General features: G+C 45.8%; 1 protein-coding gene across 1 annotated transcript; it reads right to left on the bottom strand.

The window, feature by feature from the left end:
* Positions 1–26,738: 26,738 nt before the first annotated feature.
* Positions 26,739–59,995, bottom strand: LOC122913421 (protein arginine N-methyltransferase 2-like). Its single transcript, XM_044260161.1, is given in 10 exon segments — positions 26,739–26,771; positions 27,305–27,473; positions 28,977–29,113; positions 29,967–30,087; positions 32,512–32,697; positions 52,403–52,566; positions 53,508–53,669; positions 56,539–56,716; positions 57,622–57,725; positions 59,963–59,995. Coding segments are annotated over 10 exon segments (1,287 nt in total).
* Positions 59,996–72,089: the final 12,094 nt, after the last annotated feature.

The raw sequence follows: 72,089 nt of genomic DNA, 5'->3' as shown, positions 1-72,089 counted from the left end.
CTGCCCACCAACTGGTCCACCGACATGGCCGCATTTTCTAGGTTTCCATCATGGCGACACCCACTTCTGTGCGCCAGTTTCTGTCTAGTCCATGCATGGCTGGAACAAAGCCGCGTAGACTGGGTGGTGCATGCACAGCTGGACGCGCCCCCACTCGCCACCAGGTTGGATCCCAGCCCTGCAGTACGCGCGCCTGCTTGGGAGCTGCGGGGAGCGGGGCCGCGGCTCTCCGCACCCGTGGGGCCTCCCCGGGTTCCGCCTCGGTTGCTCTGCGCCACTGCAGGCGAGGCCCCTGGAGAAGCTCCCCTGGCGCACCCAAGGCCCTGCACCCAGCACCATCTGGGCAGCCTCGACCACGCCACGCTGCCCCGCGCCTCTGCACCGCGGACCATAGGCCGCAGGAGGACGGGCCTTCCCATCGCATCCCCTGTGCCCTGACGCCAGGCCCAGAAGCTCAGCATTCGTGGAGCGAATTTACGGAGCCTTTCTGGGGTCAGCCCGAGGTTGGTTACATTAGCTAGTCCGTGGGCCCCTGACACCGCCCAGAGAGGCCTCCCCACCCCTCCCTCTACTCTTTTCCAGAAGTGAGTAAAGGGAACCTCACTTCATATAAAGTCAGGAGGACAGGACACCTGGGGGCTCAGTCCTTAAGGGTCTGCCTACTGCTCAGGTCATGGTCTCAGGGTCGTGGGATCTAGTCCCAGAGGGCTCCCTGCTCAGAGGGGAGCCTGCCTCTCCCTCTGCCCTCCCTCCTTCTTATGTGCATTCTCGCTGTCTCTCTCAAAGAAATAAATTAATTAATTAAATCTTTTTTTCCCATTTATTTATTTTCAGAAAAACATTATTCATTATTATTTTCACCACAACCAGTGCTCCATGCAATCTGTGCCCTCTATAATACCCACCACCTGTTAACCCAACCTCCCACCCTCCCCCCCCGCCACTTCAAACCCCTCGATTGTTTTTCAGAGTCCATAGTCTCTCATGGTTCACCTCCCCTTCCAATTTACCGAAACGAACATACCCTCCCCAATGTCCATAACCCTCCCGGCCTTCTCCAAACCCCCACTTCCCCCAGCAACCCACAGTTTGTTTCGTGAGATTAAGAGTCACTTATGGTTTGTCTCCCTCCCTATCCCATCTTGTTTCATGGATTCTTCTCCTACCCACTTAAGCCCCCATGTTGCATCACCACTCCCTCATATCAGGGAGATCATATGATAGTTGTCTTTCTCCACTTGACTTATTTCGCTAAGCATGATACGCTCTAGTTCCATCCATGTTGTCGCAAATGGCAAATTTCGTTTCTTTTGAGGGCTGCATAGTATTCCATTGTGTATATATACCACTTCTTCTTTATCCATTCATCTGTTGATGGACATCTAGGTTCTTTCCATAGTTTGGCTATTGTGGACATTGCTGCTATAAACATTCAGGTGCACGTGCCCCTTTGGATCACTACGTTTGTATCTTTAGGGTAAATTCCCAGTAGTGCAATTGCTGGGTCATAGGGCAGTTCTATTTTCAGCATTTTGAGGAACCTCCATGCTGTTTTCCAGAGTAGTTGCACCAGCTTGCATTCCCACCAACAGTGTAGGAGGGTTCCCCTTTCTCCGCATCCTCGCCAGCATCTGTCATTTCCTGACCTGTTGATTTTAGCCATTCTGACTGGTGTGAGGTGATATCTCATTGTGGTTTTGATTTGTATTTCCCTGATGCCGAGTGGAGGACTTTTTCATGTGTCTGTTGGCCATCTGGATGTCTTCTTTGCAGAAACGTCTGTTCATGTCCTCTGCCCATTTCTTGATTGGATTATTTGTTCTTTGGGTGTTGAGTTTGTTAAGTTCTTTATAGATTTTGGACACTAGTCCTTTATCTGATATGTCGTTTGCAAATATCTTCTCTCATTCTGTCAATTGTCTTTTGATTTTTTTAACTGTTTCCTTTGCTGTGCAAAAGCTTTTGATCTTGATGAAATCCCAATAGTTCATTTTTGCCTTTGCTTCCCTTGCCTTTGGCGATGTTCCTAGGAAGATGTTGCTGCAGCTGAGGTCGAAGAGGTTGCTGCCTGTGTTCTTCTCAAGGATTTTGATGGATTCCTTTCTCACATTGAGGTCCTTAATCCATTTTGAGTCTATTTTTGTGTGTGGTGTAAGGAAATGGTCCAATTTCATTTTTCTGCACGTGGCTGTCCAATTTTCCCAACACCATTTATTAAAGAGGCTGTCTTTTTTCCATTGGACATTCTTTCCTGCTTTGTCAAAGATAAGTTGACCATAGAGTTGAGGATCTATTTCTGGGCTCTCTATTCTGTTCCATTGATCTATGGGTCTGTTTTTGTGCCAGTACCATGCTGTCTTGATGATGACAGCTTTGTAATAGAGCTTGAAGTCCGGAATTGTGATGCCACCAACTTTGGCTTTCTTTTTCAATATCCCTTTGGCTATTCGAGGTCTTTTCTGGTTCCATATAAATTTTAAAATTATTTGTTCCATTTCTTTGAAAAAGATGGAAGGTACTTTGATAGGTATTGCATTAAATGTGTAGATTGCTTTAGGTAGCATAGACATTTTCACAATATTTATTCTTCCAAACCAGGAGCATGGAACATTTTTCCATTTCTTTGTGTCTTCCTCAATTTCTTTCATGAGTACTTTATAGTTTTCTGAGTATAGATTCTGTGCCTCTTTGGTTAGGTTTATTCCTAGGTATCTTATGGTTTGGCGTGCAATTGTAAATGGGATTGACTCCTTACTTTCTCTTTCTTCTGTCTTGTTGTTGGTGTAGAGAAATGCAACTGATTTCTGTGCATTGATCTTATATCCTGACACTTTACTGAATTCCTGTACAAGTTCTAACAGTTTTGGAATGGAGTCTTTTGGGTTTTCCACATAGAGTATCATATCTTCTGCGAAGAGTGTTAATTTGACTTCTTCTTTGCCAATTTGGATGCCTTTAATTTCCTTTTGTTGTCTGATTGCTGAGGCTAGGACTTCTAGTACTATGTTGAATAGCAGTGGTGATAATGGACATCCTTGCCGTGTTCCTGAACTTAGTGGAAAAGCTTTCAGTTTTTCTCCATTGAGAATGATATTTGCGGTGGGGTTTTCATAGATGGCTTTGATGATATTGAGGTATGTGCCCTCTATCCCTACACTTTGAAGAGTTTTGATCAGGAAGGGATGCTGTACTTTGTCAAATGCTTTTTCAGCATCTATTGAGAGTATCATATGATTCTTGTTCTTTCTTTTATTGATGTGTTGTATCACATTGACTGATTTGCGGATGTTGAACCAACCTTGCAGCCCTGGAATAAATCCCACTTGGTCATGGTGAATAATCCTTTTAATGTACTGTTGATTCCTATTGGCTAGTATTTTGGTGAGAATTTTCACATCTGTGTTCATCAAGGATATTGGTCTATAGCTCTCTTTTTTGATGGGATCCTTGTCTGGTTTTGGGATCAAAGTGATGTTGGCCTCATAAAATGAGTTTGGGAGTTTTCCTTCCATTTCTATTTTTTGGAACAGTTTCAGGAGAATAGGAATTAGTTCTTCTTTAAATGTTTGGTAGAATTCCCCCGGGAAGCCGTCTGGCCCTGGGCTTTTGTTTGTTTGGAGATTTTTAATGACTGTTTCAATCTCCTTACTGGTTATGGGTCTGTTCAGGCTTTCTATTTCTTCCTGGTTCAATTTTGGTAGTTTATATGTTTCTAGGAATGCATCCATTTCTTCAAGATTGTCAAATTTGTTGGCATAGAGTTGCTCATAGTATGTTCTTATAATAGTTTGTATTTCTTTGGTGTTAGTTGTGATCTCTCCTCATTCTTTCATGATTTTATTTATTTGGGTCCTTTCTCTTTTCTTTTTGATAAGTCTGGCCAGGGGTTTATCAATTTTATTAATTCTTTCAAAGAACCAGCTCCTAGTTTTGTTGATTTGTTCTATTGTTTTTTTGGTTTCTATTTCATTGATTTCTGCTCTGATCTTTATGATTTCTCTTCTCCTGCTGGAATTAGGGTTTCTTTCTTGTTCTTTCTCCAGCTCCTTTAGGTGTAGGGTTAGGTTGTGTACTTGAGACATTTCTTGTTTCTTGAGAAAAGCTTGTACCGCTATATATTTTCCTCTCAGGTCTGCCTTTGTTGTGTCCCACAGATTTTGAACCATTGTGTTTTCATTATCATTTGTTTCCATGATTTTTTTCAATTCTTCTTTAATTTCCCGGTTGACCCATTCATTCTTTAGAAGGATGCTGTTTAGTCTCCATGTATTTGGGTTCTTTCCAAACTTCCTCTTGTGGTTGAGTTCTAGCTTCAGAGCATTGTGGTCTGAAAATATGCAGGGAATGTTCCCAATCTTTTGATACCGGTTGAGTCCTGATTTAGGACCGAGGATTTGATCTATTCTGGAGAATGTTCCATGTGCACTAGAGAAGAATGTGTATTCTGTTGCTTTGGGATGAAATGTTCTGAATATATCTGTGATGTCCATCTCATCCAGTGTATCATTTAAGGCCTTTATTTCCCTGTTGATCTTTTGCTTGGATGATCTGTCCATTTCAGTGAGGGGAGTGTTAAATTCCCTTATTATTATTGTATTATTGTTGATGTGTTTCTTTGATTTTGTTATTATTTGGTTTATATATTTGGCTGCTCCCACGTTGGGAGCATAGATATTTAAAATTGTTAGATCTTCTTGTTGGACAGACCCTTTGAGTATGATATAGTGTCCTTCCTCATCTCTTATTATAGTCTTTGGCTTAAAATCTAATTGATATAAGGATTGCCACTCCTGCTTTTTTCTGATGTCCATTAGCATGGTAAATTCTTTTCCACCCCCTCACTTTAAGTCTGGAGGTGTCTTCGGGTTTAAAATGAGTTTCTTGGAGGCAACATATAGATGGGTTTTGTTTTTTTTTAACCATTCTGATACCCTGTGTCTTTTGATTGGGGCATTTAGCCCATTAACATTCAGGGTAACTATTGAGAGATATGATTTTAGTGTCACTGTATTGCCTGTAAGGTGACTGTTACTGTATATTGTCTCTGTTCCTTTCTGATCTACCACTTGTAGGCTCTCTCTTTGCTTAGAGGACCCCTTTCACTATTTCCTGTAGAGCTGGTTTGGTGTTTGCAAATTCTTTCAGTTTTTGTTTGTTCTGGAAGCTTTTATCTCTCATTCTATTTTCAATGATAGCCTAGCTGGGTATAGTATTCTTGGCTGCATGTTTTTCACGTTTAGTGCTCTGAAAATATCATGCCAGGTCTTTCTGGCCTGCCAGGTCTCTGTGGATAAGTCATCTGCCAATCTAATACTTTTACCATTGTATGTTACAGACTTCTTTTCCCGGGCTGCTTTCAGGATTTTCTCTTTGTCACTAAGGCTTGTAAATTTTATATTAGGTGAAGAGGTGTGGGCCTATTCTTCTTGATTTTGAAGGGCGTTCTCTGATCCTCCTGAATTTTGATGTTCGTTTCCTTTGCCATATTGGGGAAATTTTCCCCAATAATTCTCTCCAGTATATCTTCTGCTCCCCTCTCTCTTTCTTCTTCTTCTGGAATCCCAATTATTCTAATGTTGTTTCATCTTATGGTGTCACTTATCTCTCGAATTCTCCCCTCATGGTTCAGTAGCTGTTTGTCCCTCTTTTGCTCAGCTTCTTTATTTTCTGTCATTTGGTCTTCTATATCGCTAATTATTTCTTCTGCCTCATTTATCCTAGCAGTGAGAGCCTCCATTTTTGATTGAACCTCATTAATAGCTTTTTTGATTTCAACTTGGTTAGATTTTAGTTCTTTTATTTCTCCAGAAAGGGCTTTTATATCTCTGGAGAGGGTTTCTCTAATATCTTCCATGCGTTTTTCAAGCCCGGCTCGAAACTTGAGAATTGTCATTTTGAACTCTAGATCTGACATATTACCAATGTCTGTATTGATTAGGTCCCTAGCCTTCGGTGCTGCCTCTTTTTCTTTTTTTTGTTGTGAATTTTTCCATTTTGTCCTTTTCTCCAGCTAAGAGTATATGAAGGAGCAAGTAAAATACTAAAAGGGTGGCAACAATCCCAGGAAAATATGCTTTAACCAAATCAGAAGAGATCCCAAATCATGAGGGGGGATTTCTCCTCCCTCACGTTTGGGTGAGGGATCTCCTCTGATTGGGATCTCCTCTGATTGGGATCTCCCAATCTCTTCTGATTGGGATCTCTTCTGATTTGGGGATGAAAAGAGGTTCAAAAAGAAAGAAAGAAAAAAAAGAAAAGAAAATTTAAAAAAAGAGATTGAATTAAAAATTCAATCAAGAATTTTAAAAAGAATTAAAAAAGATTGAAGAGATTGGCATCTCTTCTGATTTGGGGATAAAAAGAGGTTCAAAAATAAAGAAAGAAAAAAAAGAATTAAAAAAAGAAAACAAATAAAGAAAAGTATAAATATATATATATATATATATTAGATAAACTAGTTAAAAAACGTTAAAAAAGAAAAGGGTAAAAGTTAAAAAAATTTTAGCAGAAGAAGAGAAAAAAAATGAAAAAGAAAAAAATAAATTAACTGCAAGACTAAAAAATCACAGGGAGAAAGCCATGAGTTGCGTGGTTTGTTTTCTCCTCCTCTGGAATTCTGCTGCTCTCCTTGGTATTGAAACTGCACTCCTTGGTAGGTTAACTTGGTCTTGCCTGGATTTCTTGTTGATCTTCTGGGGGAGGTGCCTGGCGTAGTGATTCTTAAGTGTCTTTGCCCCAGACGGAATTGCACCGCTCTTACCAGGGGCCGGGCTGAGTGATCTGCTTGGCTTTGCTTTCAGGAGCTTTTGTTCCCTGAGCGCTTTCCATAGAGTTCTGGAGGACGGGAATACCAATGGCGGCCTCCTGGTCTCCGGCCGGGAGGAACCGAGAGCCCGGGGGCCCCACTCCCCAGTGCGCCCCCAGCGAACAGCTCCTAGTAACTCACGTCTGCCTAACCTCCCGCCACGCTCCGAGCTCACCGAGCCTGCGACTGGTTCAAGGCAACACCGAGCTGTGAGCTTACTGTCGGCTCTGTCTCTGTAGCCGGCTTTCCTGTTTCAATATCCGCAAGCTCTGCAACACTCAGACACCCCCGATCCTTCTGTGACCCTGCGGGACCTGAGGTCACACCAACCCCGCGTCGGCTTCGCCCCAGTTTAACCTCTGGAGCGATGTCCCTCAGCGGAACAGACTTTTAAAAGTCCTGATTTTGTGCTCCGTTGCTCCGCCGCTTGCCGGGAGCCGGCCCCTCCCCCCGAGGTCTATCTTCCCGTCGCTTTGGATTCACTTCGCCAGTCCTACCTTTCAGAAAGTGGTTGTTTTTCTGTTTCTAGAATTGCTGTTCTTCTTCTCTTCGATCTGACGATGGATATGCAGGTGTTTGCAATCTTTAGATAAGCTCTGTAGCTGATCTCCTGCTAGCTGAAGTAGTCTCAGCCTGCTACTTCTCTGCCACCTTGACTCCTCCCTCAATTAATTAAATCTTTTAAAAATAAAGTAAAGTGGGAGGCCCTGAAGGGGAAACACTAGCCTTACCACTTCCATCATAGCTCCCAGGAAGAGGGAAGGTTTCCTCTGAGCCCCGCACAGCAGCTGCCATCCCTGCTGCAAGGAGAATCAAAGCCATGGGGCAGAGGGTTAGGGGTCCACACAGCCCCGCCCACCCCCCTCTTCTCTAGAACAGAGCCTCCTCCTCTTGGCCTGTGGTTCCAAACAGGTGCTGATCGCAGTTCCTCTGGTTCCTGAATTATCCCATTTTGTTGGTAAAAATAAATATTTTTGGGGCGCCTGGTGGCTCAGTGGGTTAAGCCGCTGCCTTCGGCTCAGGTCATGATCTCAGGGTCCTGGGATCGAGTCCCGCATCGGGCTCTCTGCTCAGCAAGGAGCCTGCTTCCTCCTCTCTCTCTCTGCCTGCCTCTCTGCCTACTTGTAATCTCTCTCTGTCAAATAAATGAATAAAATCTTAAAAAAAAAGAAAAAATTAATATTTTTGTCTTTTAAGGTCTATACTTTCCTGGCTGTGAGTCATCCAGCTCTGCGTGAAAAGTGGAAGAGCTTGAAAAAGCTTGAAAAAGAAGAGCTTCAAAAAGCTTGAAGAATTTTCAAGAGAAGAACAATTTTCTCTCTTAGCTGTTTATTTGGTGGCCTTGCCCGAATAAGCAGTTAACAGTGTAACACTAAAGTCCGTTTTTGCTGGCTCTGTGGTCTTAAGAAGCAACCAACAAAGAATTTTGTCCTTTGGAAAACTTTTCTTGGGGCATCTGAGTTTCTCAGTCAGTAAGTCATCTGCTTTTGGCTTAGGTCATGATGCCAGAATCGTGGAATCCATTCCCTCATCAGGCTCCCTACTCAGAGGGGAGCCTGCCTCTCCCTCTGCCCCTCCCCCTCCTTGTGCTCTCTCTCTCTCTCTCTCTCTCAAATAAATAAATAAAATTTAAAAAAAAATTCTTACTTGTTATGAATCAAATTTTCATCTGATGTTGCTTTGGAGTTTGCAGACTCGGACCTACTTCCTGGCTTTCCTGACAGCACACCATTTTATAGATAAACGTGTTGTTAGGATAACCCAGGAGTAAACCCACCTGGTCGGGCAAACTGACTTCCCTTCCAACCAAATGTGTCAGGTTGCATTTGAGAAAATTGTGAGATGTTCTTACATGTGTTCTGCTAAGATTCATAAATACACTCCTAGAACAACTCAATGTGAATCTTTTTGGTCATCTGCCAGTGACCGTACTATATTACCAAGTTTGTAGAATGTATAGATTATAAAAAGAAACTCTGAAAAGAAGATAAGAGCTGACACTATACTTGTTCATTCATTACTGGAAAGTTGGATTGGCTCCTCTTCATACTATGTTGAATGGAAACATTGCTCAAATTTACGAAATGATTATTCACAATTTAGAGTATTTTCTGGAAAAAATAGTTATCCATTCAACAAATATTAGTTTACAGGTGCTAGGGCATATCAGTGAACAAACATCTCCCCTAATGAGATTTATGTCCTAGTGCAGAGATGGGAATGAGGCAGAAACAGCGGTGTTTTACTACTGTAACAGACTAGGAAACATGTGACTTTTATCTTGGATACAAGGTGCATTGAAAGATGCTGAAAAGAATGTCAACAAATACAATTTTACCAACATAAATTCAAATTGTTACATAATATTTTTATAAGGAAGATAAATATAAAATTTAATAGACCTATTAATACCTATTTATATGTATATGTAAACATGCAAAATTTTAATATTTAACCAGTTTACTTATTTTATACTTCTATTGGTGAAAATGTCTAGACATACACAGAAATAGAGCAGTGGGCCTCTCATTCACGTCACCCATCTTTGGCAATTATCAGCATTTTTCCATATTTGTTTCACTAATGTTCATCTTTCTTTTTGCTGGAATAATTTCAAATAAAACCCCAAACATCATGTCATTTCATCGGCAAAACCGTCAGTCTCATCTCAAATAAAAAAGACATTCTCTGGAGCTCCTGGGGGACTCAGCTGGTTCAGTGTCTGACTTGATTTTAGCTCAGGTCCTGACCTCGGGGTCTTGGGGTCAAAGTTGAGCTGCACACTCAGGGAAGAGTATGCTTGTCCCTCTCCCTGCCCCTCCCCCTGCTCTCTCTCTCTCCCTCGCTCTTGCTTTCTCAAATAAATAAATAAAATCTTAGAGAGAGAGACGTTTTCTTATTTGTCCGTGATGGCATTTTCACACCTATGAAAATTCACCACAGTTTCTTTGTATCAGTTTGTGGCTATTTCAAATCTTTGTATCAGTTTGTGGCTATTTCAAATCTAAATTTGACATGCTGTCTGAAAAAGAAAAATGTTCTTTCACGGTTGGTTTTATTCCCATCGGGACTCAGACATGGAGTACGCACTGTATTTTGTTCCTGTGTCTGCTAACCCTCTTTTTTACCACAGCACTCTCTTCCAGCCCACCCTCTGTGAGAGTGGACGGATCCATCCTGCCCCTGCCACGTCTGGTGGCTTAGCCGTTCCTCCACAATTGGTGAATTCAGACCGGGCCTCCAAGCCCCTGGACTGCTGTTCCATTCATCCTTCCGCCAACTGTTTCCTGCACAGAAGTTAGCTCTAAGTGTTTGACTAGAGGCAGGATCTATTTTCTAAAAGAATATTTAAATAACTAAATATTTTTAAAAATAAACAAAAAGAATGGTACTTGTGAGGGTGAATTTTGTGCCAACTTCGTTAGGCCTTTCTGTGAAGGCACATGTGAGATGTGATTAACATTTAAATCGTTAGACTTTGAGTAAAGCAGGTGACACTCTCTAGGGGGATGAAGGTCTTAGTGGAGTTGAGCCTGATCTTCCTGGGAAAGAAAGGTTTCTGAGAGAATATGGCCTTCAGACTCGAACTCCGGCATGAGCCTCCTGGGACTCCAGCCTGCGAGAAAGAGGACACCAATCCACGTATGCAGATCTTGATGGTCAGAATAAAGGTACAGGGCGCCTGGGTGGCTCAGTGGGTTAAGCCGCTGCCTTAGGCTCAGGTCATGATCTCAGGATCCTGGGATCGAGTCCCGCATCGGGCTCTCTGCTCAGCAGGGACCCTGCTTCCTCCTCTCTCTCTCTGCCTGCCTCTCTGCCTACTTGTGATCTCTCTCTGTCAAATAAATAAATAAAATCTTAAAAAAAAAGAATAAAGGTACAGGAGATGTAGGTGGGTGTAGAAATAGAGATATGATAGAGGTACAGTCACAGAAATCCTATTGGTTTTGCTTCTTGGGAGAATCCTGAAAAATACAGTACTTTTTAAGGGAGAATATTTCAACAAATATAGCTCCCCAAAATATGAAAAGGGCAACATGAAACATCAAATTAATAAGAAATAATGCGGAAAATATTGAGGTTATGCTTGCCTCCATTTTGTCTCTTCTGTGTTCAGACGGAACTTTGATGAATTTTGGAGGTGAGTGATTGTACTTCGATGGAAAAGAGTAGACTGCTGAAGGCTCCAGTGTGATTTCCCAGGGAGTATTTATTTTGGAAGTCATTTAATATTAATTATGTTCTAGCACATTAAAAAAACAAACACTCTTATTCCGGTTAGGGCTTCACTCAAACTCTACTTTTATGTGTTTTTGAACATGTAGTCCATTTCTGTTTTGTAAACTTGGCTGTCTTACCTCCTTCAAGATGCTGCATAAGTCATAATACATGTAAATGTCCATGGTCATCATTATCACCAGCATCACCACAACTGCTCTGAATACGTGCGGAGCTCCTCGCTCGGCAGAAAACACTTTCACTTCACTAGTGAGTTTATGAAATGGCATTTCATAATGAGTTTTTAAAATGGGACTCATTGCCCAGGCCACACTTAACAGTACCCTCAGCTTATGTGGCCAGTCTTCCCAAGAGCCAACTCTTTGCTTTCCCCAGAGGTCGCAGCTCCTCCCGCATTACTCACGGCCCTCTGGGCCAGGTGCAATGGAGTAGAACAGCTCCAACAAGATCCATGCATTAGGGAGAAAGCAAGGGCTGCAGAGCAATGAAGAAGGCAGCCCATCCCCAGCCCTTCCCAGCCCACAAGGGGCCTTCCCTTCACACACCCGAAATCACCATTTGTCACGCCAGTGCCTGTCACAACAATGGTCCATCCAGTGCCTGCCTGGCTGCCGGGTGACCTTGGGAAAACCTCTTAACCTCCTCAAGTCCCATTTATTAGTCTGTAGAAGAGGGTTAGTGAGGTTCTCACAGCTCTGTGAGCACCCGAGTTCCCGAGTGTGAATGCGGCTGACTCCAACGAAGAAAGCTTGACAAAGGCAGATGAATAGACAGATGGATGCATGGGCAGACAGAGGGATGGGTGGACAAGTGGAAATATGGATGGCTGGATGGAGTGCATCCCTTGCCTTGCAGATTCCCATGCATTTCCATATACCTGACCCTTGGCACACCCTCGTGACATGGGCAGGGAACATGAAGTCCCCTTGAAAATAAGACAACCGTCCCAAGCCTCTGGCAGGAGTGGAAGGGCCTGTTGGTTTTCACAGTAAAGTGGACTGTATCCTGCTTACCGCTCACCATGTTGCCAAGCTGAGGACATGTGTCTTGTGTCAGGTCAATATTTCTTGCATAGATAATGTATGGACAATTTCTAAAGAAAAAAAAATAACTTCTATCTCACTATGTCAACCTAAATTATCTTTATCATGTAACTTAAATGTTTGCTGATACAAACTCGGAACACAAGCCTGTTGAATACCAGTGACATGTAGTCCCCAGGCCTCCGTGTTGCCTCGAGCTGCAGGGGAGGGTTCCGGAGATGAGCCGCTCAGCTCCGAGGTCCTTCCCTCCTTGCTCAGGACCAGGCCAGCACTACCAGGCCATTGTAGGGGCTCCACTCTGCGTGTTCTCACTTCCTGTGAAAGTGGAGTGACCACAGTCACAGGCTGGACGCCAGAACATGTCGTCCATCCCAGACGGGCTTCTCTCAACGTGCTGGGTTGTCACAAAGATGATGTCATGATCTCAACTTCCCAGGAGAGAGCTACGGAGAGGTGCAGGTAGTGTCTAACCCAAGAGTCACCCTGGCCCAGCCCGGCCATCACCAGGGAAGAGCCCTGTGGTCACCCTCTGACTTTCCTCCCCTACAGCTGTCCTCCCACCTTCCCCTTCTCACTCCTGGGGGGGGTGCTTCCTTGAGTCTCCTCCTCCCACGCAGCCAGGCAAAGGGTGCACACAAGCCCTCCTCAGGGCATCAGCCATACCATGCCCACTGGGGGTTTCCACCGAGGACCTGCCTGTGCCTGTCGGGGTGCAGGTATGGGGGAAGAGCTGAGCCTCACCCAGAAAGGGCTGTTGAGCTCCTCTGGCTGGGCCAGCTTCAACCAGCAAGGTGCTTTTCACTTGTCCTCTCCCACTGCAGGCTGACATGTGGAGATGGCACCAGTAGTCCCTGGTCCTCAGCTTCGAGTGTCTGGACACCAGCCCTGTTCCTCTCTCCTGCGTGGCCCCACAGCTTCTTGTATGTTTCCTCATAAAACTTCCACAGGACCTTTTTTGTAGAGACCACAGTGTTTGCTTGGGTCATAGTGCAGGGATCCCAGGATCCTGGAAGCCCTCCTATCCTCTCACCAGCTGCTGGTGCGAGTGTCAGCCTTGGTGGGGAGGAAGGCCAGAGTTCACTGGTTCACCTCACTTTGGGGGAGGAATATAAACCTTCAGAGGCCCAGCCCGATGAAGCCTGACTGAGGGGCACCCAGAAGCAGGGTCCCGATGGGAGAGCTGAGGAAGCGCCTCTGGGCCCACCAGATAGGGCTGCACACATGTCCTGGAGGCACGCAGGGCTAGAGACCCTCAGCCATGGCTCCCTGTCCCAGTCCCTGCTGGCCACAGCCCAGGGTGACCCCACTCAGGTGGGGATACTGGGCTGGAGGCCACAAATTCCACTCCCCCCAAAAAGCCCATGAAAAAGGAGGTCCACGCAGGTTCAGTTGGAGGAAAAGAAGGGCACTAGTTTGCATGGGAGGGTTGGTCACCATTTTATCTGCTCTTCCTACTTAAACTGCTCCAAAGAGACTGGGCAGAGCTGATGGACACAGAGACCTCTAGGCCAGGGAGCAGAGCAGTAGCCCCGAGGCACGAAGAGCATCTGAGGGCCATGGTATTTCAGGCAATAAGGCCAACAGCATTTGAGGCACAATTGAGAGTGGGAGAGTGACACAAAGTTGGACTTGACGCGAGTGACCTCTAAGTCTCCTTCCAGGCTCTACACATTGAAGGAACCTCCAACAGCCTCCTACTTAAAGGAAAACTGCACCAGGTACTTCCATGGGCGGACAACCCACTGGCTCTAACAGGTGGCAAGAGAGCCACACGATGTACCTGAGTGAGGTTGTCTATGGTCCCTGTCCTCTGCTGATGAACAGAGGCTCTGGGTCCCCCGGAGGCTGGTCCTCAGGTCCCCCTGCTTTGGCACCAACCATCTTCCACACTCAGTGACGCCTGTGCTGCCCCTGGACCCACCTCAGCTGCTTAGTGGGGAGGGAGTTCCTGCCCCTGGTGCTGGCTGGGGGTGGGGGGGCGACTAGTGTGGGAGACTCAGCCCCACAGAGCTGAAAACCCCAGTGAGACATGGGGCCTCTCGTGCCCCATGCAGAGCAGAACTGTCCACACCCAGAGAACCTGTGGTGCACGGATCGGCCAGAATGAGGCAAACCCTCAGAGGACTGCAGCCCAGGCCCAAGACAGGACTTGAGACCCCCTCCAGCTGGGGTCGGCCCAAGGCAAGGCAGAGCCGAGAACCTTCATGGCCCTGCAGAGATCACCTGCCGGCTGGTGGTCCTGCAGCCTGGGGTCTCATCTGCACTCATGCAGCTGCACACGCATTAGCCAGCTCTCCACTGGGTGACAGGCTGCCAGTACAGTTGGCAGCTGAATTCCAGAGCAAGAAGGCCGCACGCACAGTCTAGACCCCTGGGGCGCCATCTGCATGTGCATGGAACAGGTTTGTAAAGAACCGGCCAAACGCGTCTCGCAGGAGCTCCTCCTGTCACAGCACTGAGATGGCTCTGCAGCCTCGAGGGTCAGATGCTCACAGCAGTCAACTTGAGGATGCAGAGGACTTGGAGAGACAGGGGCCAGGACCAGTGGGCAGACAAGTAATCCTACACACACCCTGCCCCAAGCAAAGGCCAGCTGCTTGTCTGCTTGGCTTCAGAGCCAGAAGGGACTCCAGAAGAGGGCTGGGATTCAGAGCATTGGGAATCTATTCACACTCTGACCAACAAAGGATGGAGCTTTTAACTTTTCGTCTGTAGCTGGAGACTCCAAGGGGCTGAGGTGGGAAAGGCACCAGGAGGATGGGTGCCCAGAGGATGCCAGATGCCTCCACCCCAGGGCCTTTGCACTGCTAAACTTTGCCCGCTGAGCCCTCTTTCCTCAGGCCACATCCTCAAAAACACCTCTTCTAAGCCAAAGACTATAATAAGAGATGAGGAAGGACACTATATCATACTCAAAGGGTCTGTCCAACAAGAAGATCTAACAATTTTAAATATCAATGCCTCCAACGTGGGAGCAGCCAAATATATAAACCAAATAATAACAAAATCAAAGAAACACATCAACAATAATACAATAATAGTAAGGGAATTTAACACTCCCCTCACTGAAATGGACAGATCATCCAAGCAAAAGATCAACAGGGAAATAAAGGCCTTAAATGATACACTGGATGAGATGGACATCACAGATATATTCAGAACATTTCATCCCAAAGCAACAGAATACACATTCTTCTCTAGTGCACATGGAACATTCTCCAGAATAGATCAAATCCTCGGATCCTCGGTCCTAAATCAGGACTCAACCAGTATCAAATGATTGGGATCATTCCCTGCATATTTTCAGACCACAATGCTCTGAAGCTAGAACTCAACCACAAGAGGAAGTTTGGAAAGAACCCAAATACATGGAGACTAAACAGCATCCTTTTAAAGAATGAATGGGTCAAACGGGAAATTAAAGAAGAATTGAAAAAAATCATGGAAACAAATGATAATGAAAATACAACGGTTCAAAATCTGTGGGACACAACAAAGGCAGTCCTGAGAGGAAAATATATAGCGGTACAAGCTTTTCTCAAGAGACAAGAAAGGTCTCAGGTACACAACCTAAACCTACACCTAAAGGAGCTGGAGAAAGAACAAGAAAGAAACCCTAATTCCAGCAGGAGAAGAGAAATCATAAATATCAGAGCAGAAATCAATGAAATAGAAACCAAAAAAAACAATAGAACAAATCAACAAAACTAGGAGCTGGTTCTTTGAAAGAATTAATAAAATTGGTAAACCCCTGGCCAGACTTATCAAAAAGAAAAGAGAAAGGACCCAAATAAATAAAATCATGAAAGAAAGAAGAGAGATCACAACTAACACCAAAGAAATACAAACTATTATAAGAACATACTATGAGCAACTCTATGCCAACAAATTTGACAATCTGGAAGAAATGGATGCATTCGTAATAACATATAAACTACCAAAATTGAACCAGGAAGAAATAGAAAGCCTGAACAGACCCATAACCAGTAAGGAGATTGAAACAGTCATTAAAAATCTCCAAACAAACAAAAGCCCAGGGCCAGACGGCTTCCCGGGGGAATTCTACCAAACATTTAAAGAAGAACTAATTCCTATTCTCCTGAAACTGTTCCAAAAAATAGAAATGGAAGGAAAACTCCCAAACTCATTTTATGAGGCCAGCATCACCTTGATCCCCAAACCAGACAAGGATCCCATCAAAAAAGAGAGCTATAGACCAATATCCTTGATGAACACAGATGCAAAAATTCTCACCAAAATACTAGCCAATAGGATTCAACAGTACATTAAAAGGATTATTCACCACGACCAAGTGGGATTTATCCCAGGGCTGCAAGGTTGGTTCAACGTCCACAAATCAGTCAATGTGATACAACACATCAATAAAAGAAAGAACAAGAACCATATGATACTCTCAATAGATGCTGAAAAAGCATTTGACAAAGTACAGCATCCCTTCCTGATCAAAACTCTTCAAAGTGTAGGGATAGAGGGCACATACCTCAATATCATCAAAGCCATCTATGAAAAACCGACCGCAAATATCATTCTCAATGGAGAAAAACTGAAAGCTTTTCCACTAAGATCAGGAACACGGCAGGGATGTCCATTATCACCACTGCTATTCAACATAGTACTAGAAGTCCTAGCCTCAGCAATCAGACAACAAAAGGAAATTAAAGGCGTCCAAATCGGCAAAGAAGAAGTCAAATTATCACTCTTCGCAGATGATATGATACTCTATGTGGAAAACCCAAAAGACTCCACTCCAAAACTGCTAGAACTTGTACAGGAATTCAGTAAAGTGTCAGGATATAAGATCAATGCACAGAAATCAGTTGCATTTCTCTACACCAACAACAAGACAGAAGAAAGAGAAATTAAGGAGTCAATCCCATTTACAATTGCACCACAAACCATAAGATACCTAGGAATAAACCTAACCAAAGAGGCTAAGAAACTATACTCAGAAAACTATAAAGTACTCATGAAAGAAATTGAGGAATACACAAAGAAATGGAAAAATGTTCCATGCTCCTGGATTGGAAGAATAAATATTGTGAAAATGTCTATGCTACCTAAAGCAATCTACACATTTAATGCAATACCTATCAAAGTACCATCCATATTTTTCAAAGAAATGGAACAAATAATTTTAAAATTTATATGGAACCAGAAAAGTCCTCGAATAGCCAAAGGAATATTGAAAAACAAAGCCAAAGTTGGTGGCATCACAATTCCGGACTTCAAGCTTTATTACAAAGCTGTCATCATCAAGACAGCATGGTACTGGCACAAAAACAGACACATAGACCAATGGAACAGAATAGAGAGCCCAGAAATAGACCCTAAACTCTATGGTCAACTAATCTTCGACAAAGCAGGAAAGAATGTCCAATGGAAAAAAGACAGCCTCTTCAATAAATGGTGTTGGGAAAATTGGACAGCCACGTGCAGAAAAATGAAATTGGACCATTTCCTTACACCACACACAAAAATAGATTCAAAATGGATTAAGGACCTCAATGTGAGAAAGGAATCCATCAAAATCCTTGAGGAGAACACAGGCAGCAACCTCTTCGACCTCAGCCACAGCAACATCTTCCTAGGAACATCACCAAAGGCAAGGGAAGCAAAGGCAAAAATGAACTTTTGGGATTTCATCAAAATCAAAAGCTTTTGCACAGCAAAGGAAACAGTTAACAAAATCAAAAGACAACTGACAGAATGGGAGAAGATATTTGCAAACGACATATCAGATAAAGGACTAGTGTCCAAAATCTATAAAGAACTTAACAAACTCAACACCCAAGGAACAAATAATCCAATCAAGAAATGGGCAAAGTACATGAACAGACATTTCTGAAAAGAAGACATCAAGATGGCCAACAGACACATGAAAAAGTGCTCCATATCACTTGGCATCAGGGAAATACAAATCAAAACCACAATGAGATATCACCTCACACCAGTCAGAATGGCTAAAATCAACAAGTCAGGAAATGACAGATGCTGGCGAGGATTTGGAGAAAGGGGAACCCTCCTACACTGTTGGTGGGAATGCAAGCTGGTGCAACCACTCTGGAAAACAGCATGGAGGTTCCTCAAAATGTTGAAAATAGAACTGCCCTATGACCCAGCAATTGCACTACTGGGTATTTACCCTAAAGATACAAACGTAGTGATCCAAAGGGGCACGTGCACCCGAATGTTTATAGCAGCAATGTCCACAATAGCCAAACTATGGAAAGAACCTAGATGTCCATCAACAGATGAATGGATAAAGAAGAAGTGGTATATATACACAATGGAATACTATGCAGCCATCAAAAGAAACGAAATCTTGCCATTTGCGACAACATGATGGAACAAGAGCGTATCATGCTTAGCGAAATAAGTCAAGCGGAGAAAGACAACTATCATATGATCTCCCTTATATGAGGAAATTGTGATGCAACATGGGGGCTTAAGTGGGTGTGAGAAGAATCCATGAAACAACATGGGATAGGGAGGGAGACAAACCATAAGTGACTCTTAATCTCATGAAACAAACTGTGGGTTGCTGGGGGGAGAGTGGTTGGGAGAAGGGGCGTAGTGTTATGGACATTGGGGAGGGTATGTGCTTTTGGGTAAATTGGAAGGGGAGGTGAACAATGAGAGACTATGGACTCTGAAAAACAATCTGAGGGGTTTGAAGTGGCCGAGGGGTGGGAGGTTGGGGTACCAGGTGGTGGGTATTATAGAGGGCACAGCTTGCATGAAGCACTGGGTGTGGTGAAAAAATAATGAATACTGTTTTTCTGAAAATAAATAAATTGGAAAAAAAAGGGAAAAAAAATACCTCTTCTTTTTTTTTAAATATTTTATTTATTTATTTGACAGAGAGAGATCACAAGTAGGCAGAGAGGCAGGCAGAGAGAGAGAGGAGGAAGCAGGCTCCCTGCTGAGCAGAGAGCCCAATGCGGGACTTGATTCCAGGACCCTGAGATTATGACCTGAGCCCAACGCAGTGGCTTAACCCACTGAGCCACCCAGGCATCCAAAGACACCTCTTCTAACACCCTCTGAACTTCACCCAGACTGACAGCCTCTGTTGCTCTTGTGTGTGAGTATTTGCCTTTTTTCCTTTTTTTTAACATCTTAATTTTATTTTTTTTTTCAGTATTCCAGAAATCATTGTTGATGCACTACACTCAGTGCTCTATGCAATCCACGTCCTCCTTAATACCCACCACCAGGCTCACCCGTCCCCTCCAAAACCCTGTTTGCTTCTCAGAGTCTCCAGTATTTTATGGTTTATCTCCTCCTCCAGTTTCCCACAACTCGCTTTTCCTTTCCTTCTCCTGATGTTCTCCATGTTATTCCTTATGCTCCACAAATACATGAAACCATATAACTGACTTTCTCTCCTTGATTTAATTCACTCAGCATATTCTCTTCCAGTCCCATCCACGTTGCTACAAATGTTGGGTATTCATCCTTTCTGATGGAGGCATACTACTCCATAGTATATATGGACCACATCTTCCTTATCCATTCATCCGTTGAAGGGCATCTTGGTTCTTTCCACAGTTTAGCAACTGTGGCCATTGTTGCTATGAACACTGGGATACAGATGGTCCTTCTTTTCACTGCATATGTATCTTTGGGGCAAATACCCAGTAGTGCAACTGCAGGGTCATAGGGAATCTCTATTTTTAGTTTCTTAAGGAATCTCCACACTGTTCTCCAAAGTGGCTGCACCAACGTGCATTCCCACCAACCATGTAAGAGGGTTCCCCTTTCTCCACATCCTCTCTAACACATGTTGTCTCCTGCCATGTTAATTTTGACCATTCTAACTAGTATAAGATCTATCTCTATGTGGTTTTGATTTGAATCTCCCTGATAACTAGTGATGATGAACATTTTTTCATGTGTCTGTTAGCCATTTGTAGGCCTTCATTAGAGAAGTGTCTGTAAATGTCTTCTGCCCATTTTTTGACATGATTACATGTTTTTTGGGTGTTGAGTTTGAGGAGTTCTTTATAGATCATGGATATCAGCCCTTTGTCTGTAATGTCATTTGCCTAATCAAAGAGGTAAAGGAACTGTACTCATGGAACTACAGAACACTCATGAAAGAAATTGAAGAAGGCACAAAAAGATGAGAAAGTATTTCCAGCTCATGGATCAGAAGAATAAAAATTGTTAAATTGCCTATACTGCCCAGAGCAATCTGCACTTTCAATGCCATCCTGATTAAAATTCCACCAGCATTTTTCAAAGTGCTGGAACAAACAATCCTAAGATTTCTTTGGAACTAGAAAAGACCCTTAATTACTAGAAAATGTTCGGAAAAAACAATAACAACAAAGCTGGGGGCACCACTTTACCTGATTTCAAGCTTTACTACAAAGCTGTGATTACCAAGACACCATGGTACTGGCATAAAAACAGACACATAGTCCAGTGGAACAGAGTAGAGAGCCCAGATATGGACCCTCAACTCTATGGTCAATTAATCTTCGACAAAACAGGAAAAATATACAGTGGGGAAAAAAACAGTCTCTTCAATAAATGGTGCTGGGAAAATTGGTCAGCTACATGTAAAAGAATAAACTAGACCATTTGCTTACATCATATGCAAAGGTAAGCTCAAAATGGATGAAAGACCTCATTGTGAGGCAGGAATACATCAGAGTCCTAGAGGAGAACAGAGGCAGTAACCTCTTCACATCAGCCACAGCAACTTCTTTCAAGATATGTCCCTAAAGGGAAGGGAAACAAAAGTGAAAATGAACTTTTGGGACTTCATCAAGGTAAAAACATCTGCACTTCACAGCAAAGGAAACAGTCCACAAAATGAAGAGGCAACCCACGGAACAGGAGATGTTGCTCTTGATATAAGCATCCAGAACATTCTCTTCACAGCTCTACCATCACCCAACCTTCCGAGTTTGTTGATTTTCTTCTCCCAGAGTGCAGAAGTCCTCTTACAGTTGCTTTATTTTCTCAGTAGATATGGAAAACACAGTCATCTGCTGAGAGTAGGGGCTTCGGGGAGGAAAGGTGTACAAGGTGACCACCATGCTCTGAGGCTTTGGACACCGCTGAGGGGTCCCAGCCTAACTGTGACAGAAGGACACAGAAACGTGTTTGGTGTGGGCTACCATGACTCTAGACACATTTGAAAATCCAAATTTGTATAACATGAGTATCTCTTCTAAGTCTTTTTTTTATTTCATTTTTAGAAATCAAATATTTAGAAATCAAATATTTCATCTATTATTGTCTAATTAAATCTTATTGTACCAAAACATGTGTTCCATCCTCATTTTTAGGCTCATAAATATTTACACATGTTCTCACTGAAGACAAAAAGGTCATTTTAAACCTAGATAAGCAGTAACATTTTTAACCAAAGAAGGAGGGGTGTTTCATTTAGCTACCTTTCCAAGGCCTGTGAGGAGAGCTCCACAGATTTTCCTCATCACTCCCAGATGTGCTGCAGAGAGACCCTGGATGGATTCCTGATGTGCTGCAGAGAGAGAAAGTCCTAGCTGGACTCCAGATGTGCTGCAGAGAGAGGGTGCCCCTTCTGAACAGCAGATGTGCTACAGAGAGTGAGCCACAGCTGGAATCCAGATGTGCTGCAGAGAAAGTGAGCCCCAAGCTGGAATCCAGATGTGCTGCAAAGAGAGATAGAGTCTAGGCTGGATTCCAGATGTGCTGCAGAATTAGTGAGTCCTGGCTGGACTCCAGATGTGCTACAGAGAGAGCCCCTGCCTGGACTATAGATGGGCTGCAGAGAGGGAGTCCCTTCTGGACTGCAGATGTGCTAGAGAGAGAGAGAGCCCCAGGCTGGACTCCAGATGTGCCAGAGAGAGAGAGAGAGAGAGCCCCAGGCTGGACTCCAGATGTGCTGAAGAGAGATTGAGCCCCTGCCTGGACTCCAGATGTGCCACAGAGGGAGAGCCCCAGGATGAGAAGGGAGATCCAGGCTTACAAAGCCCCCTTGCATCCAGCCTGGGATCCTGCCTGGCACAGAGCCTGCATACTGTGTGCCCCTGGGAGCAAGGGGTTCTGGTGAGCACTGTCCCTGCTCTAGCATCTTTGGTGAGATGGAGAACCTTGAGTCATGGGACCATCCAGAGAGACACTGTTTCCAAGTTTGCCCAGTGCTTCAGACCCACTGTTCTCCATTTAGGAGCTGGCTGTGGGGAGAGTCAGGTGGTGAGAGAGGGACTCCTGATTCCATGTTGCCCTGGCCAGCGCTCTGGTAAACCTGCTGAAAACAGAGCTGCACCCCTCCCTGGTGCCTTGCCTGTTACTTAGGGCCTTCCACATCCCTGAACTCCTCCCCAAGCATGGTGCTCCTCGCAGTCCACAGAAACTCATCTCCCATGCCCAGAGGCAGTGGTCCCTTGGGGTTTCACAGACCCCAGCATGACCCACACCTCCCGCATGTCCTCACGGAGCTGGAGCCTCAGCATCCACCCCCCGGAGACTGCCGCACTCTGCAGACATGTTCTGGCCAAGCCTACAAAGTGACTTCCCTGAGCCTGCCCCATTTCCCAGGCATAGCCTGTGTCTCCTGTGGGTCGCCCATCCCCCACTGGGTTTTCTGAGGTTTCCAGCCATCCCGGCTGCACGTCTGCTGCGGGTTTGCTTGGCTTCCTTGGCACGCGACCATGGAGACCCGAGACAACACACAGCTCAGCAGCTCCAGACACCCATTCTGAGCCAGCCTGGGCAGTGTCTGAGGACAGTTCTGTCCTGCTGGCTCTGGGCTGCCTCCCCTTCCTCCTGTCCTCCAGGTGGGGAGCTCATCGGCATCATCTGCTGGGCATCTCCCAAGTGCTGAAAGCAAGCAGGGGCTCTATCCCCCATGCTCCCCATGGCTTTGGACAAGAAATCACCCCAGAGCCCAGGACCGGGCACAGACAGGACAGCCTGAGACAGAAGCACGGGCATCCAGAAGAACCAAAACAAGAAGACCGTGAGTGCTGTGAAGCATGGCAATAGTCTGCTGGCAAATGTGCAACTGGAACTGAATACAGAGAAGAGAGAAAGCAGGGAAGAAGCACGGAAAACAAAACCCCCAGACTGCACTGAGACTGAGGAATGCTGCCCTTCCACAGACTCAAGAAGCTCGCGAACTCCGCGCTGCTTAAGAAAAATACACAGAGAAAAGATGATAAAACCGCTGAAGACTGAAGCCGCAGAGCAAAGGTTAAAAGTTGGGAGAACGTGGGATGGACCTTGCGCAGCCCCGCCAGCCAGGAAGCGTCAGGCACCATGCCCGCCTCGCCCACCTCTGCTTGGGTATCTGACCACGGAGCATTCACGGTCCAGAAGAGATGGTGGATTTTGCTTGCTGGGCTTCTACCTTTCTGTTCTTCCAAGTTCTCTTCTGGAGCAGTGTCTGCAGGGTGCCGGGCCCAGCAGCGTTGAGAAGCTCACTGCAGGACAGGCATTCTGTCCAGGGATCTGGTGTAGACTTTGAAGTAGGTGCTGGAAGGAGTTAAGACTTTGGGACTGCTGGGATGGAATGAATGTATTTTGCATTCAAGAAGGACATGAATTTTGGACAAGGAAGCAGGATGTTGTGGTCTGAAATGTGTCCTCCAAATTCCAGAGGTTGAGAACTGTCCACTCCAAGCACTCTTAAGACAATCATAGACTTGGGGCTTGTAAGAGAGGCTCATGTCTCAGTCCGGAGCCTGGGAGGCCAGCACATGCAGTGTCTGGTGAGAGCCTGCTTCCTGGTTCCCACACAGCCTTCTCGCCCCATGCTCACTTGCAGGAAGGAACAAGGGAGCTTCCTGGGCTCACTTCCATGAGGGCACTCATCCCAGGTGTGACCTAATCACTTCCCAGTGACCTCCATCTCCTTACACCATCACAGTGGGTGGATCAGATTTCAACATACAAATTTTGGAGGGACACCAACATTCAGTACACAGCCAAGCCCTGACACCCAGTGTGGCTGTAGACAAGGGCTTCACAGATGCAGTGAAGATAAATGAGGTTGCTGATGTGTGGTCCTCTTTCAGGAAAATAGAGACACTGAAGAGCCCGTGCTCCATCACCCTGTCGTGGGAGGATACATGAAGAATGCAGCCATCTGGAACCGAACTCTCCAGCCCTCCCAGCCCCCAGAGCTCAGCCGCTGTTCTGGCCCCGCCGACGGTACTTGGTTACGGCCACCCAAGCAGACTCAGAGACTCTAAGTCCTGTTGACAGGACAAGCAGACAAAAGAATGAGTCAAGAGCCAACTGTGTGAGCAAGACATCTGACAGACCTGATCTCACGGATGTGTTGTGAACTCTGTGTCCAACTGGAGATGCACATAAGTAGTTGTGAACACAGCAGACACAGGCGAGCCGACCAGTTCCAAGACAGCAAAATCGCCTTGGCTGTTCTCAGACCACAGTGACATTCAGCGAGAGACCCGTAAGAAAAAATAACTAGAAAATCCCATCTTTTGAAAGTAAGCCACAATCTCTAAGTAGCCCATGGTACAAGAGAAGAAGAAATCAGAATGAGAATTAGGGATTATACGAAACTGGGAGATAACTGAAAACACATCAAGATACGTAGCTGCAACTCAAGCAGTTCTGGAGGAAAACAGGGTGTTGGTGCATCAGGAAAGGAAACAAGGTGGAAATCCACGACTGAAGTGCCCACCTCCTGGGGGACGTTAACCTCAACCCCTCCCTCACGTCGATGGCAGGGACCAAGGCCGGGTGGAGGCTGATCTACACACCAAGGATAAAATAATATGTGCATACACGAGACAACAGATCATCTCACACATCTTGGGAGAGGAGAAGATTCCTTAAACAGGACATGGCAAGTATTCCCATAAAGGAAAACAATGTTAAATTGGACAAAATAAAACTTAAGAACTTCTGTTTATCGAAATACTTTAAAGCGAGGAAAGGACAAGCCAGAGTCAACATTCACAGAACCAGCCTGTGGAGGACTCCTTGTAGGAGGCCCTCAAGAGCCCTGCAGACCTGGTGAGACACAGACAACTGCCCACAACTACCATCTGGCACCAGGACGGGCGAGAGGCAAACCGCAGACAACAGTGGGGGCCAAGGGTGTGCAGTGACGGGCCTCTCACGGCCATGAGAAGGGACATCTGAAGCATGATCTGGCTGTCCCTAGTGAAGCTGAACTTTGGGCATGCACACACATATGGGTGCGCATTGTGGCAGCCAGACACGGGAAACAGCCCAGCCATCCCCCCATGGGAGAGGAAGACGTGAGTTGTGGAACACCAGCTGGGATGTGACACGCAACCTGTGGGCGCATGTCCTACATGTATTGAGAGCTGGAGGGGGCAGACACAAAGGACACTGGGCCTGCGTGGCTGTCACACTGTCCTGCCGTGACCGGGTGGCTGAACAGCAGCAGCTTCCTCCTCACGGTCTGCAGGCTGGACACCCAGCGTCAAGGCTCCAGTGCATCTGGTGCCTGGAGAGACCATCTCCTGGTTCCCAGATGGCCACCCTCTGCTGGGTCCTCCCGTGGGGGCAGGGGCAGGACGCCCTCTGGACTCCATACACCAAAGGCACGAGTCCCCTCACAGGAGGCTCCCCTTCATGGCCTAACCACCTCCTCAAAGCCCCGCCTTCTCCTAGCATCATCTTGGGAGGTCGCTTTCGACCTAGGAGCTTTGGGAGGACACAAACCGCCCATACAGAACTTGTGACTCCACTCCACAATGTTCAAAACCAGGCAAAAGTGATCTGTGGTGTCAGAAGTCAGGCATTACCTACCCTTGGGATGCACCAGGGTGAAGGGGCCCTTGGGGGCTCCCAGCAGTCTGAAGTGTCTCAGCCTGAGCGCTTGGTACACGGACGTCTGCTCTGAAATTTTGCCCATCTTCAGGCTCATGACTTACACAGTTGGGGCTGTATATCTTGTATTGCAATAAAAAGTTAACTAAAAATCCAAACAATACAAAAAACTTTGGACCTATCCCTTTCAGGCACAGAAGTTTCTATCAGAGGAGAAAGGTTCCAAAGCAATGCATATAGCATGACCCCATGCTTGTAAACAGAGCATGCACACAGCAATGGGTTACACGCCAACATCATTTATTTAAAAAAATATTTATTGGGCATGTGCAATGTGCTGACACAGAACAGACCTGGAAGACATCTCTATGACGGTACTACCCATGCAGAGTCCCGTTGCATGCATGGCCAGCTCCGGGGCCCGCACAGCCTGGGACAGCCCCACCTCCTGCATGGCGAGGGTGGGGGCTAGGGCAGCAAAGACAACACGACACACGATGCATGAATAGTCACTTTCACAGGACGACAAGGGTGATGCATGTGTGTCCTATGAGTTTAGAACTAGACCTAGCTAGGTCTAGTGCTAGTCTAGTGCTGGCAGACCAAGCCAGCACTGTGGACACCACTGGTGGACACCTGCAAACACAGCTACTTCTAGAGGATGGACACAGGCAATGACGGTGGTGAGACAGCATCACTTCCCCCCGAACCTGGCGCGTCGGCAGGTGACTCTGACAACGGGACCAAGCCCGCAGATTTGGGTGCTGTCGCCCACCAGGCGGCGATCACAGGGGGGCTCCTGTCCCAGGGCTCCTTCCTGCAGTGTCAGCTCCCCGCTCCCCACAGAGCATCTGCTGTCATCTCCAGATGGGAAAGATCTTCTCTCCACCCTGGCAGAAAAAACACAAACAAAGCCATCAAATCAGCAATCACTGCAGGACGATTAACATGCAGTATTTCCTAATAACTGAATGTCGTACAAAAGAACGACATTCAGGTGCAGAAATTTTCCTGAAGACACGTTAAAACTTTCAACATGAAATTAGCATAAACAAAGTACAAAAGATGTATTAAAACATACAGACAAACCATCTGATTTTCTTTTTTGCTCTACACTAACCCATGAGTGTCTCCTGCGCAGCAGCCCCTGTGAGACACCAAGCCCCAGGCCCCAGCCTCATGGTGGGCAGGATGGCTCCAGCACCCTCAAACCACCACTGTGGTCAGGTGACCCACAGCACACACCTACAGCACATGCCACTGGCCCCGCATCCGCCCCCAGCCTCCCCTCAGGAGGATCAGAAAAATAATGCAGTGGGAAAGGCCGTGTCTTCGCTGGTCAAGGGCTGGCCACCGTGATCACCCCAGACGCGTCTCCCAGGACCAGCGCCCCTGCCCCTGATTTTACAGCTAAGTATCTCACTTTCTGTGATGTGGGGTCTTGCATGGAAGTGACAGACCAGTTCAGCACCATGGACATGAGCCTCCTCTGCACCGGGTTTCTCCGCAACACAACTGAGCCTGTGACCACGTCCCCTGGGACAGAGACAGACTCATCCATCATGAAGAGCACCTGCTTCCAGTGGGTGGTTCTGCAAGGCATGGGGCAGGAGTCACCATGCTGGAACCGGACCCTCTAGGCTTCCCTGCAGGACAGACGCACCCCAGCCTGACAACCCGGACAGCCTCTGTGGGGACAGGGACTGAGTTAGGACCCAGGGTGGCAGCAGCTCCTGAACATGGCACAGATTCTGGGCAGGGGAGGGCATCTGGCACTGGTGGCTCAGAGCACACATGGCCGGGCCCAGGCCCCTCACTCCTTGTGACAGCCCCACACCTCCCCAAAGTCCCCTGCTCGGTCGCTGAGCCACCAGTGCTAGAGTCCCCGTTTCTGTAGCCCAACAAGTCCTCATTCCCGTGCAATCCCAGTGGAAGGTGAGCGGGACAGCCGTAATATCAGGGAGACACAGTCACACTCCCGAGCTCCACAGGTCTTACCGGCTCTGACAACTTGGCCCGACCACCCACTGCCGCCACTGCCCCACACCTGGCATGCAGCCCACGGTCCTGCTCACCGGCCCACCCTCCCTCCTGCCTCAACCACTGGGAGGGTCTCTCTCCGCCCTCACAGAGTGCCCGTCCCATGTCTGCACCCTGCAAGCCTACACCACCTGTGTGTGGACGCACTGGGGGAAGACCACCTGGGCACACGACCATCCCCTTCGTGTCTGCCATGGTCCTACCCTCACTGCACATCTGTGCTCATGGGACCTGGATGGAAAGCTGGCCAGAGCCCCAGCCCCACCTCCTCCACAAGACATTCAGGGCGCACAGCCCCTCACCTCTGCCCCTACTTTCCAGAAGGGCATCTGGGGTCCTCCTGGGCCCACTGCCATAGCCGGCATCTAAACGGGTGTTGCTGCAACCCTCCCTTGTCCAGACTAGTTACCGAACAGGACAACAAAGGCGCCAGAGGGAGGCAACATCCCCACGGGGGCTGCTGTCGACCACTGAAGCTTCCCAGTATGTCAAGCAAGTGAGCAGCATCATGTTACAGCATGAAAAGTTGTCTCAAGGGGCACCTGGGGGGGGCTCAGTATGCGAAGCCTCTGCCTTCGGCTCAGGTCATGGTCCCACGGTCCTGGGATTGAGTCCCACATCAGGCTCCCTGGCCCAGCGAGGAGCCTGCTTCCTCCCTCTGGCTGTCGCTCCCCCTGCTTGTGCTTTCTCTGACAAGTAAATAAATAAAATCTCTTTTTAAGAAATTTGTCTCAAGAAGCACTGACCTTCTCCCAGACAGTCAGAGTAGAAAGCCCCTAGAGCTCTATGAGACCACAGGACACTAAAGCAACTTCCAAGGCCAAGACCAAGTCTGCTCCTCCTAGTCACACAGGGGTCAGAGGGCAGCCCAGGGGAGCCCAGTGTGGGGACGGGTGGGGCCCGGCCCGGACTTGCCCACCCAGGGCCTGCACACCCTGCTCCGTGTCCCAGGACCACTGAGTCTTGGCCAGAGGGCTGACCACCTGAAGGCAGGCCAGCCGCATCATCTCCTCCCGGGGCTGCTGGTGGGGTCCCCATGGGAGACGCACACTCACGGGTGGAAGGGGCCTGTGCACAACACCAGCTGGAGCTCATCCTCCTCCAGACTCTGGAACCGCACACTGAACCAGGCCATGTACCCATGCAGCATGCCTGCTTTCCTGATCTCGAAGTGCAGCTCACCTTTCATCGTCTGTTCAAGCGGATGGTAAGAAGGGGACACGGGTTCTGTAAGCACAGGACTGGGCCACGAGGGTCCCCCTGAGCAAGAACTAGCAACTGTCCACCCGGTCCTGCCCCACAGATCCCACTTCCCTGCACTGCCTTCAGAACTGTCTAGTTCAGCAACGACGAACAGGACTTGCTGGTTTAGCTGAACACCTCCAACACCACGTAAAATTTCCTCCTCCTGAAACTACTAAAATTGACATCATAAATCCAAATGCTGCAGATAATGAGAAAAGGTTTCAAGCAATCTGGGCCTCATCTGCCCAGACATGAGTGGAACCAAATTTCCTCTCAATTCTTTGCATAAATGAAGTTCCAGGCTGAGTCTCTTTTCTGCAAAACTACATGCAGAGTCAAGAATTCAGTCTCCACGTTGTTCTGCCCATTGGAACCCCGCAGGGGCTGCCCAGGACCCCCACACTCGCTCGCTGCTCCTGCACCTCCCTGCACACCATCAAATGAGGTCCCTCTAGGTTTCACATGCACCACCTCGTGGAAACAGGGGGAAGCAAAAGTAAGAATTAAGAATTCTGTCATCAACGGTAGTGAAAACAATTTTAATTCAGCCCTTGAAGAAACTGGATATGATGTATTAGAATCCAAAGATGCTGAAAATATTAAACATAAATCTGAAAAGAATGGATGATGTTGAAGAGGCCAGTGGTAAAGAAATTAACTTAAAAATATAAAATACAAAATCAAACATAAAGAAGCAAAGACTCTGGGAAAATCAAAGCAAGGCTCGTGATATCCGCAGAGGAGTCTCTGTGCATGTGTGCCACTGACAACATGAGAGGGAAGTGCGCGTCTCGTCTCACCTCCAGGTCCATGATCTGCACAGTCCTCATGTCCAGCTGTAATATGGTGCACGGCTCCGAGAGATAGTCTTCTGGTTTCAAAATGTGGTTATACTTGGGCTTTGAAAATACTCCTTCATTGCTAAAGATCTAGGGAAAAAGTCAAAGGCATTGCTCAGAGGCGTGGACTGACATCTCGGGCTCTGACACATGCACGCACGCAGGACCACAGCACTCGCAGCGTCTCTCCAGCATTCGCCGGAGTTCCAAGCCACAGCCTGCGGCACAAGGACACTGAGATGGGCTAGAGGTCCCCACAGGCCACCTGGCGAGACCACAGTGCGAGCGCCTCCCACCTCCACCCTCTGCGCAGGGCCTAAGCTCCTGGAAACCAACCGTTCCCTCGCAGGCAGCAACTAGACCCATCCCACCGCCCTCTTCCTGACACGTGGAAAGAGTGCGTGGGAGCCCAGTGCGGCTACCTCACCTGACCCAACCTCATCCCGTGGACACGTCCTCTCACAGCACAAGAAGGGCGAGTACAGGACAGTAAGATATTCACAGTAAATGAGACACTTCTGTTCTAGGTGACCCTCTCTGACCAGCATCAGACCGACTCTCAGGAGGGGTCCCTGCACACAGGGGCTGAGCCCCCGCACTATCCCTCCTTGTCACTGCGCCTGACCCCATTGTGGAACGTGGTGCTTGCCCAGTCACAAAGTCCCATGGGAGATGGTTCAAAAATTGAGCACAGCATTAACTTCTAAAATAACAATTAAAAGTCAACATTTTAATGATGCCATGATATGGCCACGTTTTTAAAAATATTTTTCTGATAAAAATAATTATGCACATATAAAGAATTTGGAAAATACAGAAAAGCCCAAAGAAAAACCTTGAGTCTCCCATGCCCTTGCCTCGGCACTCTGCTACAGTCATTTTCTCCCCTGGAGCTCTATTTGTGTGCTTTTATGCAAGCAGAAGCCATTCTACGTGTGTGGTCTTTGTCCCCCCAGTGTCACCATCTCGTAATCCCTCGGACGGGTGTACAGCCATCCACCACACTCTACGGGACCGTCTGTTCCCCATGCTGTGTGTTCGGGAACACGCCATGGCAGGACCAACGGGGAAGGGGGAAGATGCCCCCCACACCCACAGCTCTGGGCACACAGGCGAGTCTCCCCCATGTCACCTACAGCTCAGACAGCACCAACTGCCATTTTAATGTGATCTTTGTCCATCCGGTTGGCAAAAATGGCATTTAATTTGCATTTCAATCACTAATGATGCTGGAATTTCTTTCAAATATTTATTGGTGACTTTATTTAGCTTTTGTGACTTGCTTATTCCTATGATTGGGCTATAATTTCACTGGACACTCAGCTTTTCCTAACTGACTCTAGGGTCTGCCAGCTGGCACCTTCCTCCAAGCCACGGCTGCCTTTTAAACTGTGTTCAGCTGCTGACACACGGAGGCTGTCCATTTGTACAGACTGAAGTCCAGCAGCGCTTTCCTTTTTTCTGTTCACTTTCTTTCCATCGAATACCTGACACATGGGCCCCCATCAATTCCGAGAGTTGATGCAGATGCTTTAACACAAAACTCTTAAATCCATGTGAAATTAATTTTCAGTGCACAGTATGAGAGAAGGAAAGAAGTTTCAAGGGGCTCATCCGTGGCCCAGAACACTCTGCCGCCTGTGTCCCTCATGCCCCAGGTCTCCCAAACACACTTTCTTGTCTCATGACCACTCTGTCTTGTCTTCATCACTGGGCCCCCAGCTTAGACCTCACACCTGACCCTAGATGAATGATGGGTCGGCTCTGCCTGGGACCTTTCCTCCCCATCCTCTTTGGGGTTTGGGTTGAGAGTGCAGTGGTCCAACATATTAACTGGGGAAGGCGTCTTCCCTTGGCATTATCATCTCTTTTTCTGAGTTGCTTAATAAAGGCCAAAAGGGCCCAGAGCCTCCCTTCTTCTGCATTCAGCAGACGTCCATGGTCACCGGGCCCTCATGGCATACGTGAGACATCCTGCAGTACTGAGCCTTGGGGACCCTACTTCCCAGGGCTGACACTGGCACCCCCAGACAACCAAGGCACACCAGCTTCCGTCATCATCTTCTTACGAGCAGCAAATGTGGGAACATGAAGGCCTCATCAGCCAATCATTTTAGATTACAACCAAGTTCAGCGGTGCAAGTGCGTCTGTGTCTAAAGCGAGGAAAGTGAGCACTGTGGGACGTCGCTTCCTCTGCAAACTGCCAAGTATGACTTCACAGATAACAATTTCTGATCCTTTAAAACTGAACAGCTCTTAGTAGGAGCACATATTTGCGTGTTATCAGACCATGTATCGATAAAGGCCTCATCTGTAACCATGACCACATTTTCCCACTATATTTGAGCCTTGCTAACTCCCGTCACATCTGATACCAGCATAAAGGCTCAAGGGTCGGCCTGTCAAGTTCTCTGGCCTGGCGTGAAGCCCCTTCAGTGCCATGGTGGGCTCTGCACTCGGGGTCTCCCCAGCCCGCGCAGCAGAACACGCCGGCACATGGCCCACCGCAGTCACTTGAGGGCACTGAGGTTGAACTCATAGGTGTTGTCCCGGAAGAGCACCTTGCTGTGGTAGTCCCGGTCGGTGCTGCAGGGCACTAAGTGCAGTGCAGCTGTGGTTGGCCAGATGACCCCGTCCTCCTTCAGCCACGTGTCCCAGGCATACAGGATCGATTCGATCACGAACTCAAACTGCACAGGAGGGAGACACACAGGGGACATGGGGCAGAGGCCGCGTCTGTGACCAGTAGTCTGGGGGGCCGAACTGTAACCAGAGCAGCGGTAGGGCTGACCCTTACCACGGCCTCGGCCAGAGTCCCACCAACTCCCTTAAAACTGAGTCTACAGTCAGGTGGCTGCCGATCGGGAGACAGCTTCACCCACCCTGTCCCCCGCTGCCCCATGCCAGCTACTACCCCATTTCTAATAGCCCCAAAGGGCCACGGCATTTTCACTGTCAGACTGTGCAAACTTGGCCTGGGGTATTCTCAGAATATTCAAAATCCTGTAAGTTCACTGAAATCACCTCCTAAAAACACGACACATTAAAAGCAGGTGCGCCATGGAGGTTCACATGGTACTTAATTCGAAAGAGCAGCCTAACAGCTCCTGACACCCTCAGAGCTCCCCGCACAGGTGGAAGCAATGCCTCAGCCTGAGACAGCAGTGGCAGGAAGCCAACCTTTGTGTCAGAACCAGGGGGTGTGAAGAGCATGCAGGTATCATGGGGGGAGCGAGTGGGAAGTGTACCAGGAGTGTGCTGCCAGTGTGCAAGAAGTGTGTGGGGAGCATGCGAGGAAGGCTAGAGGCACTTCGTTCTGCAGCTGAAGGGAAGCCACTAAGGGTTTTTCTCAAATAATTTTAGGCGGTTTTCATTTCAGAAGTAGTGGATATTCAGGGGCACCTGGGTGGCTCAGTGGGTTAAGCCACTGCGTTGGACTCAGGTCATGATCTCAGGGTCCTGGGATTGAGTCCCACATCGGGCTCCCTGCTCAGCAGGGAGCCTGCTTCCTCCCCTCTCTCTCTGCCTGCCTCTCTGCCTACTTGTGATCTCTCTCTGTCAAATAAATAAATAAAATCTTTAAAAAAAAACAAAAAAAAAAAGAAGTAGTGGATGTTCAGTATGGAAAACTTTAGAAAAGTCAGAAAAGCACAAACCTAAACAAAAGTCATGAGTAAACCCAGCACCAAAGTTACTACTGCTCACTTGGTACTTTTTCCCAAGGACTTTTCTTCACGTACACAGACATGCACGCAGGTGAAAATGATATACAGATAATTTTTAATTCTATTTTATTAAACTATCTGTGGTAAATCAGTCAGTCTACCAATTTTAACCCTTGTATGGATCTGTGTATATAGGACACAGAAGAGCTGCATGAGCCCAAAACCCTCCTCCCACCACCCCCAACCTCTGGAAACCACTCCACGGCCTCCCCGCAGCTCTTTTGGAGAATGTCACACAAATGGAATCACACAGTACATACTTTTGAGACTGGCTTATTTCCCTCATAATAACAAATTTTTTCTACACTAATAGGTTCTGTTCTGTGCTTTCCATCCTGTTCTATGTCTTTCCTTGTTACAGTATCACACTGATTCCGTTACCCTTACTGATGCCACCCAGCTCTCTGGAGTCTGTCCCTGGCATCCGAGTACCAGCCCCTCATCCTTTATCGCTCAGCAGTAGCCCTGGTGCAGATGTATCCCAGATGCACGTCCAGTCACCTGCTGGCGGACATTTGTTTTTTTTTTTTTTCCAGCTTTTTGGCAAATTTAACTGGAGCAGTGTAAGCATGCACAGGTTTGTGTGTGGGCACAACTGGCATTTCCGTGTCAGTACCCAGAACTAGAATCACTGGGTCACACAGCAAGTGCACTGGTCCCTCCAGAGGACACTGCCCAATGGCCCCAGAGCAGCTGTGTCAGTGCCGGGAGCCTCAGCGGTCTACAGCACTCGGAATCACGGAAACTGCAGCCATCCTGGCAGGCGTGTGGTGGCACTGCATACAGCCTCAGTCTGTGTCCCCCTGGTGACTGCTCTGCTTCCTGTCTTTTCACAGGCTCCCTTCTCAGCCATCTGTATACTCTGGCAAACTCTCTGTTCAAGTCTTTTGCACATTTTTCACTTAGGTTGTTTACTTTCTTCCTGCTGAATTTTGAGAACTGTTTGTATATTCAGGACACATATTAAATATGTGATTTGCAAATACTTTCTCCCACTATTACAATGTTTTTTCATTTTCTTTTACATAGCAGACATTCTTAATTCTGATAAATATGCATATGCACTTTACCTTTAATGGATCATATTTAAGAATCAACCAAAAACTCTTTGCCTAACCCATGAAAATTTTCTCCCAAGATTTCTTTTTAAGGTTTTATAGTTTTACAGTCTATGCTATTAGATATAGAATCAATTTTGAATTTTTGGAAGAACGTATGGGGCTTAAAAATGAAGTTCTTTTTCTCTTTCCTTTTCTTTTTCACATGTGGATGGCCAACTAACTGTGCCAATATCTTCCAATGAAAAGACTATCTTTTCTCCATTAAAATGATCTTGCTCCCCTGTTAAAAGATTAGTTAGCCATGTTTTTAGGGATCAATGTCTCTACTTTAGCCATCGACCCATGTGTCTGTCCTGTCACCAGAACCACACTGTATTTACCACACAGCTTTATACTTAGTTTTAAAGTCAGGCATGCAATTCTTCAAATTTTATTCTTCTTTTAAAAATTGTATCTACTGGTGTGGCTGGGGGGCTCAATGGGTTGAGCATCTGCCTTCGGCTTAGGTCATGATCTCAGGGTCCTGGGATCAAGTCCCCCATCGCCTGCTTCTCCCTCTCTCCCTCCTCCTGCAACTCCCTCAGCCTGCCCCTCCCCCTTCTTGGGCTCATTCACTCTATCTCCAATAAATATAATTTTAACAAAACCAAAAGACAACTGCCAGAATGGGAGAAGATATTAGCAGATGACATGTGAAATAAAGGGGCTAGTATCCAAAATCCATAAAGAGCTTAGCAAACTCAAATAACAAATAATCCAATCAAGAAATGGGCAGAGGACATGAACAGACATTTCTGCAAAGAAGACATGCACACAGCCAACAGACACATGAAAAAGTGCTCACATCACTCGGCATCAGAGAAATACAAATCAAAAACACAATGAGATATCACCTCACACCAGTCAGAATGGCTAAAATTAACAAGACAGGAAATGAAAGATGCTGGTGAGGATGCGGAGAAAGGGGAGCTTCCTGCATTGCTGGTGGGAATGCAAGCTGGTGCAGCCACTCTGGAAAACAGCATGGAAGTTCCTCAAAAAGATGAAAACAGAGCTACCCTATGACCCAGCAATTGCACTATTGGGTATTTACACTAAAGATACAAACGTGGTGCTCCAAAGGGCACATGCACCCGAATGTTTATAGCAGCAATGTCCACGATAGCCAAACTATGGAAAGAACCTAGATTTCCATCAACAGATGAATGGATAAAGAAGATGTGGTATATAAAATGGAATACTATGCAGCCATCAAAAGAAATGAAATCTGGCCATTTGCAATGATGTGAATGGAACTAGAGGGTATTATGCTTAGCAAAATAAATCAATAGGAGAAAGACACGTATCATATGATCTCCGTGATAGGGGGAAGTGGAGATGCAACATGGGGGGTTTAGGGGGTAGAAAAAGAAAAAATGAAAGAAGATGGGACTGGGAGGGAGACAAACCATAAAAGACTCAATCTCAAGAAACAGACTGAGGGTTGCTGGGGGTAGTGGGGACAGGAGATTGTGGTGGGGATATGGACAGTGGGAAGGGTATGTGCCATGATGAGTGCTGTGAAATGTGTAAACCTGGTGAGTCACAGACCTGTACCCCTGGGGATAAAAATACACTATATGTTTATTAAAAAAAATTAAAAATTAAAATAAAAAAATTGCACCAACTATTCTAGTTTCTGTACTTTCCAAATAAAGTTTACAATGAGCTCATCTACACACACCAAACAACCTTGCTCTGACCCTGACGAACTGTGTTCTGTCTACAGACCAGTGTATGAACATTATTACCAATTTGTCTTCCAGTCCATGAACACTGTATCTCTCCATTTATTTGGGTTTTCTGTGACCTCTTTCATCAGCACCTTATAGTTTTTGGCCTATAAAACTTGTACATGTCTTGTTGCCTTTCTAAGTATTTCACATCTGGAGGCTACTGCAAAAGCTACTGTTGAGGAGTGTAGAAAGGTATATAGTCATTTCAATACGTGCAGAAAAAGCACTTAATAAAATCCAACTACATTCCATGATCAAAATCCAAAAATCTACAAACTAGGAGAATATCCCACAACATAATAAAAGCCACATATGTCAAGCCCAGAGCTAGCACCATACTCGAAGGTGAAAAGCAGAAATCTTTCCTGTAAGATCACATGAAAGTCAGGCATGTCCTCTCTCATCATTTTCATTCAACATAGTCCTGAAAGTCTTGCAATCAGGCAAGAAAAAGAAATTTAATAAGCATCCAAAGCAGAAGGAAAGAAGTAAAACTGTCTCTATTTGCAGATGACATATTATTTATAGAAAAATCCTAAAGACTCCACCAAAAAAACCATTCGAATAACAAATTCAATAAAGCTGCAGAATATGACATTAATATGCAAAAATAAGTTACGCTTCAATACACTACAATAAACTATGAGAAAGAGAATTTAAGAAACTAATCTCATTTACAGTTCCATCAAAAATAATAAAATACCTTGGGGTGCCTTGGTGGCTCAATGGGTTAAAGCCTCTGCCTTCAGCTCAAGTCACGATCCCAGGGTCCTGGGATCAGGCTCTGAGTACCGAGCATCAGGCTTTCTGCTCAGCGGGGGGCCTGCTTCCCTCTCTCTCTCTGCCTGTCTCTCTGCCCATTTATGATCTCTCTCTGTCAAATGAATAAATAAAATCTTTTAAAATAATAATAATAATAATTTGAAAATACCTCAAAATAAATTTAACCAAGAGGAGTAAAAAAGACAATGAAGAAAGAAATTAAAGAAGACACAAACAAACAGAAAGACATCCCCTGCTCATGGACAGGAAGACTCAGAATTGTTTACCTTTCTACACTCCTCAATCTACAGATTCAATTCAATATCTATCGAAATCCTAATGGCATTTCTCACAGAAATAGGAAAAGTGGTCCAAAGACTCCAACTGAACACAGCAATCTTGAGAAAGAAGACTGAAGCTGGAGACATCACATTTCCTGGGTTCAAACTGTATTATAAAGCTGTCGGAATCAAAACAATATGGTACTGCTATAAAAACAGACGCATAAGTCAACGGAACAGAACAGAGAGTCCAAAAATTACCCCATGCATATGTGATCAATTAATTTTCAACAAAGAAGACGAGAACAGAAAATGTGGAGAGTAGAAAGTTTTCAAGATGGTGCTGGGAAAACTGGGTTGCTACACGCCCAAGAGTGAACAGGACCACTGTCTTACAACACACACGAAAATCGACTCCAAATGGATTAGAGACTTGATTATAAAATTTAAAACCAAAAAATTCTTAGAAGCAAACACAGGGAATAAACTCCCTGACACTGACCGTGCCAGTCGTTTTTTGGATTAGACACTAAAAGCAAAGACAACAAAAGCAAAAATAAACAAGTGGGGCTACATCAAACTGAAAAGCTTCTGCACAGCAAAGGAAATCATCAAAAACAAAAAGACAACACTATTTTAATTAGACAAAGGGACTTGTTTTCCAAAGTCATACAAAGGGCAACGGACATATGAAAAGGTGCTCAGTGTCACTGAGCATCTGGAAATGCAAATCAAAGCCACATTGAGGTGTGACATCATACCCCTTATGTCAATTATCAAAAAGACAACATGTGGAACGACCGGGTGTGCAGTCGGCTGAGCATCTGACTCCTGGTTTCGGTTCAGGTTATGATGTTAGGGTCGTGGGCTTGAGTCCCGTGTCAGGCTCCGTGCTCAGCGGGGAGTCTGCATCTCTCTCTCTCCCTCTGCCTCTCCCCCCTGTGCTCTCTCTCCCTTGTTCTAAAATAAATAAATAAATCTTTAAAATAATACAACATATAGCAGATGCTGGCAAGAATATGCAGAAAAGGGGAGGCTCTTGCACCACTGGTGGGAACGTAAACTGGCACAGCCACTGTGGGAACCGGTGTGGAGGAAACTCAGGAAATCAAAACTAGAAACACCATGAGACCCAGCAATCCCACTTCCGGGTTATATCCAGAGGAATCAAAACTACTATCTCAGAGAGGTGTCTGTGCTCCTGTGTTCACAATAAGCAAGACAGGACAACAGTCTGGGGATTCACTGACAGATGAATAGATCAAAGAAAAAGTGGGAGATACATACCTGAGACCATGTGACACACACTCTAGCCATGGACAAATACGGCAGGGAACCCCTCAGCCCTGGGATGGAGGAATGCCTGCCATCTGCAGGAACACGGATGATGCTAGAGGGTCTTCAGCTATTGAAGTGAGCCACACAGAGACAGACCGACACTGCATCCTATCACTTACACATGAAATTCTAAAAATAAATTTTTAACTGAACCCATAGAAACAGAAAGTAAAAAAGTGCTTACAAGGAGCTCAGGGGTGAGGAAAATATGGAGACACTGGCAAAAAACTATCAATTATAAAATGAGTGAGGTCTGAGTATCTATTATATACCCTGGTGACTACAGATGACAACACCATCATGGGGAGGTGACAGATGTGTTAACTCAATGGGGTAGTGGGGCAATGGGGAAGCTGTCAGTAATGTACACAAACACCGAGTCATCAAACTGCACACTTTGCTATCTCATGACTTCCTAATTATACCTCAGTGCAAGAGAAGACAGACAACAGATAAACATATTACAGAAAAAGAAGTGAGCTTCAAAGGGAAATTAGAGAATTGATTCCATTTACTATAGCACCAAGAACCATAAGATACCTGGAAATAAACCTAACCAAAGAGGTAAAGAATCTGTATTCAAGAAACTACAGAACACACGTGAAAGAAATTGAAGAAGACACAAAAAGATGGAAGACCATTCCATGCTCATGAATCAGAAGAATAAACGTTTTTAAAATGTCTATGCTGCCTAGAGCAATCTATACTTTTAATGCCATTCCGATCAAAATTTCACTGGTAATTTTCAAAGAGCTGGAGCAAGTAATCCTAAAATTTGTATGGAACCAGAAGAGACCCTGAATTGCTAAGGAAATGTTGAAAAAGAAAAACAAAACTGGCGGCATCACACTACCTGATTTCAAGCTTTACTACAAAGCCGTGATCACCAAGACAGCATGGGACTGGCACAAAAACAGACACATAGACCAGTGGAACAGAGTAGAGAGCCCAGATATGGACCCTCAACTCCCTGCTCAAGTAATCTTTGACAAAGCAGGAAAAAATATCCAGTGTAAAAAATACAGCCTCTTCAGTAAATGGTGCTGGAAAATTGGACAGCTATGTGTAGAAGAATGAAACTCGACCATTCTCTTACACCCTACACAAAGATAAACTCGAAATTGATAAAACACCACAACGTGAGGCAGGGATCCATCAGAATCCTAGAGGAGAACATAGGCAGTAACCTCTTCTCATCAGCCATGGCCAATTCCTTCAAGACATGTCTCCAAAGGGAAAGGAAGCAAAAGTGAAAATTAATTTTGGGGACTTCATCAAGATTAAAATCTTCTGCACAGCAAAGGAAATAGTCAACAAAACAAAGAGGCAACCCACAGAATGGGAGAAGATATTTGCAAATGATGGTACAGACAGAAGTCTGATATCCAGGATCTATAAAGAACTCCTCAAACTCAACACACACAAAACAGATAATCATGTCAAAAAATGGGCAGAAGACATGAACAGACACTTCTCCAATGAAGGCCTACAAATGGCTAACAGACATATGAAGAAATGTTCATCATCATTAGCCATCAGGGGGATTCAAATCAAAACCACACTGAGATACCACCTTGCACCAGTTAGAATGGCCAAAATTAGCAAGACAGGAAACAGTGTGTGTTGGAGAGGATGTGGAGAAAGGGGAACCCTCTTACACTGTGGTTGGAATGCAAGTTGGTGCAGCCGCTTTGGAAAACAGTGTGGAGTTTCCTTAAGAAATTAAAAATAGAGCTTCCCTGTGACCCTGCAATTGCACTACTGGGTATTTACCCCAAAGATACAGATGTAGCAAAAAGAAGGGCGAACTGTGCCCCAATGTTCATAGTAGCAATGGCCATGGTCACCAAACTGTGGAAAAAAACCAAGATGCTCTTAAACCGATGAATGGATAAGGAAAATGTGGTCCATATACACTATGGAGTATTATGCCTCCATCAGAAAGGATGAATACCCAACTTTTGTAGCAACATGGACAGGACTGGAAGAGATTATGCTGAGTGAAATCAATCAGGCAGAGAGAGTCAATTATCATATGGTTTCACTTACTGTGGAGCATAAGGAATAACACAGAGGACATGGGGAGATGGAGAGAAGGGAGTTGAGTGAAATTGGAGGGGGAGACGAACCATGAGAGACTGTAGACTCTGAGAAACAATCTGAGGGTTTTGGAGGGGAGGTGGGTGTGGGCTTGGGTGAGGCTGGTGGTGGGGATTAAGGAGGGCACATACTGCATGGAGCACTGAGTGTGGTGCATAAACAGTGAATTCTGGTACACTGAAAAGAAATTTTAAAAATTAAAAATTTTAAAAAAGTGAGCTTCAAGAGAGATTACAACTGAGAAATATTTTTTAAAAGCTGGAAATGGTCTAAAAAGTGAATATAATATCAGTTTATGAAAATACGAATCTTGCTTACATTATCAAGGCATGTTCACATCAGGTTCTAAACAAACACGCTTCTGGGGATTAAATTTACTCACCCTTAATTTAAGCTCATTATATCCTTTATTTATTTGCTTAAAAAAACATAAAAAGAAAAAAGAGTGTAAGAAAAAAACAGGAACAAAGAACAACCAATAGAACACAGTAACAATATGGTGTATAAATTAATCGACTATATTAACAATTACTTTGAATGCCCATGGTCTAAATATACCAATTAAAAGGCAGATTATCAGAATGGTTCAAAAACAAAGACTGAGGACATTGGGAGGGTATGTGCTATGGTGAGAGCTGTGAAGTGTGTAAACCTTGCAATGGGGAGGGGATAAAAATTCATATGTTTATAAAACAATAAAAAATTAAAAATTAAAAAAAAATCTAAGACTGAATTAGGTCCTGTCTCTAAGAAACTCCAAATACACTGACGGGGCACCCGCCCAGCTCAGTCAGAAGGGTGTGCAACTCTAGATCTCAGGGTTATGAGTTCGAGCCCCACATAGGGTGTACAGATTACTGAAATATTTTTAAAGTTAATAATAAAATGAACAAATAGATATACTGATACATAGAAATTAAAAGTAAATGGACGGAGACAGACATACGATGCTAACACTGATCCAAAAAAAGCAGGAGTAACTTGTTAATTTCAGACAGAGCAGACTTCAGAGGAAGGAAGTTATCAGAGATAAAAAGAGGCATAATATAATGACAAAGGGGTCAATTCTCCAACAAGACCTTATACACCCTAACAACAGAGCACCATGTGTGAGGGGAAAACACAGAGACCTGCAAGGAGAGAGAGGAAGCTGGCGGCCCTGTCCCAGAGAAGAAGAGATCCAACAGGCAGAATGTCTGCAAGGACACAGTGAACTCACCACCACCATCTACCCCGGGATGTGCTGCACATCTACAAACCGCTTCATCCAGGGCAGAATACACCTCCTTCCCATCCCCCACAGAGCACTCTCTGTAAGACACATTCTGTTCTTCTCAGGCTCCCACAGAGCACTCAGCAAGAGAGACACGCTCTCTCCTTCCCAGGCACCCATGGAGTGCTCTCCAAGAGACATCTTCTGTCCTTCCCTGGCACCCACGGAGTGCTCTCCAAGAGACACACATTCTGGGCCATAAAACACATCTTCACAAATGTAAAAGAAAAGAAATCATACAATGTCTGCTCTCAGACCACAGTTTTAACAGAGTTAAACCAGAAATCAAGAACAGAAAGATAGCTGGATAATCAAACAACAGTGGAGAAATGAAAAAGTATTTCTAAAAAAAAAAACAAATACAGGATCAAAGAAGAAATCTCAGTAGAAATTTTAAAAATATTTTGAATGTCGCCAAACCTTTTGTGCATTAACTGATAGAGTCATGTTTTATCTTGTAAACTGTTCATGTGTTAATATAGATTACACAGATTTTTTTTTTAAATATGACAGAGATTGAGAGACAGCGAGAGAGGGGACACAAGCAGCGGAGTGGGAGAGAGAGAAGCAGGCCTCCCTCTGGGCAGGGAGCCCCATCCCGGGACCCTACGATCATGACTCGAGTTGAAGCCAGATGTCCAACGACTGAGCCACTACCCAGGCATCCCACACAGATTCATCTATAAATACTGAACCAGCCTTCAATTCCAAATATAACTTCTTCTCTGTTAGAACGTTATTCCTTTTGTGTACTGCAGGGTTACACTTGCTAGTACTCCTGAGAACTTCTGCATTTATGAATAGGAGTTACTGGGTTGGGTTTTTGGTTAGGGTTTGATATTCAGGTTATGCAGGTCTCACCAAGTGAGCTGGGAAGTCTGTCCTCTTCCATTTTCTGAAAGACACTGTTCAGATCTGGTGTTATTCTTTCCTAGAATGTGTTCATACATTTCACCAGTGAAATAATTTAGGCCTACAGATTTCTCTTCAGAAGGTTTTTAACTGTAAGTTCAATATCTTTACTAGCTACTGCATTATTCAGGTTATCTACTTCATTGTGGGTTAGTACGGAAGGTTTCAGTTTTCAGAAGAATGGATGTTTTCATCTAAAATTCTGAGGCTGAGTCTGGGGGGAGAGAGCCAGAGGAAGAATAACAATGAACTCAAGACCAGCTCAGTGTACTTCAAACCTAGTCTTCCTTCCCAAACTTCCTGCTCCTATATGCCTTTCAAAGTCCTCCAACAGCGTCTCCCTGAGCCCTGTCTTTGATCGAAAGCTACATTACGTGGGACAGACAGGGTGGGGTGTGCTTTACTCCATCCTACCGGGAACTGAAGCAAAGTCATTGCTACATATGATTTTCTTCTTAATTTATTCATTGGGGAGACAGAGAGCCTGAGTGCACAGGGAACAGGGGCAGAGGGGGAGAGAGTCTCGGGCAGACTCCATGCTCGACAGGGAGGCCATTGCAGGGCTCGGTCTCGGAACCCTGAGATCACAACACGAGCCCAAACCGAGTCAGACACTTAACCGAGGGCGCCAGTATGTATGATTTTTAAAAACAAAACTGGATACATGCTGTACATGCTTTTTTTAAATTCCATCAACCTATGGCTTTTCTCTAAGATTATTACAAGTTGAATGTGAATAGTCTGGTGATTTGGTTTACATACATTGTTAAACGATTACAATAGGGTTATCTATCACCTCCTACTGACACATTGAAAAGATAGAAAAACTTCACCTTGTGATAAAAACCCTTAGATCTCCTGGGATCGAGCCCTGCATCAGGCTTTCTGCTCAGGGGGGAGCCTGCTTCCTCCTCTCTCTCTCTCTGCCTGCATCTCTGCCTTCTTATGATCTCTGTCAAATAGATAAATAAAATCTTAAAAAAAGTTAAAAAAAACAACCATTACAACTATGGCTGACCTTGGGACAAGCAGGGATTAAGACACTGACCCCACACAGTCAAAAATCCACACAGAGGGGGACAAGATGGCGGGGTACTAGGAAGAGGCGTCTTTTCAGCTGGTACCCCAAAGTGAGCTGATTACCTACCAAAGAACTCCGATCACCCATGAAATCAGCCTGAGATCAGAATTATACACGTCTGGATCTCTACAGGGGCAGAAGATGCCAGTGAGCAGGTAAAGCGGAATGGGAACGGCGGACTGATATCAGAAGATAAACAAAAGGGGGAGGGAGCCACCATAGGCGACCGGTGGGAAAGTATTACCCCAATACGAGCGAGAGTGCCCTGCGTCTGGGGACCAGCATTAACTTGGAGACTGGTTGAAAGCACTCCAAAAGAGCAAAGGATCGGGGGGGGAAATTGTGGGAATCGGGGTGGCTAGGGACAGGGGCTTAAGTCCCCGGTCCCAGACGGCCTCCCCGGCGCGGAGGCAGAGAGAATGCGGCGGTGAAACCGGCTTCTGGTCCCTAAGCCGCCAGCGCGCCCAAGAGCGCGTGGGTTCCGGCTCCTGTGAGGGGATGGGAGCTGCGACGGTCTGCAGAACGCGCGCTAGCCCTACCACAAAGCTTGAGATGCGCGCGCACGTCCCTCAAGCTCTCCTGGGTTACAAAGGCCCGGGGGCGCTTCTTGACCTGCGCCATTGTTTCAAAGTCTAAGCCGCGCGTGCGCGAAACTCTTCCCCGGACAGAGGCGCGCAAAAGCCCAGCCTGGGGCTTACGGTCCAGCGCCCCGTTCTCAGTGCCCCAGACGCTCGCCCGACCCACAGCCGCCTCTGAAAAGAGGTGCGCGCAAGCCGGGCACTCCCAGCCCGGGCCGGCGGCAAAATCTCAGTGTGCGATCGCTGCTTGGAACCTCTCTGGCGGTCAGGAGGTCCCAGACAGTCGCCACTGCCTTGGCTTTGGGGACGAGCAAAAGATCCTGTGCCCCCAGGGTCTGCAACTTGGAACCTGCTCTGCCAGCGGCCAAGGGGGAATTTATTCAGCTTCTGCACCCAGACTGAGGCTTCACTCTGAGACGGAGATCAGGGTGCGGTTTGATTTCTTTTAATACTACAAAAACCATCAAAGGCAGTCAAGGTGAGAGGAAAAAAAGTGAACAAGCAAAAAAAAAAAAAAACTGCCAGAGAACAAAAGACTGAAAAAAACAAGTTTCCCCAGAGCCCACCCCCTTAAGGGGGGGCGGGGGGACTCAACTCAGGAAACATCATTGACTGACAACCCACGTGGCAGGCCCCTCCCCCAGAAAACAAACCAGAAAGAAAAATTAAAAAAAGGACTACAAGAGAACCACCCCTACTTCATAGGAAAACTTATATTATTCACTCGTTTCCACTATTCTGGTTCATATATATATATATATATATATATATATATATATATTCTTTTTTTACACATAGGTAATTTTTTTAACCTATTTACCACCACAGCGAGCTGCACAGTACATCAAATTACATAATACCTTTCTAACCTGAACTTTTTGATACATACAACTATGTTTTTCTTTTGCATTTTTATTTTTGAATTCCTTTTTTTAAATTTTTAGTTTAGTTTAGTCTAGTATATTCCTTTTTATTTTTATCCTCTAATATTCATATAGAGTTAACTTCAAAGTAATCCCCTTTCCCCAATCAATACTACCCCTATAGGTAAACCAATTTTTAATCCCCTTTATCTTAGGAAAGTTGAGTCCTTTAACAAAGATATCAAGATACATCCAGGAAGAATCAAAACAACCTTCCTTGCACACACTGAGAATTTATAAGAACTCTCCCATCTTCTTCCACCAGTGTTTCTGTGTTTTTTGAGTTTGTCCTGATAGCATATAAATTTTACACTTGTGGTTCTTTTTGACGAGGTTCTTTCTTTATTTGCATATATATATATTTTTTTTTTCTTTTCTTCTTTCTCTTGCCATATAATTGTATCAGTCTTTCTATCTCTTTTTGTTTGTCTACTGCATAAATCTTACCTTGGGGCCCATCTGGGTTGAACCTTCTCTTTCATCTTCCTTTTCTTTCCTGTCTCTCTCTCTCTTTTTTCTTTTTTTTCTTTTTCTTTTTCTTCTTTTCCTTTTTTTTTTCTTTTCTTTTGTCTCTCGTTTGGGTGGGGAATCCTGATTGCTCAGAAGTGTTCCAGGGTGCACCTTGACTGCACCAGAGTTGATACATCCAGCTACATATGTTCAGTCCTCTCCCACCAAATTGACTAGGAGGAGGAATGCCCAACAGAAGAAAAATACAGAGGATGGACCTTCTGCAACAGAGCTAACGGCTATCAACATAGACAATATGTCGGAAAGAGAATTCAGGCTAATAATTATCCAGGCAATAGCTAGGTTGGAGAAAGCCATGGATGACCAAACAGAATTGATTAGGGCCGAACGGAAAGCGACCAGACAGGATGTTCACAATGTTAGGGCAGAGCTTAAAGCTACCAGGGACGAGGTTCACAATGCTCTCAATGAGTTCCAATCTAATCTAAACTCTCTCAAAGCTAGGGTAACTGAGACAGAAGATAGAATTAGTGATCTGGAAGACAAACAGATAGAGAGAAAGGATCAGGAAGAAGCCTGGAACAAACAGCTTAGATCCAACAAAAGCAGAATCAGGGAAATAAATGATGCCATGAAGCGTTCCAACGTCAGAATTATTGGAATTCCTGAAGGGGAGGAGAAAGAAAGAAGTCTAGAAGATGTCGTGGAACAAGTCCTTCATGAAAATTTTCCGAATCTCGCGAATGAAACCAGCGTTCATGGACTAGAGGCTGAACGGTCTCCACCCAAGATTATACACTCCAAAAAAACATCACGACACCTGATAGTCAAATTGAGAAATTATAATTGTAGGTATACTCTCTTGAAAGCCGCCAGGGCAAAGAGGCTCCTTACTTACAGAGGGAAGCCCATCAGAATAACGTCAGACCTGTCCACAGAGACCTGGCAAGCCAGAAGAGGCTGGCAAGATATATTCAGGGCACTAAATGAGAAGAACATGCAGCCAAAATACTTTATCCAGCAAGACTGACATTCAAAATGGATGGAGAGTTAAAGAGTTTCCAAGACCGGCAAGGCTTAAAAGACTATGCGACCACCAAGCCGATACTGCAGGAAATATTAAGAGGGGTTCTATAAAAGAGGAAAAATCCCAAGAATAGCATTGAACAGAAATATAGAGACAGTCTCTAGAAAGAAAGACTTCAAAGGTAACTCGATGTCAATAAAAACGTATCTATCAATAATCACTCTCAATGTGAATGGCCTAAATGCACCCATAAAATGGCACAGGGTTGCAGATTGGATAAAACGACAGGACCCATCCATATGCTGTCTACAAGAGACCCATTTTGAACCTAAAGATACACGCAGACTGAAAGTGAAGGGGTGGAGAAACATCTTTCATGCCAATGGGACTCAAAAGAAGGCTGGGGTAGCGATTCTCATATCAGATAAATTAGACTTCAAACTAAAGACTGTAGTCAGAGATACAGAAGGACACTACATAATCCTTAAAGGGACTATCCACCAAGATGATCTAACAATTGTAAATATCTATGCTTCCAATATGGGAGCAGCCAATTACTTAAGAAAACTGTTAATCAAGATAAAGAGTCATATTGATATGAATACACTAATCGTAGGAGATCTTAACACGCCTCTTTCAGAATTAGACAGATCATCGAAGCAGAAAATCAATAAAGAAACAAGAGCATTGAATGACACATTGGACCAGATGGACCTCATAGATATATACAGAACATTCCACCCTAAAACAGCAGAATACTCATTCTTCTCAAGTGCACACGGAACCTTCTCCAGAATAGACCACATACTGGGTCACAAATCAGGACTCAACCGATACCAAAAGACTGAGATTATTCCCTGCATATTCTCAGATCACAATGCTTTGAAACTGGAGCTCAATCACAAGGAAAAGTTCCGAAGGAACTCAAACACCTGGAAGCTAAAGACCACCTTGCTTAAGAATGCTTGGCTCAACCAGGAGATCAAAGAAGAACTGAAACAATTCATGGAAACCAATGAGAATGAAGACACTTCGGTCCAAAACCTATGGGATACAGCAAAGGCGGTCCTAAGGGGAAAATATATAGCCATCCAAGCCTTGCTCAAAAAAAATTGAAAAATCCAGAACACAGCAGCTGTCTCTACACCTTAAAGAACTGGAGGATCAACAACAAATCGAACCAACTCCACACATAAGAAGGGAAATCATCAAGATTAGAGCTGAGATCAATGAGGGAGAAACCAGAGATTCAGTAGAATGTATCAATGAAACTAGAAGCTGGTTTTTTAAAAGAACCAATAAGATCGATAAGCCACTGGCTACACTAATCCGAAAGAAAAGAGAGAAATCCCAAATTCATAAAATTATGAATGAAAAGGGAGAGATCACAACTAACACCAAGGAAGTAGAAACAATAATCAGAAGTTATTATGAACAGTTATATGCCAATAAGCTTAGCAACGTAGATGAAATTGATGCATTCCTGGAAAAATATAAACTACCAAAATTGAACCAGGAAGAAATCGACAACCTGAATAGACCGATATCTAATAACGAGATTGAATCAGTGGTCAAAAACCTCCCAAAAAACAAGAGCCCAGGACCTGACGGATTCCCTGGGGAATTCTACCAAACCTTCAAAGAAGAAATAACACCTATTCTCTGAAGCTGTTTCAAAAAATTGAAGCAGAAGGAAAACTTCCAGACTCTTTCTATGAAGCCAGCATTACCCTGATCCACAAAAGAGGCAAGGACCCTACCAAAAAGGAGAATTTCAGAACAATATCACTGATGAATATGGATGCTAAGATTCTCACAAGATCCTAGCCTACAGGATCCAACAGCACATTAAAAATATTATACACCATGATCAGGTGGGATTCATCCCTGGGCTACAAGGATGGTTCAACATTCGTAAATCAATCAATGTGATACAACAAATTAATATGAGAAGAGAGAAGAACCACATGGTCCTCTCAATTGATGCAGAAAAAGCATTTGACAAAATCCAACATCCGTTCCTGATTAAACCCTCCAAAGTATAGGGATAGAAGGATCATTCCTGAACCTCATCAAATCTATCTATGAAAGACCCACAGCAAATATCATTCTCAATGGGAAAAAGCTTGCAGCCTTCCCATTGAGATCAGGAACAAGACAAGGATGCCCACTTTCACCACTCTTGTTCAACATAGTATTAGAAGTCCTAGCAACAGCAATCAGACAACAGAGAGAAATAAAAGGTATCCAAATTGGGAATGAAGAAGTCAAACTCTCTCTCTTCACAGATGACATGATTCTTTATATGGAAAACCCAAAAGACTCCACCCCCAAACTACTAGAACTCATACAGCAATTCAGCAATGTTGCAGGGTACGAAGTCAATGTGCAGAAATCAGTGGCTTTCTTATACACTAACAATGAAAATACAGAAAGGGAAATTAGAGAATCGATTCCATTTACTATAGCAGCAAGAATCATAAGATACCTGGGAATAAACCTAACTAAAGAGGTAAAGGATCTATACTTGAGGAACTATAGAACACTCATGAAAGAAATTGAAGAAGACACAAAAAGATGGAAGACCATTCCATGCTCTTGGATCGGAAGAATAAACATTGTTAAAATGTCTATACTGCCTAGAGCAATCTATACTTTTAATGCCATTCCGATCAAAATTCCACCAGCATTCTTCAAAGAGCTGGAGCAAATAATCCTAAAATTTGTATGGAATCAGAAGAGACCCCGAATCGCTAAGGAAATGTTGAAAAACAAAAATAAAGCTGGCGGCATCACCTTACCTGATTTCAAGCTTTATTACAAAGCTGTGATCACCAAGACAGCATGGTACTGGCATAAAAACAGACACCTAGACCAGTGGAACAGAGTAGAGAGCCCTGATATGGACCCTCAACTCTATGGTCAATTAATCTTTGACAAAACTGGAAAAAATATACAGTCGAAAAAAGACAGTCACTTCAATAAATGGTACTGGGAAAACTGGACAGCTATATGTAGAAGAATGAAACTCGACCATTCTCTTACACCGTACACAAAGATCAACTCAAAGTGGATTAAAGACCTCAATGTGAGACAGGAATCCATCAGAATCTTAGAGGAGAACATAGGCAGTAATCTCTTTGATATCAGCCACAGCAACTTCTTTCAAGATACGTCTCCAAAGGCAAAGGAAACAAAAGCGAAAATAAACTTCTGGGACTTCATCAAAATCAAAAGCTTCTGCACAGCGAAGGAAACAGTCAAAAAAACAAAGAGGCAACCCACGGAATGGGAGAAGATATTTGCAAATGACAGTACAGACAAAAGGTTGATATCCATGGTCTATAATGAACTCCTCAAACTCAACACACACGAAACAGGCAAACAGATCAAAAAATGGGCAGAAGATATGAACAGACACTTCTCCAATCAAGACATACAAATGGCTATCAGACACATGAAAAAATGCTCATCATCATTAGCCCTCAGGGAGATTCAAATTAAAACCACATTGAGATATCACCTTACACCAGTTAGAATGGCCAAAATTAACAAAACAGGAAACAACATGTGTTGGAGAGGATGTGGAGAAAGGGGAACCCTCTTACACTGTTGGTGGGAATGCAAGTTGGTGCAGCCTCTTTGGAGAACAGTGTGGAGATTCCTCAAGAAATTAAAAATAGAGCTTCCCTACGACCCTGCAATTGCACTCCTGGGTATTTACCCCAAAGATACAGATGTCGTGAAAAGAAGGGCCATCTCTACCCCAATGTTTATAGCAGCAATGGCCACAGTCGCCAAACTATGGAAAGAACCAAGATGCCCTTCAACGGATGAATGGATAAGGAAGATGTGGTCCATATACACTATGGAGTATTATGCCTCCATCAGAAATGATGAATACCCAACTTTTGTAGCAACATGGACGGGACTGGAAGAGATTATGCTGAGTGAAATAAGTCAAGCAGAGAGAGTCAATTATCATATGGTTTCACTTATTTGTGGAGCATAACAAATAGCATGGAGGACAAGGGGCATTAGAGAGGAGTTGGGAATTTGGGTAAATTGGAAGGGGAGGTGAACCATGAGAGACTATGGACTCTGAAAAACAGTCTGAGGGGTTTGAAGTGGTGGGGGGGTGGGAGGTTGGGGTACCAGGTGGTGGATATTATAGAGGGCACGGCTTGCATGGTGCACTGGGTGTGGTGAAAAAATAATGAATACTTTTTCTGAAAATAAATAAATTGGAAAAAAAAATCCACACAGAACCTTTGACTCCCCAAAAACTAGATTCCTAATAGGGTACACTGACCTAAAGCCTTAACAGTAACATAAATAGTCAACAGACAGTTTACGTTATTTGTATTGTGTACTGCATTCTGACAAAGTAAGCTAGAGAAAAGAAAATGTTAAAATCCTAAAGCACTGTCCTATATTTATAAAAAAAATCCCTTGTATAAGAGAGCCCACACGGTTCAAACCCACGTTGTTCGAGGGTTGACGGTCCTCTGGTAAGACTGTCCCATGCACTGCACAGCAGTGTCTCTGGGGTTGCCACACTGTTTGTGACATCCCTGGTGCTCAGCTGCGTGGTAACTAAAAGTCTGTACCTTTCAACCACGGCCCTCCGATTCTCTCTCCCCTCACCCTCCCTCCCTCCACTAACCACAAATTTGATCTCTTTTTCTAGGAATCTGGTGGGTGAGGTTTGTGTTGCTGGTTTTAGATTCCACGTATAAATGAGACCATATGATGTGTCTCTGTCTGACTTACTTCACTTAGCATAATTCCTTCAGGCCCGTCCACATCATGGATGGCAGGGTGTCGTGGCTCATGGCCATCTGGCACAAAACAGAAGACAGCACCCAGAGAAGCACCAGGTGGCTTCATTCAGCACGACAGCCACGGCTCTCTGCAAGATGTTCTTCTCACAACAGCCCCTCCAGACCCAGTCCACACCCCTCTCTGGAATCTGAACTTCCCTGGCACAATCCAAGGCCATCCCACGTGGCCCAGTGCCCACCCACAGCCATCCTGCATGGCCCAGTGCCCATCCACGGCCATCCCACGTGGCCCGGTGCCCCTTATCAGCAGGCAGGTCCCCATCCACTCAGACATCAGCACGTCCACCTTCTCCGGCAGAACCACATCCTCCACCTTCTGCTGGAACACAGTGATGATGTTGGCCAAGCCATTCTGCATGACCAGCTGCCCTGTGTGCTGAGCCATCTCACTGGCCTCCACCGTGTATACCTGCATGTCACAGAAGGGCCATCAGCAAGAGTCCCACCCACAAAGCAGCCTGGCATTCACTCTCCCTGGGCCCAAGGCTCCAGCCATGCCAAAGGCAGCCTCAAAGAAAATAGTGACAGAAGGAAAGGAGTGTGCTGGATAGCAGGGACAGACCTCCAACTGCTGAGCTCTGACAAGGGAGCTACCTCCCATCTTAACTCCACCTTCTGCCTAAAACAGATGGGGACTACCGGTGGACAGAAGAGTCTGCATGCACACTGGGTACCTGTCACACAGGCCCTGTGGGTCAGACCCAGTGGCTCAGCTCCCATACACACAGCCACATACCCCAGAGTTTCCCACACTGGCCTGAGAATGATCGGACTTTAAGGGTACCAGTGGCTGAGACAGCTTCAAGCCCAGGTTGTCACTGGAAGGTCCTGAGTGTTACGTCTTGGTTCTGATAGCATCTGAACTCCAGTGATCACTGTCCTGCAGTTTCCTGTATAAACTAGAATTTCACCCACCTGTGTCAGAGGCATTTCAGAGGCTTCAGCTCTGGAGCCTCACACATGCTTTGCAGGGAAGAGGAGAAAGGACCCCAGCAAGCATCATGGAGAGTGGTCTGTCCTGTCCCTGCCAGGCGGTCCTTGCTTGGTGCAGGGATAACACATGGACAGTGACCTACACAAGCGGCCCTGCCCCAGCACACAGACACATGTTCCTCTGGCTGATAAGCAGGTTACAAAAAACATCCGACTGCACGCAACTCCGATATTCTCTGCTCTGTCCTACTCTACTTGGTGCTGCTGGTGACTCAGCAGGCCGAGGTCATGACCGCCGACAGGCTCAGCCCACAAGAACACATATTGCCCATTTCACCAACATGATGCCTTTGCATGTGAATAACACGTCCCCAGACTCAGCTCGAAGCTGCTGAAGGAGAGCTGTTTCTTACTCACAGCTTTAGGCTGCACATAGTGGGCACAAAAGAGGCTGATTATCCCAGTTCCGCAGCCGATGTCAAGAATCACTTTATCTTTCAGGGATTCTTTATTTTGCAGGATAACACTGTGGTATTTAGTTGTCTGTGGCTGGTCTGCCAACATTTCCAAGTGAAGTTTCTAGAGGAAATACACATTAGGAATCACTGCCTGTAATATGAACACTGCTGAGCTCTGGTTTAAAAAGGAAGATCAGAGTCTGAGCTAATAATCCCCTTGAGCCCACCACACCACGCCTAAAAATACGAGCAACAAAGAAAAAAAAAAACACACACACACAAAACCCGAAGACCTAAATATGCTGGCATATAAAAACACAACAGTGAAGAAATGAAATGTAATTTTCTGGAATCCTTCCAGTTCAGTGTGATGCTACCTACGGCTTCACCCTGTACCTCCCCAAGAGCCAGGTGAACACACAGGCGGGTAGACCACTCAGGAAGTGGAACAGATACTGCCCTCCTGACCACTGTTCCCACTGGAGAGAGGAGGAACCACCAAATTCCCCACCAGTTACCACTTGGCCAGGTATCCACCAAGAGAGATGCCAGAGGAGGTGCACTGGCCCCTCATAAAACTACAGCCCTGGAGGGAACTGATGACCCCACAGGGGTGAGCTCAAGGTCTCCAGCCATGTCCAGAGGGAGGAAAACATATGAAATCCAAGATAACATAACACCCCATGGGAATCACACCAATCCCCAGAGAAAAAGAGAAAGGGTTCTCCAAATGGTTCATGAAGCCATGGGTGGAAGTCAGAGCCCAGAAAGGCTGCACCCACAACACTGGCCTCCACGCCCCACTTCTCAGGTCTCGAGCTGCAGAATACCCAGTGTACACAAAGTGTGGCTGCGAGGCAGACACTGAAGCTACCTAGACCTCGTCAGCACAGATGGAAAGTCTGCACAGGGCCTTCACGAGCCCACTGTGGCTCCTCACAAGGACACTCAGTGCTTAGAAACAAAAGACTGAGGGTCCGAGGGGACACAATCAGGACTCAGTCATCCCACCTGAGTAGTCCACCTTGACAGAAAGTCAGAACTAGGTGGCTAAGGTGTACATATAAGTTGACAAAAAGAAAAAGAAAAATGAGCAAATTATTTGAAAGTTTACCAAAAGAAAAGAAGAAATAGAAAAGGCCAACAAAATATAAAAGATGACCAATCTGACTTTAAAAATGGAAATCAAAATCATGAAATACCATGTTTCACCTTTAAGAGGAGAGATCTGTTTTTACTTTAGCAACGTGTGGTTGGGAAACAAGGATTCATGTACACTGGTGGTATACAGTTGCCAATCTTTCTGGAGGGGAAACTGACAAAACCCGCCAAAGTGAAAAAACACATACTCCCTACAAATTTACCCAAGAGATATTCTAGCAGAAGTTTAGCAAGATTTCTATAAGAGAAAACCCATTAGAGCAATGCTTGTCATGGGGCAAAGCTGTTAAACAAGCAAACCACCAATAGGGTCCTTTTAAAATCAATAAGACACTGTTGATAGTCTGAAAGCTCTATGGATGTCTGAGTGGCTCAGTTAGGCGTCTGCCTTCAGCTCAGATCATGATCCCAGCATCCTAGGATCGAGTACCACATCTGGCTCCCTGCCCTGTGGGAGTATGCTTCTTCCTCTGTCCGCTGCTTTCCCTGCTTGTGCGCTCTCTCTCTTCCTGACAAATCAGTAAGTAAATAAAATCTTTCAGAAAAAAAAAAAAGTCTGAAAGCTCTAATCGTATACATACATCAAGGGGTTTTCCTTTACTGTAACACGTTGAACCATGAAATGGGACACACCTACCAAAAACCTACATGAGAAAGGGCCCTGCAGCTTGTGGGTTACACAGTGAACACTCATGCAACCACAGCAGAAGGCTGCTGGCACCCCACACCTGCCCAGCCCGGCCCTGCAGCCAGGAAAGCCAATCTCACCGAGGGCGGAGAGGGATGCCGCAAGGGCTGGGCCAACTCAGCGCTACCCACTACAGGTCCACCATGGCGGACTCTGAAAGGTAGCAGCTTTACTACCCCCGAGGTGGAAGATCTTCTCCTGGCCTATCAAAAGTCCAACCAATGAGAAACTGCCGCACTTGGCCAATGAAAAGCCGCCGCCGTCCTCCAGAGGGCGCTCCTTCCACACAGCCCTGCCCACTACCCCTTCCTTAAGAAAAGCCTTCTGGCCTTGGTTCTCCAGACCGGCCTGCAGTTCCCCACGGGGTGCTTGCCCTGCCCTGCGGTTCCTTCGCTCCTCCCAAAGAAACTCACTTTGCTGGTATGGCTGTTATTTTTAAGGCTGCCACCACAAGACACCCTGGAAACAGGAACCACCATCCTGACTCCCAGAAAACCAGCTCCCTTGTCGCTTCCCTTCATAAACATCTTCCAACACTGCTTTTTAACTTTACATAACTGAATCGAAAGTTATTCTTTCATGTCTTGCTTCTTTCACCCAACATCCTGTCTGTGATGTTTATTCTGCATGCATCAGTTTTTGTCTAGCTTTAAGATGTAAACAGGGGCTGCCTGGACCATACAGATATGGGTCTTTGTCCTAAGTGGGAAAAAACTCCAAAAAACTAATAAGCTAGTTATTTAGAGGTATTATTGTTGGCTTGTGTAACATTTTTGTATTTTATTTTTAAAATAAAATGTGCTACTATATTTTAAATGTTGAGGAAAGTCCATCATCCCATTGCTCAGATAACATCTCTAAACCACCATGGGCCACTCCAGCACACCACCTGCTTTTGTAGGGTCTTCCAGCTAAGAATGGCTTTCACATTTTTTAATTGGTTAGGGTTAGGGTTTGCTCATTTCCTCATGGTCTTATGGCCACTCACGCACCACGATGGCAGAGCTGAAGAGCCACATGCCCTGCTGAGCCAAAGAAAATGTCTGCGAACCCTGCGCTAAGCCACGAAGAGGAGCAGCCCAGCTGAAGCTAACTCGAAAGCTGAGGCAGGAAACCGCCACCTCCATGGCCCCAGTCGTACCAGCGTTCCATAGCTGTTATAGTACTCCTCGTCCTGCCACGTGTCCTCAGGGTAACAATCCTCCAGGTGCTTCCCGAGGTGGTTTGCAAGTATGTACCCACAGTAGCCCTCATGCTCGCCCCACCACCAATCAGCAGTTATCTGCCTCATGATGAGAATTTTTTCTCCTCTCAAAAAGCTGAGCTGGAAAAAAAAAAACATATAAAGAAGTCAAAATTCAATAAAAACCTGTAGTTGGTATTTCAGTAGTGGCTCAGTAATAAGCCCCCCATCACAGGCCCAAATCAGCTATTTCAAAAAAGACTCAATGGGTAATTACACAAACTCACAACTTCTGAAAATGATACCAACATTGAGAGACTTTTGTGGAACATCTACCTGAAAGAAAGCACAGCTTAACTGATATTTTTTAAAGGAAAGATTAAACATTTTTGAGCAACTTAAGACAGAATTTCTCTATCGCCTCTTCACTATAACTCGGCTATGTGGCAGCTGATTCACTTACTGGAGTAGAAAAAACTACACTCAAGTCAGTATCTGTTTTAAAGACTTATTTATTTGAGAGAGAGAGAGAGTGGGAGTGGGAAAAAGGCCAGAGGGTGTGAGAAAGAGGACCTACAGCAGACTCCCCACTGAGCACTGAGCTTGGAGCCCAGTGCTGAATTTGACCTCACAACCCTGAGATCATGACCTGAGCTTAAATCAAGAGGCGGATGCTTAACCATCTGAGCCACCATCCTCAAGTCAGTATTTTTATTTTATAGCCTTAATGTTTATTAACTAGAATAGGTTCTAAATCAAGGTTTCTAAAAAGTAACTGCAACAGGTGCTTCCATTCCCCATTCCTCACCCAGATATCTTTTACCTAAGGCTTTGCATCAGAATCTGTTAGGCTGGGAGAAGAAGGGTCTCTCACAGGTCTCATTTGGCTCTAAACATCTGAATACTTCTTTACTTAAACTTTGGTATAACTTCTTCAAAATTCTTATCTGATTCTGTCATCTAGCATGCCATTTAGCCAAATCCATAAAACATGGCCCGAAGGCCCGAGGCCCCTGCCTGTAAGCAAGTGTGTAGGGTTACCTGCATCTGGTCAGCGCAGAATAGTCTGCAATGGCTATGGACTCTTCGGGCTGCACACCCTCCTGGAGCTGTTCCCGGTCACCACACTCCACGTGACCTCCCTCCTGCACAAAGCAAAGGGAAGAACAGAGGATGACTGTGGGGCTTCTCTCCATTTCCATCCTAATAACCTGTAGCCTTTGGTTATCAGGAAGGTTTCAAATGAAGATCCACGTGACCATGGTTAATCACACAATTTGAGTCATCTTCACCAGCAGGATCGAGGGATCTCACCCTTACTCCACCTCTCCTTTTCGTCTCTAGTACAAAATTAATTGCATCATAAGAATGACATCAAATAAGTAAGAAAAAGGCACTTTTAGTGTCTTCTTGGTAACTGACGCTGATCACCAGCAACTCCTTCTGAAAGTGGTGACTGGCCCCAAGAGAAAGAAGACCTGCTTCTAGGCCTCATGCTCTCTGGACCTCTTCAGACTGGAGGACAGAACTGGGCATACTTCCAGAAGGTTCCAGTGACCAGGCCCAACCCTCATGACCTGACTTGGACTGCAAGACTGCTCATATAGACTGCTCAGGACCCAAAAGGGGAGCCTGAGACCACACACTGCCCAGTTTCTACTTTCTGTCAGAAGAGGCTTGTCTGGAAGATGTCCAGTGGAGGTGGCAGAACCTCCAAGCCGGTGTTCCAGTTCAATGCAGCAACTCTGTCCCAATATGTGCATTTTTAAAGAAGTTTCCTAAACCTACACATAATTCATGTTCTTTGGAAAACAAGTGAAGCACAAGTGTACATAGAGGAAAATTAAAACCATATGTAATCTCACCCACTGGTCAGAAATAATGATGCTTAACAAGTTAACATTTATATTTTTTCAGGCTTTTTTTCCCCAATATTTTCTTTATTTACTGTCAGAGAGAGAGAGAGTACAAGCAGGAGGAGGGGAGGGAAGAGCATGCAGAGGGGAAGCAGCCTCCCCATCGAGCAAGGAGCCCAACACAGGACTCAGTCCCGAAACCTGGAATCACGACCTGAGCCGAAGGCAAACACTTAATGGAGCCACCCAGGAATCACGCGGGCTTTATTTTTAAGATTTATTTATTTTGAGAGTGAGAAAGAGCATTCCTGTGTGGGAGAGGGGCCGGCACAAAGAGAGAATTTCAAGCCAATTCCCTGTTGAGCACAAGCCTGATGCAGGGCTCGACCTCACGACCCTGAGGTCATGACCTGAGCCCAAACCAAGAGTTGGACGTTCTACTAACTGAGCCACCAAGGCATCCCCAGGCTTCTTTTTAAATGTACACGCAGCATGTGCATACAGGGTGTTTACTGGGATCATGAAATTCTGCCTTGTGATATGTGTCCCACTTATTAAATTATTTTTTTTTATTAAGTTCAATTTACCAACATGCAGTACATCATTAGTAGTTTTCAGTGTAACATCCAATGATTCATTAGTTGCGTGTAACACTCACTTATTATATTCCTAACATTTTTCCTCCTTGTTAAATTATTTCTAAATACCGCTTCCTAAAATTTGGTAATATTCTGTGAATTATCATAACTAATTTAACTGATTTTCTGGTTTGGTACCCTTAAACTATTTCCAGTTTATAATTTTACAAATTATGTTAGGATGAACTTTTTTTTTAAAGATTTTTATTTACTTATTTGACAGAGGGAGATCACAAGTAGGCAGAGAGGCAGGCAGAGAGAGAGAGAGGGAAGCAGGCTCCCCATTGAGTAGAGAGCCTGATGCGGGACTCGATCCCAGGACCCTGAGATCATGACCTGAGCCAAAGACAGAGGCTTAAACCATTGAGCCACCCAGGCGCCCCTAAGACGAACTTTCTTAAAAAATATTTTTTTCTGTTATGACAATTTTCTTAAGATAAACTTCAGAGTGGGAAATGGCAGATTAAGATGCTATGTATTTACATGCATGCACACACTCACACACATGCACAGTTGTTCTTTTGACACAGTTTTTTGAGAACAATGTGACACTTTTTTTTGCCTTTTTTACTAACATAATACCTTGTGAGAAACTTCCCAATTCTTAGAACCCTAACTTACAAATTTCAACAACTGTATAATATTCCGCAGTAAGAATTCTTCCTGATTCCTCAGTCATCCTTGGCTAATGGACGTTCTCCTGGTGTCCAGCTCTCTACCATGGTGCGGCCACAACATTCATACACATTTACCCTCGTGTGACGACATTTTATTTCTAGGAAACAGATGACCGAGGCTGGACCATAAACTTTTCATTCATGCATTTGCGAGACTATTCCGTAGAGTGTGCGGCGCCCACACGTCTCCAGCGAAGCGGACAGCACCCACCCTCCGGCGACTACTCATGGCAATGGGTGCCATCGTGGTCTTTAATTTTTGTTGGAGTGACAGGTGTAGAGACACCAGAAAAAGCAAATATGTGGGGAAACAAGACTATTTCTCATACTCCGTAAGAAAGAATTTTTTTAAAAAGATTTTTATTATTTATTTATTTGACAGACAGAGATCACAAGTAGACAGAGAGGCAGGCAGAGAGAAAGAGGAGGAAGCAGGCTCCCCGCCAAGCAGAGAGCCCTATGCGGGGCTCAATCCCAGGACCCTATCATGACCTGAGCTGAAGGCAGAGGCTTTAACCCACTGAGACACCCAGGTGCCCCAAGAAAGACTTTTTTTTTTAAGATTTTATTTATTTATTTGACAGACAGAGATCACAAGTAGGCAGAGAAGCAGGCAGAGGGAGAGGAGGAAGCAGGCTCCCTGCCGAGCAGAGAGCCCGATGTGGGGCACGATCCCAGGACCCTGGGATCATGACCTGAGCCGAAGGCAGAGGCTTTAACCCACTGAGCCACCCAGGCGCCCCCCAAGAAAGACTTTTAATAGTATAAGGAAACACTAATTATTTATTGTGGGGTTTATGACAGATGTTACAAGAGCACAAATAGCGCAAAACTAGGGGCAAGTAAGTAGAGCTAATGTGGAGGTGTCTTATGCTGTGAAGCGGTCAGACACAAACAGCACTGGGGTGGGTTAAAGATGCGCATCACAGTTTCTTGTAACCACTAAAATATTAGTAAAAGATACAGGTGAAAAACCAACAGAGGAGACAATGTGGCATTATTAGCAATAATTCCTTAATCCAAACAGAGGTAACACTGGAGAAAGGTACCAAGTAGAAAGGGAAAACAGCGAGATGGCCAACTCAACCACATCAGTCACCATGTTCAATGTTACCAGACTAAATACTCCAATGAAAGAGCAGAGATTACTGACAGGAAAGAAACGGACATTTCTACAGGCTCTTTACAAGAGAAACATTTTAAATATAAGGTTTTTGATTCAAAATATAGGTGTATGTGCACCATGCAAGCTGGTACACCCATATTAATATAAGATAAACTAGATATAAGACACAAAATAGTACTAGGTAAAAAGAGATTTTATAAAAATAAAAAAGTCAGTTACTTTAGAAAGTAAAAACTATCCTGGATGTATATGTCAAATAACAGACTCAAAATACGTGAAGCAAAAAGTGAAAGATTCAAAAGGAAGTTAAAAAAAAAGACAAACCCACAATCATAGTGGAAATTTCTTTAAAATTGTATTTATTTATTTTAGAGACAGAGAGAGCAGGTGTCTAAGCAAGTGCAGGGAGCGGCAGAGGGAGAGACACAGAACCCAGAAGGGAAGGGGGGCCACTTGACCCTACGACCCTGAGTTCATGACCAGAGCCAAAACTGTGAGTCAGACACGTAACTCATGAGTGACCCGGCACAGCCATAGTGGAAATTCCTGAAGCTCATCCCGCTCAGTAACTGCACAGCAAATGGACAATAAAGCAGAAAGGACACAAATGTTTGAACAATACTAGAAACACATTTGACCTTAATGACATTTATAGAAAACAACCAACTGCAGAAATCAGATTCTTTGTGGGTGCATGTGGGGTGCTCACAACAGCCCACCTGACTAAGCCACAAAGCAGGCCTGAATAAATTTCCAAAGACTGAAATTGTACAAAGCATATTTTCTGACCAAACATAAGCAAACCAAAATTAAATAACAAAGAGATAAATAAAAATCCCTAAATTTCCAGAAATTTCTACTGTGACATATTACACAGTATTTTAACTGATCAAAAATAAAAATACAACATAGTTAAGTGTGTGAGGCCAGAAAACTGAGGGCCAGAGGAAAGTCATAGCTTTGAACACATGTACTAGAGAAGAAGGGTTCAAGTCAGTGTTGCAAATTTCCATCACAAGATGCTACAAAAAGAGAAAATTAAACTCAGAGGATGAAAGAAATAAAGATAAAAGCAGAAATCAATAAAACATAAATCAGATGAACAAATAAAGTCAAAGACAAAACCAGTTCTTTGAAAAGATAAAATTGTTAAAACTCTAACCCTAACCCTAAACCTAACACTAACCCTAACCGTACACTAGTAAGACTGCCCCAGACCTGCACACAATGGTGACAGTCCACAAGGGCGATCCACCGAACGTGACAGTCACAAGGGCAGGTGCGATCCACGAACGTGACGGTCACACATGGGGGCACTCTGCGGGACATGACAGTCACATGGGGTGGGGGACGCTGTGGGATATGAGGGTCACGCAGGGAGCGCAAGACAGAAGTGTCTCATAGGGCTAATTTAGCTCTACACACACATCAAAGGCAAACCCCCAAAGTAACACTGGGAAAAGGCAAGTTGCAGATGAATAAATAGGGGTTGACTTGAGGGCCGAACAGATTGATCCTCATGTGGGGTTTCTGGCCAGACTCCCAGGCATTTGTTCATTCAATGGGGAAGGCAGAATGCTGCGTTGTGGCTCCAGACTTCCCTATCAAGAGGGCTTGGGGACCAGTCGGTTGAGGATGGAATTGTAAACACAAGCTAAGGTTCAATTCAGTGCCAAGTGGAAGGCAGTTCCAATGTGCAGCGGTTTATTCAAGACATCCAGCACTGGAATAAGGGTGGATGTCACATGTTTGTTCACACTAGAGTTTATGTGTATGATGACCAACCAATAGAGGGGTGGAGTCAAGAGGCCATGGAAGAGTTCACATGCTGAGGCCTGACAACTGCTGCAAAAAGTAACATTTCCTTGTACTGGGCAGGTGAAGTCTGGTTTGTTTGCTCTAGGCTCCCCCATATGGAAAGTTTGTGAAGAAGAGCTCTCCGGCATGGATGCGGGAAAGCACACCTCCTTTGAACATTGCAGCTGAGGAACATGACAGGTTCATTCTGGTGGCTCTGGGGCGAAGTACCCAGGCCTTGAGTTGACATGGAATCTCTTGCAGATGGGCCACAATGCTGGTTTGTTACCAAGGAGATCTTAGAATGTGCTGGTTACTAAGGTGCCATGCAGGATTCTCCTACCCTGAGGGTTTGGCACAGGTCAAAGAGCACGGTATCCTCCTGGGGACAGGAGATGTTCTGTCGTGTGGCTCAGGAACCACATGATATGTCACAAATTGGTATTCCAGAACAGGTCCTTGAGGACAGATACCTGAAAACCTAATGGGGTTAAATTGAGGGCCTAGGGGCATTTAAGGTTCAATCTTCTATCTCATGATCTTTGACTGGGCTATCTCCCTGGATGTAGGTGATCAGGGTGTTTCAGACTGCGCATTTGTGTCCAGAGTGGCCAGCACTAACGGGTGGGCTCAGGGGCCTTACAGGTTTCTCCTAATCTGGAATGTTTGGGCAACTCTGATATGCACAGTGTTCTTGGGGATGGCAGCCAGAGTTCTTTGGTGTGGCTCGAGATCCCATTCTGGTGGGCACGTGAGCCATGGTTTTGGGAGAGAAGTCTGGAAACACAAATTTGTGTTAATGAATTTGTGGCGATGTGATCGCAGGCCCAGTGCATAGACCTGGAGGGCAGCTCATCAGGAACTTTAATTAGGGTGACTGGAAGGCAGTAGCACAGGCTTTTCTTTGTACTGTGCGTCCAGGATGACCTTGGAATGCAGGTGTGGTCTCATGGGTCCATGGGAGTATTTTCCTTTCTATGTATCCTGGCGGCTCTCTATAGTTTGGTGGCTTTTTCGGGGAAGGGAAGAGCGCTGTTTTCCATCTTAGGGGTGCCCCAAAACAGGGATTCCAGAGACAGGCTCAGGTTCTGGGCATCAGGGATATCCCACCAAGAGTTAGGATTTGGGCCTAGAGGCGTACGAAACCTGCAATGCGGGTTCATGTTTGTGCAACTGAGAGGGATTGTTTGAAAGCATGCTTAGGCTGAGGGTCACATTGCCTGTTTGTGCCCAGGGTGGCCCTCAGAAGTGGGCGTGGTCTCAGTGGTCTTGTAACTGTCTCCCCCCTTGAGGGTTGGACACCCATCCCAACAATCAAGTCTCTTGATATGAGGAAGGAGGAGTTCTCCATTGTGCTTCAGGTTTCCCCATTTTCAGGGTTTCCAACCAAGGTCTGGACACAGGTGCCTGAAACCCAAGGATGGGTAGACATGAAGTAATTGGGCAATGGCAATCCCAAATGCTATATGTGGGGCCCCCTCTCTGGAGACTGACACTAGGTAGGGGCTGAGGCTCTTTTAGACACAGCACTAGTGGACAGGGCAACCTATAAATGGGGTGCCCTTGAGGGCCGAGCAAATTGATCCTCATGTGGGGTTTCTGGCCAGACTCACCAGAAACTTTTTTCTATAGGGAAAGCAGAATGCTGCATTATGGTTCCACAATTCCCTATCAAAAGGGCTTGGGGACCAGTTAGGTGAGGATGGAATTGTAAACACAAGCTACGGTTCAATTCAGTGCCAAGTGGAAGGCAGTTCCAGTGTGCAGCGGTTTATTCGAGACATCCAGCACCTGAATAAGGGCAGAAGTAGAATGTTTGCTCACACTGGAGTTTGTGTCTATGATTACTGACAAATGGAGGGGAGGCATCAAGAGGCCATGGAGGAGTTCACTTGCTGAGGCCTTTGAGCTGCTCCAAACTGCAAGGTTTTGTTCTACTGGACAGGTGGAGATTGGTTTATTTGCTGCAGGGCCCCCATGTGGAAAGTTTTGGAAGCAGAGCTCTACCGCAGGGATGCCTGGAAAGCTCAACTCCATTGAACATTGCAGCTGGGGAACATGGCAGATTTGTTCTGGTGTCTCTGGAGCGAAGTACCCAGTACTTGAGTTGGCATGGAATCTCTTGCAGATGGGCCACAATAATGGTTTGTTATCAGGGAGATCTTAGAATGTGCTGGTGGCTAAGGTGCTGTGCAGGATTCTACTACCCTGGGCTTTGGCCCAGATGGAAGGGCGCGGTATCTGTCTGGGGACAGGAGATGATCAGTTGTGTGTCCCACAGACCACATGTTGTATCATAAGTTTGCAGTCCAGAACAGGGTTCAGAGGACAGAGGTCTTAAAACAGAATCTAGGGTTCCAAGGACGTCTGAGGGGCATGTTAGGTTCACTATTCTGACCCAGGACCGTTGATTTGGCTGTCTGCCTGGATGTAGGGGATCATCGTGTATCATACTTCGCCTTTGCCTTCAGGAAGGCCACCAATATCGCAGTAGGTTCAGGGGCCTTGCAATTTCTCCTAATCTAGAAGGTTTGGACAACACTGACGGGCACAGTTTCCTTGGGGATGCCAGGGACAATCCCGTGATGTGGATCCAGAGACCCCATCCTGGAGGGCAAGTGTGCCATGGTTTTGGTAGAGAATGCTGCAAACACAAACTCGGATTAGGGTGAGTGGCGAGGTGATCGCCGGCCCAATGCCTAGACCTGGAGTGCAGCTCATCTGGAATTGTAATTGTGACTGGAATGCGGTAGCACAGGCTTTTCTCTCTGGATTGTGTGTCCAGGATGGCCTCGGAATGCAGGTGTGCTCTCATGGGTTCATGGGAGACTTTTCCTCTCTAGGGATCCTGTTGGCTCCCCATAGTTTGGTGGCTTTTTTGGGGAAGAGAAGAGTGCTGTTTTCCATCTTAGGGGTGCCTCAAAACAGGGTTTCCAGAGAAGGGCTCTGGGACTTGGCACCTGGAAAATCCCACCAAGTATTAGGATTTGTGCCTAGAAGCGATCCAAACCTGCAATGCGGGATCATGGTGGTGCAACTGAGAGGGGTTGTTTGAAAGCATGTTCAGGCTGAGGGTCAAAATGCCTCTTTGTGCCCAGGGCAGCCCTCAAGAGTGGGCATGCTCTCATTGATGTTGTAACTGGCTCCTCGTTTGAGGGATGGACAACCATCCCAACATACAGGTTTCTTGCCATGAGGAAGGAGGAGTTCTCTATTGTGCTTCAGGTTCCCCCATTGGCAGGGATTCGAGCAAGGTCTGGAGACAGGTGCCTGAATACCATGGATGGGTAGAGGTGACATACTTGGGACATGGCAATCCCAAATGTTAGATGTGGGGCCCACTCTCTGTTGATTAACACTAGGTCGGAGCTCAGGCTCTGTCAGACACAGTACTACTGGCCAGGGCAACCTATAAATTGGGGCTCCCTCGAGGGCCGAGCAGATTGATCCTTATGTGGGGTTTCTGGCCAGACTCACCAGGCACTTCTTTCTATAAGGAAGGCAGAATGCTGCATTGTGGATACAGAACTCCCTATCAAGAGGGCTTGGAGACCAGAAGGGTGAGGATGGAATTGTAAACACAAGCTATGGTTCAATTCAGTGCCAAGCAGAAGGCAGTTCCAGTGTGCAGTGTTTTATTCGAGATATCCATCACCTGAATAAGGGCGGATGTTAGATATTTGCTCACACTTGAGTTTCTGTCTATGATAACTGACAAAAGGAGGGGTGGCGTCAAGAGGCCATGGAGGGGTTTTCACGTTGAGGCTTATGAACTGCTCCAAACAGCAAGGTTTCTTTCTACTGGACAGGTGGACTCTGGTTTATTTACTCCATGACCCCCCATGTGGAAAGTTTGGATAGCAAAGATCTACCGCATGGATGCCTGGAAAGCTCAACTCCATTGTCCATTGCAGCTGAGGAACATGGCATGTTTGTTCTGGTGTCTTTGGAGCGAAGTACCAAGTCCTTGAGTTGACATGGAATCTTTTGCAGATGGGCCACAATGCTGGTTTGTTACCAGGGAGATCTTAGAATGTGCTGGTGGCTAAGGTGCTGTGCAGGATTCTACTACCCTTGGGTTGTGCTGGTGGCAAAGGTGCTGTGTAGGACTCTACTAACCTGGGCTTTGGCACAGATGGAAGGGCATGGTTTCCTTCTTGGGACAGGAGATGTTCTGTTGTGTGGCCCAGGGATCACATGTTGTATCATAAGTTTGCATTTCAGAACAGGCCTCTGAGGACAGATGTCTGAAAACCAAATCTAGGTTTCCAATTATGTTCTTAAGGCATGCTAGGTTCACTTCTGACTCAGGACAATTGATTTGGCTATCTGGCTGGATGTAGGTTATCAGGATGTTTCAGACTGCGCATTTGCGTTCAAAGTAGCCGCCAATATTGGGGTAGGCTCAGGGGCCTTGCAGGTTTCTCCTAATCTAGAATTTTTCGGTAACTGTGACTGGCACAGTTTCCTTGGTGATGACAGTGACAATCCTGTGATGTGGATCCAGAGACTCCAGCCTGGAGGGCATGTGTGCCATATTTTTGTTAGAGAAGGCTGCAAACACAAATTCGGATTAGGGTGAGTGGTGAGGTGATCACAGGCCCAAAGCATAGACCTGGAGGGCAGCTCATCTGGAACTGTAAATAGGGTGACTGGAAGGCAGTAGCACAGGCTTTTCTCTCTGGATTTTGTGTCCAGGATGGCCTCGGAATGCAGATGTGTTCTCATGGGTCCATGGGAGTCTTTTCCTCTCTATGGATCCTGGTTGCTCCCAATAGTTTTGTAGCTTTTTCGGGGCAGGGAAGAGTGCTGTTTTCCATCTTAGCGGTGCTCCAAAACATCGATCCCAGAGATGGGCTCTTGGTCTTGGCACCTGGAAAATCCCACCAAGGGGTATTATTTGGGCCTAGGGGCTTACCAGGCCTCCAATGCCAGTCCTGGAGGTACAACTGAGAGTGTTTGTTTGAAAGCATGCTCAGGCTGAGGGTCACTATGCCAGCTTTTTCCCAGGGCGGCCCCCAGGTGTGGGCGTGGTCTCAATGGCCATGCAGTAGGCTGCCACTCAGAGTGTTGGACACCCTTTCCAACTTCCAGAAATCCTGCCATGGGGAAGGAGGATTTCTCTATTGTGATACAGGTTCCCCCATTGGTAGGGATTCCAGGAAAGTTCTGGGGACAGATCCCTGAATACCAAGGATGGGTAGAAATGACGGGCCTGGTCCTTGGCCTGTCTCACATGCTGGATATGGGCCCCGCCCTCTGGGTGGCTGACACGAACTCGGGCCTCAGACTCTGTCAGACACAGCACTTGGGGCCAGGGCTCTCTATAATTCAGGGTTCCCTTGAGGGTCGAGTAGATTGATCCTCATGTGGAGTTTCTGGGCAAACTCACCATGCCCTTCTTCTTTCTATGGGAAGGGCAGAATGCTGCGTTGTGGCTGCAGAATTCCCTATCATGAGGGCTTGCGGACCAGTAGGGTGAAGATGGAATAGTAAACCCAAGCTATGGATAAATTCAGTGACAAGCAAATGGCATTTCCAGTGTGCAGCGCCTGATTTGAATATGAAGCACCGGAGTAAGGGCAGATATCACATGTTTGATCATGGTGGAATTTGTGTTTATGATGAGCGACAAATTGAGGGGAGATGACAAAAGACCATGGAAGATTTCCCACACTTGGGCTTGTGAGATGCTCCAAACAGCAAGGTTTCCTTCAACCGGACAGGGGCAGTCTGGTTTGTATGATCGAGAGTCCCCCATGTGGAAAGTTTGGGTAGTAGAGCACTCCCACTTGGATGCCTGGAAAGCACACCTCCATTGAACATTGCAGCTGAGGAACATGGCAGGTTCATTCTGGAGGCTCTGGGGCGAAGTACCAAGGCCTTGAGTTGACATGGAATCTCATGAAGATGGGTCACAATGCTGGCTTGTTACCAGGGAAATCTTAGCATCTCCTGGTGGCTATGGGCCGAGTAGGATTCATCTACCCTGAGGGTTTTACACAGGTCCAAGATCATGGCTTCCATCTGGGGAAAGGAGATGTTCTTTTGTGGGGCTCAGGGACCATATGGTGTATCATAAGTTGGTACTCTAGAAGAGGACTCTGAGGACAGTTGCCTGAAAACCTAATCTAGGGTTACAATGAGGTCATAGGGGCATGTCAGGTTAAATCTTTTGACTCAGGACCATTGACGTGGGTGTCTGTCTGGGTTCAGGTGATCAGGGTGTTTCAGACTTCACATTTGTGTCCAGAGTGGCCTCCAATATTGGGGTGGGCTCAGGGGCCTTGCAGGTTTCTCCTTATCTCAAGGGTTTGGGCAGCTGTGATGGACACATTTTCCTTGGGGATGGCAGGCACAGTCCTCTGGTGTGGTTCCAGAGACCGCATCCTGGAGGACATATGAGCCATGGTTTTGGGAGAGAAGTCTGCAAACACAAACTCGGGTTAAGGTTAGCGGCGTGGTGATCGCAGGCCCAATGCATAGACCTGGTGGCAGCTCGTCAGGAACTGTAAATCAGGTGCCTCGAAGGCAGTAGCACAGGCTTTTGTATCTGGCTGTTTGTCCAGGATGACCACAGAATGCAGGTGTGGTATCATGGATCCATGGGAGATTTTTCCTCTCAAGGATACTGGGGCTCCCTATACTATTGTGGCGTTCTCGGCAAAGGGAAGAGTGCTATTTTCCATCTTAGTGGTGCCCCAAAAAAGGGATTCCAGAGATGGGCTGTGGTTGTGGGCACCTGAAAAATCCCACCAGGTGTTAGGATTTGGGCTTAAGGGCATACCAGGCCTGCAATGCTAGATCCTGGAGATGCAACTGAGAGTGTTTGTTTGAAAGCATGCTCAGGTTGGGGGTCACAATGCCTGCTTGTGTCCAGAGCAGCCCTCATGAGTGGGCAGGGTCTCCTTGGCCATTCAGCTCTCTACCACTCAGAGGTTTGGATACCGATCTCAACAGCCAGGATTCCTGCCATGGGGAAAGAGGATTTCTCTATTGTGCTTCAGGTTCCCCCATTTGCAGGGATTCCAGAAAAGGTCTGGGGTCAGATGCCTGAACCAAGAATGGGTAGAGATGACAGCCCTGGGCCATGGCTGGTCTCACATTCTGGACATGGGACCCGCCCTCTGGGTCCTGACACAAGGTCAGAAATGAGGTTCTGTCAGAAACAGCAATAGAGACCAGGGCAACCTAAAAATCGGGGTTCCCTCGAGGGTCGAGTAGATTTATCCTCATGTAGGGTTTCTGGGAAGTCTCACCAGGCCCTATTTATTACTATGGGGAAGGCAGAATGCTGCGTTGTGGCTTCAGAATTCCCTATCAAGAGGGCTTACTGAACTCTAGGGTGAGGATGGAATTGTAAACCCAAGCTACTTTTAAATTTAGTGCCAAGCAAAAGGCAATTCCAGTGTGTAGCATCTGATTCAAATATCCAACACTTGAGTAAGAGCGAATGTCAGTTGATTGTTCATGCTGGAGTTTGTGTCTATGATGACCAACAAATGGATGGGTGGACTCAAGAGGACATGGAGGATTACCCACTCTCAGGCCGTACAGCAACATTTCCTTTTTCCATTCAGGGGAGTCTGGTTTGTTTTCTCCAGGGTTCCCCGTGTGGAAAGTTGGTATCAGAGCACTCCTGCTGGATGCCTGGAAAGTACAACTTCATTGACCATGGCAGCTGAGGAACATGGAAGTTTCGTTCTGGTGGCTCTGGGGCAAAGTACCAAGGCCTTGAGTTGTCATGGAGTCTCATGAAGATGGGTCACAATGCTGGTTTGTTGTCAGGGAGATCATTGAATGTGCTGGTTTCCGGGGGGCCTTGCAGGATTCATCTACCCAGAGTTTTTGACACAGGTCCAAGAGCAAGGCTTCCCTCTGAGGACAGGAGATGTTCTGTTGTGTGGCTCAGGGACCATGTTGTATCATAAGTTGATATTCAGAATATCCCTCTGAGTACAGATATCTGAAAACATAATCTAGTGTTCCAGTGAATCCTAGGGACATGTCAGGTTCAATCTCCTGTCTCAGGACCATTGACTTGCCTGGTTGTAGGTGATAGGGTGTGTCAGACTGCGCATTTGCGTCCAGAGTGGCCTCCAATATTGGGGTGGGCTCAGGGGCCTCGAAGTTTTCTCCTAATCTAGAGGGTTTGTGCAATAGTGACAGGCACAATTTCCTTGGGGAAGACAGGTACACTTCTGTGGTGTGGCTCCAGATACCACAACCTGAAGGGCATGTCAGCCATGGTTTTGGGAGGGAAGTCTGCAAACACAAACTCGGGTTACGGTTAGTGGCAAGGTGATCACAGGCCCAGTGCATAGACATGGAGGGCAGCTTATCAGGAACTTGTTAAACAGGTGACTCAAAGGCGGTATCACAGGCTTTTCTCTCTGTCTTGTGTGTCCAGGATGGCCTCAGAATGCAGGTGTGGCCTCATGGGTCCATGGGAGATTTTTCCTCTCTAAGGATCCTGGTGGTTTTCAATAGTTGTTGGCTTTCTTGGGGAAGGGAAGAGTGTTGTTTTCCTTGATAGGGGTGCCCCAAAATAGGGATTCCAGATATTGGCTCTGGGTCTGGTCCCCTGGAAAATCCCATCAAGTGTTAGGATTTGGGCCTAGTGGCTTACCAGGCCTGCATGCAGGACCCTAGAGGTGCAACTAAGAGGGCTTGTTTGAAATCATTCTGAGGCTGAGGGGCACAATGCCTGCTTGTGCCCAGGGTGACCCTCATGAGTGGGCGTGGTCTCCTTGGCCATGCAGCTGGCTCCCACTTTGAGGGTTGGACACCCATCCCAACAGCCAGAATTTTGCCATGGGGAAAGAGATCTCTATTGGGTTCAGGTTCCCCCATTAGCAGGAATTCCAGCAAAGTTCTGGGGACAGATGCTTGAATACCAAGGATGGGTAGAGATGATGGCCCAGGGCAATGGCCAATTTCTCATGCTGTGTATGGGCCCCGACCTCTGGGACCCATATACAGCAGGAGACACAGCACTAGTGGCCAGGGAAAACTATTAATCGGTGTTGTCTCATGGGCCGAGTAGATTGATCCTCATGCGCAGTTTCTGGGCAGACTCAGCAGGTCCTTCTACTTTCTATATGGAAGGCAGAATACTGCGTTGTGGCTCCAGAATTCCCTATCAATAGATATTGCAGACCAGTAGGGTGAGGATGGAATAGTAATACAAAGCTATGTTTAAATTCAGTGCAAAGCGAAAGACAGTTCCAGTGTGCAGCTGCTGTTTCGAATATCCAGCACCTGAGTAAGGGCAGATGTCAGATGTTTGCTCATGCTGGAGTTTGTGTCTATGATCACCCACAAATGGAGGAGTGGTGTCAAGAGACCATGGAAGATTTCCCACGCTGGGACTTGTGAGATGATCCAAATAGAGAAGTTTCTTTCTACTGGACAG

The sequence above is a fragment of the Neovison vison genome, chromosome 7, assembly GCF_020171115.1.
Source record: "Neovison vison isolate M4711 chromosome 7, ASM_NN_V1, whole genome shotgun sequence".
Lineage (NCBI taxonomy): Eukaryota > Metazoa > Chordata > Mammalia > Carnivora > Mustelidae > Neogale > Neogale vison.
Note: the sequence above shows the minus strand (reverse complement) of the source record. Positions and strands in the feature narration are given on the sequence as shown.